At 40.8% G+C, this 71,296-nt stretch overlaps 2 protein-coding genes across 2 annotated transcripts; one reads left to right on the forward strand and one right to left on the reverse strand.

Annotated features, from left to right (window-relative positions):
- Positions 1-3,601: 3,601 nt before the first annotated feature.
- On the reverse strand, positions 3,602-4,621 carry LOC103072270 (zinc finger protein 396-like). Its single transcript, XM_082931476.1, is given in 1 exon segment — positions 3,602-4,621. A coding segment is annotated over 1 exon segment (1,020 nt).
- A 31,127-nt stretch (positions 4,622-35,748) lies between these two features.
- XRCC2 (X-ray repair cross complementing 2) lies at positions 35,749-57,597 on the forward strand. Its single transcript, XM_007469800.1, has 3 exons — positions 35,749-35,838; positions 48,007-48,088; positions 56,830-57,597. Exons 1-3 carry the CDS (start codon positions 35,800-35,802, stop codon positions 57,549-57,551), a joined length of 843 nt encoding a protein of 280 aa, XP_007469862.1. The 5' UTR covers positions 35,749-35,799; the 3' UTR covers positions 57,552-57,597.
- The last annotated feature ends 13,699 nt before the right edge of the window (positions 57,598-71,296 follow it).

Consider the following 71,296-nt stretch of genomic DNA (forward strand, 5'->3'; position numbering starts at 1 on the left):
GCATCGGCAGGCGGACTCGCAACCACTGTGCCACCAGGGAAGCCCAGCCATGACAATTTTTAAAGGGAAAAAATCTCAGTTAATTGTTAAGGCAGGAGGTCAGATTCTTCGTCACTTTTCCATTGCGTGCAGGACTGCTGATTTCTCCCAGTCTTCCTTGCCATGCTGTCTTCTTCACGTGGCCTGCCTGCAACTGGTTGTTCTCTTGCCCACGTAATCCGTCTGCATCCTCAGGCTTCACCTGCAAATTTACTTAGGGGAAGCTAGGGTAGGAGAGTTAGTCATTCTTTAACTACTTAATTCTTTATTCTTTTTTTTTTTTTTTGAGGCATTTGCTGCTTTAATAGATGGCTTGTTCCTCTCTTTAATTACAAAAAGAATGAGACCCAAATAAAAAGACTCCTACATTTTTAATAAATGAAAATGTACAAAACTCAATACTTATTCATATTTACTAGAGCTACAAAGTATATCACTATCAGAAAATTCTAAAATTAAAATTTGTATTCTCCTCTCCCCTTACTAATCTAATATTTATCAATATTCTAACTAAGCAGAGCATGTAATCCCACATTTGTCTCAGGAGTTACTCCAAGCACTAGATATGACTGGATTTTCAGATAATGAAATGTTTACACTTCATGAGGAACAAAGAAGTTCACCATGAGGCCTATCTTCCCTTCTCCTTCTAAGGACTTTCATTTCTCATGGTTGCCTCCATATTGGGTAATGGTGGCACCATGGGAGACACGACAATCCATGTATTCTTGTAATACATACAGAGTTTTATTAAGAATCCCTGGAAAGGGGGACGTTATGTTATATATTGTCAGAATACTTAAAAAAAATACCAGTCATTTACTTTTTAAACAAGAGAATCTGATTGAATGAAATGTGGGTTAAACTCAATGGACTCTTTTTTTTTTAATATTATTTATTTCATCAGAAAATATGTGGGAAAAAATTATCTTTTTATTACTGTTAAGAGTGTCACTAGACACTATAGGGCTCAATTCCATAAACTTAGATATTATGGTTCTATATCCCAAATCATGAATTCCTAGAACTTCTAAAAAAGGCACCAGACCTAAGTTCCTGTGAGGTACCAGTTTCCCTAATTTAACTAACTCTTCTGGTATTTTAATTCACTTGATCTGTTCCTGACCTAACAACAATTATATGAATCCCATTTAGGTTTTCCTGTTATTAACGTTTTCATGATTACAAGCCCTCCAATACATTTTATTACATTCATCCTTTTAAAATATCCTCTGTTCAACATAATTTTGACAATCTCTCTTTTTTTTTATTTTACTCTCATTTATACTAATCGAATGAAACCAAAGATTTGTTTTTTTCTAAGTTTTCACCCTCTTTACATCTGTACATAGATTACTAAATATTTTCAATTCAAAAATATTATCACAAAATAATAGAACCACACATGCATCATAATTATCTTGATCCTGTGAGGAACCTGATGATGTCAAAATAAACACTTTCAAGGTCAAGAGGAAGAGACTTAGTAGAGCTTTTTTTGTTCAATTTTTATTTTATTTATTTATTTTTAAATTTATTTATTTGTGGCTGCATTAGGTCTTCATTGCTGCGCGTGGGCTTTCTCTAGTTTCAGCGAGCGGGGCTACTCTTCGTTGTGGTGCGCGGGCTTCTCATTGCGGTGGCCCCTTTTGTTGTGGAGCATGGGCTCTAGGTGCGTGGGCTTCAGTAGTTGTGGCTCACGTGCTCAGTAGTTGTGGCTCGCAGGCTCCGTAGTTATGGCACACGGGCTTAGTTGCTCCACGGCATGTGGGATTTTCCTGGACCAGGGCTCAAACCCGAGTCCCCTGCATTGGCAGGCATATTCTTAGCCACTGCACCACCAGGGAAGTCTGAGACTTAGTAGAGCTTTCTCTGGCATGGCCCATCGTAGTCCAACTTCTGATTGTGATGAGCATTTTAGTCTCAGAGCCCAGAATCCAAATTTTCTTAGAACTCACCGGTGTCATCACTTCTTTTTTTTTTTTCCTTATTTTTTCATGACTATTCCTAGGGTTTTCTCTCTCTCTCTTTTTTTTTTAAATCGAACTTTAGTGATTTTCTCATTTGTAAAAGAGTATCAAAATGCAAGGTCTTAACATCATGATAAATTGTCTAGAAACTCATTTACTAAGAATGCATAAGACCCTGAAAAGGTTGTCCTGTGATGCCTGAAACATGTTCACAGCTGATTTATGCCAAAACAAAGGCCATGAAGAACTCTGAAGGATAGTCACCTGCTGTTAAGGGTTCCCATTTCCAGGTAAGTACACTTCTCCATTATGTGCTGCACTTAACCAGGTAACATCAGTCTTCTCTTCATCTTCCTTATTTCTTTTTTTTTTTTTTTTCCGGTATGCGGGCCTCTCACTGTTGTGGCCTCTCCCGTTGTGGAGCACAAGCTCTGGACGCGCAGGCTGAGCGGCCATGGCTCACGGGCCCAGCCACTCCGTGGCATGTGGGATCTTCCCGGATTGGGGCACGAACCTGTGTCCCCTGCATCGGCAGGCGGACTCTCAACCACTGCGCCACCAGGGAAGCCCTTCCTTATTTCTTTATGTTAAGGTGATCATCAACTTTATATAAGCACCCACAGATAACTGTTCTTATTAGAACACTCATCATATTTAGGCCACTTCCTGAAGACACGTAGAGCAAATCTTAATGCTTTCACTGAGATATTTCCAATATAAATTGTAAAGGAGATATTCTTTTTTTTCTACACAGGAAATTACTTAGTATCATCAACAGTATGTATAAATGATGTTATACATCAACTATACCTCAATTTTAAAAATGGAAACAAAACAGTATGTAGGTTCTCAGGTCTTCATAAGAGATGAGTAAAGTCCCTTTACTCACCTGCTTCCTAACAATGACCCTGGACATTTCAGCTTAGGTCTTGAGGTACATATCCTTTTGGGTCTCCTCAATCCTATTCTCATATTTTGAATCTGGTAACAGAAAATAAAACAGGAAATTTATTTTATTTTATTATTATTACTTTTGGCCACGCCACATGACTTGGAGGATATTAGTTCCCTGATCAGGTATTGAACCCAGGCCTGCAGCAGTGAAAGTGTGGAGTCCTAACCACTGGACTGCCAGAGAATTCCCAGGTAATTTTTTAAAAAAACTGATTTAATCTTTGGTCTAATAACTCCAATGTGCAAGTAACAAAATGGAGAATACCCACTTATATACTAACTCACACACTCCTTCTCAACAGGGAAAATGTACTTGTCTAAAAAGGAACATACTAGTTCATTATTTGTGTTAATAATGGAAACAGTAGAACATGTCTGAGAGTATCTTTTCAAGAGTTGCACAAGGGATGGAAATCCAATTTAAGCTTTAGAATTTCAATCATCTGAACTGACACTGTACTGAAAAGCAGAAAAGCAAACAATGCTGACAGAAAATATTCTACATTCTCTCCTGTGGCTTTTACAACCTTTGAAAGGAAATTGGTGCCAACTGAAACTACCAATTTATACTAAAGGAGTATTTGTGCCTTGTATCTGCTCCCCTGTTGAAAAAGTTCTCAGTAAATACTTTGACTCCCTCACAGCACTGATAGGACTTTTTCTCCAGCATGATTTTTCCTATGTCTGAAAAGATTCGAGCTCTGACTAAAGGCTTTCCCACATTCATGACATTTGAAGGGTTTCTCCCCAGTGTGGATTCTTTGGTGTTGAATCAGGATTGCACTTCGGCTGAAAGCCTTTGCACACACGTCACATGTATAAGGTTTCTCTCCACTGTGGATCCTCTGATGTAGATTAAGGGCTGAGCTCTGACTAAAGACTTTCCCACATTCACCACACTTGTGTTGTTTTTTTCAAGGATGGTTTCCCTGTCTTCTTTCAAACTTTCTATCTTGTTCACAGGTTCCTCTAAATGTGAAACTCTGGGAAGCATTCATTTGAAGAGTGTTAGAAACTTTGTAATGCAGTTCTTTGCCTGAAGAAGTCTTTCGCCTTGAAGCTAATTTCACATGTATAGTTCTGGTGTCTCTATCATTTTGTCTGAAGGTGTGAAGCTCCTTCGATGCCCACTGTAGTTGCTTTTTTGTGGGCTTAAGCTGGCTACGTGGTGTCTCCTGAGTAATTTCACAAGTTGGTAGCTTCTTTGCAAGAATGTCCTCATTTCGTCCAAGAAAGACCTGTTCAGCTGCCCTGTCATGCTCCTTCTCCAGCTCCTCCAGCATCACCACGGCTTCCTCTCCACTCTCTGGTCGGTTCTCTTGAAATCAGGCCTGCAGCTCCTCAGGCAACATGGCCAGGAACTGCTCCAGCACCAGCCGCTCCAGGATCTGCTCCTTGCTGTGCACCTCTGGCCTCAGACACTGACAGCACAGCTCACAGAGCTGGCTCAGAGCCTCCCAGGGCCCAGGTGACTCCTGGTAGTCAAACTGCCTGAGCTGCTGGCGGTAGGTCTCTGAGCTGTAGTAGCTGCTCCAGTGGTGGTTGGAGACCATATTACAGGCCTGCCCTCCCTCTTCCACCTTCATTACCAGAATGCAGTCAGGGTCCCCTGAAGTTTGTGGAAGGAGTTTTGATGTCCCTCTCAATTTTGCAGACATTTGGACTGGAAATAACTCAGAACTGCTAGGCTTTAATCTTCAAGAAGGTGAAACTCTCCTTATGGACACTCCTCCGGCCTAGGAAGGACAACCCCGCATTTTGGGGGAGAAGCCGGTGAAGCAATTCTTTATTCTCATTCCTTCTAATCCAGGAAAGGAATCAACAGGTTAGGCAAGGTGTTGTATATATTTAGAAAAGCAGAAATCAGGAGCTAACTTAAATGTTGCCTAATGATCTCATCTTTATGCTTAAGATCTAAGGAAAACAGGGATGAACAAACACAAAAGGGGCAAGGAGCTGCTTACAGAGGGTTGGAGAAGATAAATGAGAGATCGCTGTCTTGATATTCTTGCAGAACCATCACTGAGTAGAAGAGTTCAACTCATTCTGTAAAGTTCTAGAAGCCCAAATAAGGACTTAACCATTTGAAATCTGCAGAAATTCCAGTTCAATTTTAGGTACAACTTTCTGTCAGAGTGCTCAAAAAGGAACTTAATATGGAACTATGTTGTCATATGTATTAAAAAACAAAAAAAAGGTGTGTATGGTGCTGGTTTAAGGAAGGGTGCTACACGCATATGAACACATGTACAAAATCCTCCTGCTACGATACAACAGTGGAGGACTTCCTTGGTGGTGCAGGGGTTAGGAATCTGCCTGCCAATACAGGACACATGGGTTCAGGCCGTGGTCCGGGAAGATCCCACATGCCGCAGAGAAACTAAGCCCATGCCATCACAACTGCTGAGCCTGTGCGCTAGAGCCCGCGAGCCACAACTACTGAGCCCACGCGCCTAGAGCTGGTGCTCCGCAGCAAGAGAAGCCACCGCAGTGAGAAGCCCGCACACAGCAACGAAGAGTAGCCCCCGCTCGCCGCAACTAGAGAAAGCCCACGCGCAGCAACGAAGACCCAACGCAGCCAAAAATAAAATAAATAAATATTTTAAAAATACAACAATGGTTCCACAGGGAGGAGACTGAGGTAGGATGGAGAATTACCCTGTTCAGCGTGCTCTTTTGTTCTGCATGTGTTTTTTGTTGTTGTTGTCGTTGTTTGTTTGTTCCTTTTGGCCAATCAGCGTGGCTTGTGGGATCTTAGTTCCCTGACCAGGGACTGAATGTGTGACCTCGACAGTGAAAGTGCCAAGACCTAACTGCTGGACCTCCACGGAATTCCATGCATGTGTGTGTTTTTTTTTTTTTTTTTTTGGCTGTACGCGGGCCTCTCACTGTTGTTGCCTCTCCTATTGTGGAGCACAGGCTCCGGACGCGCAGGCTCAGCGGCCATGGCTCACGGGCCCAGCCGCTCTGCGGCATGTGGGATCCTCCCAGACCGGGGCACGAACCCGTGTCCCCTGCATCAGCAGGCGGACTCTCAACCATTGCGCCACCAGGGAAGCCCTTGCATGTGTTTTAATACAGAGTAAAATGAAATGAAAAGGATCCCCCTAACAGTTTTCCTGACATTGATGGTACTTAAGCAGAGTCTTGTCAATGAGTTGATGCTTTAAAAGGAATTCCTGGGCTTCCCTGGTGGCGCAGTGGTTGAGAGTCCACCTGCCGATGCAGGGGACACGGGTTCGTGCCCCGGTCCGGGAAGATCCCACATGCTGCGGAGCGGCTGGGCCCGTGAGCCATGGCCGCTGAGGAGGGCTTGATGGTTGCAACCTCCTTTGTTTACTGATATGGCAGGGGGGGATCTTCTCACCCAAACACAAAAAAAAAAAAAAAAAAAAATGGAAATCCTGCTTTGGGTAAGGCCCAGTTCATGACAGGGTCAATACATGGCCTTTTCATTTAGGGATGCTATGAATGAGGTAATTGAGGCAGGGAGCCCGGGAAAGTGGGGAGCCCTTGATCTACCCCATTTCCTTCCAGGCTCCAGGAGAGAAGGGGTGTTAGCCTCTCAGTTGCACAACCCGGACCCAGCAGTGGTTATCTGAGGCAGACAGAAGCCTGCAGCCCTGTCTTGATTTTTTTCCTTATGCTTTTCTGCTTGAACATTTAATCCCTCTTTTAGTTTCAAATCAGCACAGTGGCAGATATTATCAACAACCATTATCCCTGTCCTGAGGTAGTTGTCAACCCGGGGAGAGAAATAGGATCAGCTCTGGGGAAATACCGCCTGGGCTTTGCTTCTGGAGGCTGTAATTGCCTCTGTCAGGAGACGGATAAAATTCCACTTCGCTCTCTGCCCCCAGAAACCAGTGTGAAATTCTCTTCCCCTGCATTCCTCTGGGCTGGTCCTATTGAGAACGAGGCTGGCTCCGGACAAGAAGGAAATTAAAGCAGACTGCCCCAGTTACAAGGTCTCACCAGATCCTTCCAGCTGCTGTGGCCTTCTCCAGGTCTGCTGACCTCCCCCCAGGCACCATGGCCTGCTGACTGCCAAGGCCATCTCACATCCTTAGCTCGTGTCCACTCTGACGAACTTCCCCTTGCCCAGGTTGACTGATGGATTTAACACTGATCCCTGACTTGACCATAATCTCTCTGATGAGGTCACCTTCCTGGCTTTGCACCTTCAGCCTGGTGCTACCTTCCCGTCCCGTGAGACAAATGTTGTGCACACCCACTTGTCATCGAGGAAGCGAAAAACAAGTTCTGTCCCTCTTGATAAAATACCTGATTATGCTTTGCATAAAGAGAAATTTGCTTCAGGGAGGACATAATATATAAATGCTGGACTTCCTTGGTGGTGCAGTGGTTAGGAATCTGCCTGCCAATGCAGGGCACACCGGTTGAGCCCTGGTCCGGGAAGACCCCACATGCCGCGGAGCAACTAAGCCCGTGCACCACAACTACTGAGCCCTCACACCACGACTACTGAAGCCCGCGTGCCTAGAGCCTGTGCTGTGCAACCAGAGAAGCCACCGCAATGAGAAGCCCATGCACCGCAATGAAGAGTAGCCCCCCCGCTCACCACAACTAGAGAGACCTACGTGCAGCAACGAATACCCAATGCAGCCAAAATTTAATTAATTAATTAATTAAAAAAAATATATATATATAGGGCTTCCCTGGTGGCTCAGTGGTTGAGAGTCCGCCTGCCGATGCAGGGGACACAGGTTCGTGCCCCGGTCCGGGAAGATCCCACATGCCGCGGAGTGGCTGGGCCCGTGAGCCATGGCCGCTGAGCCTGCGCGTCTGGAGCCTGTGCTCCGCAAGGGGAGAGGCCACAACAGTGAGAGGCCCGCGTGCCGCAAAAAAAAAAAAAAAAAAAAAAGAAAAAAAAAATATATCTCAATGCTGAAAATGGGATTGCCTTTTAAAAGGGAGAATGTCTATTCAGCCTAATTCGGGGACTGTTCCTTTTATCCCCATTGTTCAGACTAACTCTACAGTTTGTGAATTAACCAGATACTTTCCCTTATCTTGTTTGGCCATCTGCCTTGCTTCTCAGTTATTTAGAAAGTGTTTTAATAGCATCTTTACCAATAAGTAAAGAAACAGAAAATGACATTTTTTTGACAGAAGCTTTTTTTGTTTGTTTGTTCATTTGTTTTTTACTATTAGCTTATGTGGGAAGAGTAGAATTTTACTAAGGATTGAATTGGATATCTTCTGAAAATGGCAGGCTAAATCATGGGGAACAACTCTTTCACTGAGAAGATTTAGAAAAGCTGCACAAAATATAAGAATACTTTGCTTAGAGGCATCAGGGGAACTGACTGCACAGTATGGACTTATGGGGCTGAGATCTATACAACAACTGAACTGAAGGAGGAACATCCAGCTGTAGGCCTACTGTTGTCCCAGGGCATCTGCTAATGCCTGAGAAAGTGACTGAAAGATTGAGAAGCTGAGCAGTTACTATGAAAGCCTTGTGCGGGGACCTCCCGTCTTCATACCTCTCCCTGAGCCTTCGGTGAAATCCTGCATATGGCAGGCTCAGTGCAGACTTAGTGATTGGTGAGCACAGGTCACTGATATGAGCTAGTCTAGTCTCCCTTCCTCCACCATAACTAGAAAGTAAGACTTTGCTTTAGGAATACATGGTAGGTCCTGGCTAAGCTCAAACTAGAACTCAGAGTATGGAGGATGGGCATCTGGGAATTCCTCCAGGTGCCCTATTGGCATGAATTGGTATGAACAGAGACCTTGGTCTGGGGGCTGGAGGGGGTTGAAGGGTGGGATGTGTGGATGCCTGAGGAGAATGGGCAGAATGAGGATAAAAAGTGAGGATGGGTAAGCACATATCACCATCACTATTTTTTTTTAATTTTTATTGGAGTAGAGTTGATTTATAATGTCATTAGTTTCAGGTGTACAGCAAAGTGAGTGGGTTATACATATACGTATACACACTCTTTTTTAGATTCTTTTCCCATACAGGTCATTACAGAGTACTGAGTAGAGTTCCCTGTGCTGTACAGTAGGTCCTTACTGGTTATCTATTTTGTATATAGTAGTGTGTGTATGTCAGTCCCAGTTTATTCCGCCCCCCGCCCGTCACTATTGACTGATGGGGTAGGGCCCCACAGGGGAAGAGATGTGCTCCCCAAAGGCTCTGTCGCAGAGCTGGGAGCCTCTAAGGACCAGGTGACAGACTGAATCTCAAAGCTGGTGGGAGGTCCATCCTCTATGGTCTGCACATTTGCAGCGGTCCTCCATGGACCATTGCAGCCACCTGCAGAGGACAGCAGGATCCAGTCGAGCTGGGTACCCAAGAAGGGTGCAAGCAGCAAAGGCCAGGGCAAGATACCTCAGAAGAAAGCTGGGCAGAAGGGCATAACCCAGCCCTGATGGGTCCCAGAAATTCCCTGGGGAGTGAGTGGGGCTGGGGAGAATAAAAGGTGCTGAGTTGTCTCATGAGCATGTGGGAACTGAGGCTTTTCATGTTCACAGTATTAATTCAGTTACACCCTGAGTGGGGCCCGGGACCTTTCGCTCCAGATGAGAAATCATAATTTTGGGTGGTGGGGAAGGATAGACTGGGAGTTTGGGATTGCTCTATACACACTGCTATATTTAAAATAGATAACCAACAAGGACCTACTGTGTAACACAGGGAACTCTGCTCAATATTCTGTAATAACCTAAATAGGAAAAGAATTTGAAAAAGAATAAATATGTGTATATGTATAACTGAATCACCTTGCTGTATACTTGAAACTAACACAACATTGTTAATCAACTATACTCCAATATAAAATAAAAATTAAAAATAATTTTATGAAGGAAAAATTTTCAGACAGAGATCACTCTTTCATAAATGTATAGAAATTCAAATTTTAAAAATTATCCTTTTTTGGGACTTCCCTGGTGGCACAGTGGTTAAGAATCTACCTGCCAGTGCAGGGGACACGGGTTTGAGCCCTGGTCTGGGAAGATCCCACATGCCACGGAGCAGTGAAGCCCGTGCACCACAACTACTGAGCCTGTGCTCTAGAGACCGCGAGCCACAGCTGCTGAGCCCACGTGCCACAATTGCTGAAGCCCATGCACCTAGAGCCCGTGCTCCTCAAGAGAAACCACTGCAATGAGAAGCCCGTGCACTGCAACGAAGGTCACCCCTGCTCGCCGCCACCAGGGAAAGCCCGAGTGCAGCACTGAAGACCCAACACAACCAAGATAAATAAATAAATTTAAAAAATTTTTTTAAATTATTAGTTTTTTTTGCTATTGAGTTATAGGAGTTCCTTACATATTTTGGAAATTTATCCCTTGTCTGACATATGGTTTGCAAATATTTTCTCCCATTCTGTAGGTTGACACAGCATTTTATTGTTTCCTTTGCTATGAAGAAGCTTTTTAGTTTGATGTAATCCCACTTGTCTATTTTTGCTTTGTTGCCTGCGCATTTGGTGTCACATCCAAGAGGTCATTGCCGAGACCAATGTGAAGCTTTAAAAAGAATGAGCTGGGCTTCCCTGGTGGCGCAGTGGTTGAGAGTCCGCCTGCCGATGCAGGGGACACGGGTTCGTGCCCCGGTCCGGGAAGATCCCACATGCCGCGGAGCGGCTGGGCCCGTGAGCCATGGCTGCTGAGCCTGCACGTCCGGAGCCTGTGCTCCGCAACGGGAGAGGCCACAACAGTGAGAGGCCCGCATACCGCAAAAAAATAAAATAAAAAGAATGAGCTAAAGAGTTGAGTAGACATTTTTCCAAAGAAGACATACAAATGGCCAATACGTATACGAAAAGATGCTCAATATTAGTAATCATCAGGAAAATACAAATCAAAGCCAAAATGAGGTATTACCTCATACCTGTTAGGATGGCCATTAAAAAAAAAAAAGATAAGTGTTGGTGAGGATGTAGAGAAAGGGAACTCTTGTACACTGCCAGTGGGAACGCAGAATAATGCAGTCATTATGGAGAAACAGTGTGGAGGGGTTACAAAAAAAATTTAAATAGAACTACCATCTGATCCAGCAATTCTACTTCTGGGTATTTAGCCAAAAGAATTGAAATCAGGATCTTGAAGAGATATTAGCACGTCAGCACAGGAATTCTGGGAATTCAGAATTGCAGCATTGCAGCATTAGTCACAATAGCCAAGATGTGGAAACAACCTAAATGTCCAGGATGGATGAATGGATAAAGTAAATGATAAAATGGAATATTATTCAGCCTTTAAAAAGAAGGAAATTCGGAATGTGTGACAACATGGATGAACCTTGAAGATGTTCTGCTAAGTGAAATAAGCCAGTCACAGGACAAATGCTGCATGGTTGCACTTACACTATCCAAAACAGTCAAACTCATAGCATCAGAGAGTAGAATGGTGGTTGTCAGAAGCTGCAGGAAGGGGAAGAGGGTATATTGTGAATCAATGAGCATAAAATGTCAGTTTGCAAGATGAATAAGTTCTAGAGATCTGTCTTGCAACATTGTCCCTATAATTAACAATACTGCATTGTAGGGACTTCCCTGGTGGCGCAGTAGCTAAGAATCCGCCTGCCAGTGCAGGGGACAGGGGTTCGAGAAGATCCCACATACAATAGAGGAACTAAGCCCGGGCACCACAACTACTGAGCCTATGCTGTAGAGCCCGTGAGCCACAACTATTGAGCCCGCGTGCTACAGAGTCCATGCTCCGCAACAAGAGAAGCCAACTACAATGAGAAGACCGCACACCTCAACGAAGAGCAGGCCCCGCTCGCCACAACTAGAAAAAGCCCGCACGTGGCAACAAAGACCCAACACAGCCAAAAATAAATAAATAAATTTATTTTAAAAATACTGTATTGTACACTTAAAATTTTATTGTTATTAGATCTCATTGTTAAGTGTTATCATAGTAAAATTTTAAATCACACTTTTTTCTTCAATTCATTTTCAAGTTTCTGCTCTCAACCAGATTTTGTTGAAATTACAAAGGAAGATTCTATCCTCAAAGAGGCTATGGTCTTACCAGAGAGACATTCAAGGAATTTTTTTGAAAATAGCAAGGTACACTGACTGTTTAACTGACAGTGAAACTGACAACTGCTATTCCTCTTGTTGCATTTCAAGTTTCATAATTCTAATCCACAGTGTCACTTCACTTCCCAATTCCAACTGACATCTTTTTGATGTACATTTTGGGTTGATGCCTAAGGACATTTAAAAACGGTTTAGTGCTGAACATAAGCTGAATATATTCCCAGAATTCCCATGCTAATCAATTATTTATCCCTTACATATGCTAAGACCAAAAATGAAAAAAAAGTTCTATATTTCAGGTTGACAGGAGGTTTTGGGAGACTAGCAAGAACAAAATACTTTTGAGTTTTAAGTCTTAAAAAATGAGCTTCCCAGTTCACTTATACTTTATCTAAACAAGGCAAAGATTATTCCTTTGCCACCAATAGTTAAAAATAAACATAAATTATGAGGAACTTATACTTTATATGGAGTGTTTTAGTCTTTTAACATGAGAGTTATTGGGATTTTCTCATACAACTAGTACACATACTGTGATTCTTTGGTTTTAATTCAAAAGGTAATAAAAATGCTAAATTGCCACTTCAATAGCATCTTTTTATCCATGAACTTCTCATTTTTGTATATATATATATATATATATATTTTTTTTTTTTTTGGCTGGACTGCATGGCCTGTGGGATTTTAGTTCCCTCGACCAGGGATCGAACCCAGGCCCTCAGCAATGAGAGCAGAGTCCTAACCACTGGACCACCAGGGAATTCCCCATACAATTTCCAATAGACTTTATATTTTTAAGTAACTTTAAATTTACAGGAAAATTGAGAAGATAGTATTGATACAAAGAGTTCCCATGTACCTGGCACCCACTTTCACCAATTATTAACATCTTAAATTGGTATGGTATACTTGTTACATTTAATAAATCAATATTAATACGTTATCATTAACTAAAATATATACTTTATTTGGATTTCCTTAGTTTTCCCTAATGTCCTTTTTCTGTTCCAGGATCCACCCAGGAAATCATGCTGAATTTATTTTATTTTATTTTATTTTTTAAAGGAGAATGATTTGTTTATTTATTTACTTTAAAATTTATTTGTTTATTGATTTGCCTGTGTCGGGTCTTAGTTGCAGCACGTGGGATCTTCATTGCGGCATGTGGGATCTTTCGTGGTGGCGCGTGGGCTCTCTAGTTGTGGCGTGCAGGCTCCAGAGTGTGCAGGCTCAATAGTTGTGGTGCATGGGCTTAGTTGCCTCCTGGCGTGTGGGATCCTAGTTCCCCAACCAGTGATAGAACCCACGTCCCCTGCATTGGAGGGAGGATTCAGCGGCCATCGCTCACGGGCCCAGCCGGGCCCAGCCGCTCCGCGGCACGTGGGATCTTCCCGGACCGGGGCACGAACCCGTGTCCCCTGCATCGACAGGCGGACTCAACCACTGCGCCACCAGGGAAGCCCATGGAGGGCGGATTCTTAACCACGGGACCCCCAGGAAAGACCTCATGCTGAATTTAGTTGTCATCTCTCCTTAGGCTCCTCTTGGCTGTAACAGTTTACAGACTTTCTTTTCCTGGGTAACCGTAACAGTTTTGAAGAGGACTGGTCTAGTATGTTGAAGGACACCTCTCTATTGAAATTTCCTTGACGTTTTTCTCGTGGTTGGACTGAGTTTGTGGGTTTTGGGAGGAAGACCACAGAGGTAAAGTGCCCTTCTCATCACATCATATCAAGGATACATACTGTCAACATGGCTCACCACTGTTGGTGTTGACCTTGATCATCTGGCTGAGTTTGTCAGTTTGTCAGGTTTCTCCACTGGAAATTATTATTATTTTTTTAAGATTTTAAATTTTATTTATTTATTTTATTTTATTTATTTATTTGAAAGCCTGCGTGCAGCAACAAAGACCCAACACAGCCAAATAATAATAATAATAATATATAAATAAATTAAAACACAACTGTAAAAAAAATTTGTTCCAGTTTTGGCCATTGGGAGCTCTTTCAGTTGGCTCTTGTGCACCTTTGATACCCCTCCACCAACGTAAGAATTTTTTTTTTTTTGCTGCACCATGCAGCATGTGGGATCTTAGTTCCCCAACCAGGGTTTGAACCAATGATCCCTGCATTGGGAGCACAGAGTCCTAACCACTGGACCGCCAGTGAAGTCCCGCTCCAGGCTCATTTTGTATATTTCCTGCTAGAATCGCAGAATCAGCCATTTCTCCAAGGAGCCCTGGTTCCTTTTATAGGAGATGTTACTCACAAACCAAGATATGTGTGATCAGTGCTACTGTAGTGTCCTTTCTTTCTTTCTTTTTTTTTTTTTTTTTTTTTTTTTTTTTTTGCTCTGCAGCATGTGGCCCCAACCAGGGATGGAACCCATGCACCCTGCAGTGGAAGCAAGGAGTCACAACCACTGGACTGCCAGAGATTTCCCTTGTCATTTCTTTTAGACCCTCGTATTTGAGTATACTAATCTCTCTGTCTCTCTGCCTCTTTCTGTCTCTCTATATTTCATATTTCTCTGTTACTATCTGTACCTATATTAAGCTAAACATGAGTTCTTACTAATGTCTCCAATTCTAATACATTACTGCATCAATTGTTCCAACAATAAGAAAACTAGCTACCATCATCTACCATCCACTTATTAATGCTTAATTTTTCAATTCCTGTATATACACAATACCCCAGGCCCCCAGTGGAAACAACTTTATCAACTAGACTGCAGTACTTAAGCGCAATTACCTTTGGCTTTAGTGTTAAAGACATTTCCAAAGTTACTAAGTGCAGCACATTTCCCCTCATCCCCTTCAGTGAGGATGTTTTATACATTTGTAATTCAGTTAGATTCTTTTGTCATAATCTGTATACATTCCTGGGATCTTCCAACCTTGTGGGTTTTTTCTTCCCTTTTAGTATGCCTTGTACTTTTTCATTGAAAGTGAGACATGATGTATTGGGTAATAGGAATGAAGATAATTAGGCCTTTAGTTTGAGGTTTTTACGTTAATCTGGCTAAGAATGGGCTTCGTTCAATGCTTGCTATAGTTGTACGTGGCTGAGTCTTCAGTTTCCTCTAGTGTCTTTGATTTTGGGTTTCCCTGGAGACTCCTTTTTTATAAATATTTTTAAAACATATATATATTTAAAATATATATTTTTAATATATTTAGTTATATATATATATATATAGGCCATGCAGCATGTGGGATCTTCCCCCACCAGGGATCAAACCCCTGGCCCCTGCAGTGGAAGCCTGGAGACCTAACAACCAGACCTCCAGGGAACTCCCAAATATTAGTCCTTTAGTGAACCTATATTCACAAATTTTTTTTAGCTTCCCCCCCTTCTTAGTGAGACAACTGGGAGGAACTGGGAAATACCCTTTCCCAAGGCTGGATGAGGCTCTGGTAAAGACTTTTACACTGGAGAGTAAGCCTTTGTAATGGAGAATATGTTATTTTACAAGGTTACCCCCCACCCCCTGTGACCCCCAAACAAGAAGGGATCTTTCTTGGTTCTGCGCTATGAGAACCTAGTGGAATTGCTGGAGGTAAGACCCACAAAACTGTCGGAGTCCTCTAAGACTGCAGCACCCTGGAGTTTCTAATTTTCATACTAGTCCACACTCAGCCTCCAGCAAATCATCAAAATTACCAGAGTTTATGGCTCTAGCAGCTTCTGTTTCAGTAAGCAGATCTCACCTGTGCCTCTGGTTTCACCTGTTTCTCCAGATTTCAGAGTGATTTCCCCCTGATATTTTAGTTCTTTCATGAGTTCTTTTATTCAGCTTTTTTCTTGCTGTGGGGATAGTGTGGTGACTTCCAAGAACTTTAGAAGTTGAAGATGAAACAGGAAGTTGCACGTGCATTTTTAAAGCTGGATTACCATACATTTTCACAGAAACTTTTTAAGCAATAAATGAAAAGCAGTGTATCATGAGTGACTAGGACATGAGGACGCAGATTGCCAGATGTGCACTGGCTATGGCTTTCAAAGAAATCACTGTTCCCAAGGCCTACCATTACGTAGCTGAAAATAAAAGACCTGAAGCCCCTGAGGACTCATGTCTGTTCTCTTCCTTCCAACCAGGTCATACTGAAACATTTCAGCCACATGTAAAAGGCGTGGTCTTGGGAGTGACATGTACACACTGCTATATAAATATTTTTAATGCATTTTTATTGGAGTATAATTGCTTTACAACGTTGTGTTAGTTTCTGCTGTATAACAAAGTGAATCAGCTATACATATAGATATATCCCCATATCCCCTCCCTCTTGAGCCTCCCTCCCACCCTCCCTATCCCACCCCTCTAGGTGGTCACAAAGCACCAAGCTGATCTCCCTTTGCTATGTGGCTGCTTCCCACTAGCTATCTATTTTACATTTGGTAGTGTATGTATGTCACAATGCTACTCTCACTTCACCCCAATTTCCCCCTCCCACCCCATGTCCTCAAGTCCATTCTCGATGTCTATGTCTTTATTCCTGCTCTACCACTAGGTTCATCAGTACCATTTTTTTAAAAATTCCATATACATGCGTTAGCATACGGTATTTGTTTTTCTCTTTCTGACTTACTTCACTCTGTATGACAGACTCTAGGTCCATCCACCTCACTACAAATAACTCAATTTCGTTTCTTTTTATGGCTGAGTAATATTCCATTGTATATATGTGCCCCATCTTCTTTATCCATTCATCTGTGGATGGACATTTAGGTTGCTTTCATGTCCTGGCTATTGTAAATAGTGTTGCAATGAACATTGTGGTACATGACTCTTTTTGAATTATGGTTTTCTCAGGGTATATGCCCAGTAGTCAGACTGCTGAGTCATATGGTAGTTCTATTTTTAGTTTTTTAAGGAACCTCCATACTGTTCTCCATAGTGGTTTTATCAACTTACATTCCCACCAACAGTGCAGGACGGTTCCCTTTTCACCACACCCTTTCCAGCATTTATTGTTTCTAGATACACTGCTATATTTAAAATGGATAACCAACAAGGACCTACTGTACAGCACAGGGAACTCTGCTCAATATTATGTAACAACCTAAATGGGAAAAGAATTTTAAAAAGAATAGATACATGTATCTGTGTAACTGAATCACCTTGCTGTACACCTGACACTATCACAACATTGTTAATCAACTATACTCCAGTATAAAATAAAGTTAAAAATAACAGCAGCAAACAAAAGGCGTGGGCAATGCAGTGTGTGTGTGTGTGCATGTATGTGTGTGTGCTAAGTTTTTTTTAGGGGGATGCTTACAAGTAAAGAAAAGCAAAACTTAATTGGCTTGGTTTATGTAACAGGAAGTTGAGGTCTAGATTCAGGTGAGCTAATTGCCGTGATTCAGATGATGTCACCCAGGATCCACCTTCTTCCCATCTCTCTCTACCTTTAGAGGGTCTGGGCTCTGCCCCAGACTCCACCTCCAGCTGCCCTCCCTGTTGCCTCTAGGCCCCCCTTCGTGGTTTCAGCTGCTGTCATGTCGGAGTTCAGACCCTCTGACCATGCCATGCTCTGACTCTTGCTTTCCTACTGAACAATATTGTGTTCATATCTTTTTCATATCTGTATATAGGGCTACCTTCCATTATGAATGAATCACCATAATTTATTAAATTAACAACCTATTTACAGACATTTGTATTAGTTTACTTTTTTCTATTACAAGCAAAGCTCTAGTATTTATCCTTGCAAATATACCTTAGCTGGTATGTTCGAGGACAGATTCTTACAGGGGTATTAATAGGTCTAGGGGTACTGATCGTACTCCTTTCAGCCTCCCAGAGATAAAGATTTGACAAAAGCTGTTTTATCAGTCAGCTTTTATTTCTCTACTTTATTCACAAACTAGTAAATGCTTAGTCTAATCAAAATGTGTTATGTATGGGCTCCCCTGGTGGCGTAGTTGTTGAGAGTCCACCTGCCGATGCAGGGGACACGGGTTCGTGCCCCGGTCCGGGAAGATCCCACATGCCGTGGAGCGGCTGGGCCCGTGAGCTGTGGCCGCTGAGCCTGCGCCTCCGGAGCTTGTGCTCCGCGACGGGAGAGGCCACAACAGTGAGAGGCCTGCGTACCGCAAAAAAAAAAAAAAAGTGTTATGTCTATGACAATTCCACGACCTAAGGGACTTATTTTTGAAGACAGCTTCCTTTGGTCTTATTCTCTTTTAAATTAAAATTATCTTTTTAAACCACAGGGTTATAGCTTTGTTTCCCTCCTCTAAAATTCTACTATTCTTAGGTTCAGGACATATCTGACTGGACCCAACGTTTCCTCTAAGATAGTGTGGTCATTTTCCACTACATCCCTCCCACGTGGTCAGGACTAAGCTTTGTGTAGCAGTTACTCTCATTTAACATTCAAATTTGAACAGTTTGGGACTTTCCTGCTGGTTCAGTGGTTAGGACTTGGCGCTTTCACTGCTGGAGTCTGGGTTGGATCCCTGGTCAGAGAACGAAGATACTGCAAGCTGCGCAGCATGAGCAAATTAAACAAACAAACATAAAATAAATAAATAAATAAATTTTAACAGTTTAATTTCCAACCAAGAAAGTTAAGGACATATCTGATGCTCCACTTTCAACAGAATGAGACTTTTCATCAATGAACAGACAATTCAATCCTCTTGGTGTTTCTTGTGCTGGTTTTGCATCTCATTTGGGGAAAACATGACTCATTTTCTCCATGTGGTCTGGTGGTCTCCCTACAACACACCTCCTGCACCCCCTTCCTCATTTCTGCTTTCCCAAATGCTTTCCATCATTTCCCTACTAGAATGTGTATTTCCCCAACAGGTGTATAAGTTTTGGATAGAAAGTACCAGGTCATCTCTATTTCAATATGTTTTTTTTTTAGAACAAAGTGTACTCCCTTATTTTCTTATTCATATGATGAATTTGATATAGCTCATTCTCAGTGACTTTATAAGACCATTTTCCATATTCATGTATTCAAAGTTCACTTTGCTTAGTACCCAGGGTCTGGACGTGGCATATAACGTGTTACAGGGATACAGATTCGTTTAAACCCTGTTGTCTTGTCCCAAGAATTACCGGAACAAGTGTTTCTGCTATTTTCTCCTATATTACTAACATCTGAACTAGCCTGGACTGAAATCTGCTTCTTTCCTGCTGTATTTTCAATCTGTCACACAAGGACTGAAAACCATTGGTTCTAGCCTCTGGGCTTCTACTAGAAAGCATATCCAAAGTTGAGTAGAAATGCAGTGTGCTCTACATGTGGAGTAGTTGCCTGCAAACCATCAGGTCATTCAGCATTTTCTTTTTCTGCTAGCCATTCCTCCTCCATGATCAAAATGGTTTCCATATTTTCACAGAGCGAAAGTAAATGTTTAGTTTTGAGGCAGAAGCTTTATTACTTAATCTTTGTACATATACCCGGGCATCTGTGCACATATTTTGAGATATAATTATTAAACGATGATCCTATTAAAATGAAATGTGAAACCTAGTCAAAGGAGCTGCTATCAGGAATTTAGTGAGCACTAAACCCCCGGTTCCCACAGTATGATCTAAGAGCCCCAGAGAACCCCAAGACCTTTCAGGGGTTCACGAGATCCAAACTATTTCATAAAAGAACTAAGATGCCATTTTCCTTTTCCGTGGTGTCGACATTTGCACTGTGCTCACATCACAACAGATTGAATTCAGAAGCAGGTATGAGATTCTGTCACAGAGAGTTTGCAAAGATGTGGACCGATGCTACTCCTCTCACTAATTTTTTATTTCAGAAAATAGTTTTTTAAATGAAATACATTGAGGGACTTCCCTGGTGGTCCAGTGGTGAAGAATCCGCCTTCCAATGCAGGGGATGTGGATTCCATCCCTGGTCGGGGAACTAAGATCCCACGTGCTGAATTAAGCCCGAGTGCCGTAACTACTGAGCCTGCACTCTAGAGCCCACGTGCCACAACTAGAGAGAGACCGCAATGAAGAGCCTATGTGCCACAACTGGGACCTGTCGCAGCCAAATAAATAAATAAAAACTTTAAAATATAAAATAAAAAATAAAAATACATTGACATGTAATGGGTTGAATAAGTATATATTCAAAACTTTTTTTTCAATTTAATTTGTAATACAGTAAATATCAATAGATATAATTCACATAAACAAGAGCTCTTCGGGGTCCTTAATTTTTAAGAGTGTAAAGGGTTCCTCAGCCCAAGATTTCTGAAAGCTGCTGCACTAAAATGATTATTCAAATTCTGTCTGGATCTTAGATCTTCTTTTGAATTTTTTTTACCTCACAAAGGTGGGGAAATTCTATCTACTATTTCCATCCTCACCTATATCATAGGCTTTTATTATAACAACTCTTATTCATCTATGTCTATAAATATAAATAAACAGGAAAAAGGAAAAGGGAATTGGAAGCCCCATCCCATAGAACCCAGAAAATACATACACGTGAGTGAAAAATCTGTCCCTGGGCTTCCCTGGTGGCTCAGTGGTTGAGAGTCTGCCTGCCGATGCAGGGGACACGGGTTCGTGCCCCGGCCCGGGAAGATCCCACATGCCGTGGAGCGGCTGGGCCCGCGGACTTCTAGAGCAAGATCTATGATTTTTTCCCCTTTTCCTCTTTTTGTGAATGTGTATGTGTATGCTTCTGTGTGAGATCTTGTCTGTATAGGTTTGCTTCCACCATTTGTCCCAGCGTTCTATCCGACCATTTTTTTTTTTAATTTTTTTCTTAATAATTAATTTTAATTTAAAGAACTCTGTTATACTTTACCTTCTTTCTATCTTTCCTTCCTTCCTTCCCTTTTTGAGACAACGAATCGTCCCAAATTGAGGAGGTGGACTTGGAGAGCAAGTTTTATGATTTTTTCCACTTTACCTCTTTTTGTGAGGGTATATGTGTATGCTTCTATGTAAGATTTTGTCTCTATAACTTTGCTTCCACCATTTGTCCTAAGGTTCTATCCTTCCCTTTTTTTTTTCCTCTAAATAATTATTTTTTTAATTCAATAACTTTATTATACTTTATTTTATTTTACTGTATCTTCTTTCTTTCTGTATTTTTTCCTTCCTTCCCTCATTCCTTCCTTCCTTCCCTCCTCCCTCCCTCCCTCCTTTCTTTCCTTCTTGCCTTCTTCCTTTCTTTTCTTCTTTCTTTCTTTCTTCCTTCCCTCCTTCCTTCCTTCCCTCCTCTCTTTCTTTCTTTCTTTCTTTCTTTCCTATTTCCTCCTACTTATACTAATTCTCTCTACTTTCTCTCCCTTTTATTCTGAGCCGAGTGGATGAAAGGCTCTTGCTGCTCCAGCCAGGAGTCAGGACTCTGCCTCTGAGGTGGGAGAGCCAACTTCAGAACACTCGTCAAGAAGAGACCTCCCAGCCCCACATAATATCAAACGGCGAAAATCTCCCAGAGATCTCCATCTCAACACCAGCACCCAGCTTCGCTCAACGACCAGCAAGCTACAGTGCTGGACAACCTATGCCAACCATATAGCAAAACAGGAACACAACCCCACCCACTAGCAGAGAGGCTGCCTAAAATCATAATAAGTCCACAGACACCCCAAAACACACCACCAGACGTGGACCTGCCCACTAGAGAGACAAGATCTAGCCTCATACACCACAACACAGCCACTAGTCCCCTCCACCAGGAAGCCTACACAACGCACTGAACCAACCTTAGCCACTGGAGACAGACATCAAAAACAACGGGAGCTACGAACTTGCAGCCTGCAAAAAGGTGAACCCAATCACAGTAAGATAAGCAAAATGAGAAGACAGAAAAACACACAGCAGATGAAGGAGCAGGATAAAAACCCACCAGACCTAACAAATGAAGAGGAAATAGGCAGTCTACCTGAAAAAGAGTTCAGAATAATGATAGTAAAGATGATCCAAAATCTTGGAAATAGAATGGACAAAATGCAAGAAGCAGTTAACAAGGACCTAGAAGAAATAAAGATGAAACAGACAATGATGAACAACACAATAAATGAAATGAAAAATACTCTAGATGGGATCAATAGCAGAATAAATGAGGCAGAAGAACGGATAAGTGACCTGGAAGATAAAATAGTGGAAATAACTACTGCAGAGCAGAATAAAGAAAAAAGAATGAAAAGAACTGAGGACAGTCTCAGAGACCTCTGGGACAACATTAAACGCACCAACATTCGAATTATAGGGGTTCCAGAAGAAGAAGAGAAAAAGAAAGGGACTGAGAAAATATTTGAAGAGATTATAGTTGAAAACTTCCCTAATATGGGAAAGGAAATCGTTAATCAAGTCCAGGAAGCACAGAGAGTCCCATACAGGATAAATTCAAGGAGAAATACGCCAAGACACATATTAATCAAACTGTCAAAAACTAAATACAAAGAAAGCATATTAAAAGCAGCAAGGGAAAAACAACAAATAACACACAAGGGAATCCCCATAAGGTTAACAGCTGATCTCTCAGCAGAAACTCTACAAGCCAGAAGGGAGTGGCAGGACATACTGAAAGTGATGAAGGAGAAAAACCTGCAACCAAGATTACTCTACCCAGCAAGGATCTCATTCAGATTTGATGGAGAAATTAAAACCTTTACAGACAAGCAAAAGCTGAGAGAGTTCAGCACCACCAAACCAGCTTTACAACAAATGCTAAAGGAACTTCTCTAGACAAAAACACAAGAGAAGGAAAAGTCCTATAATAACGAACCCAAAACAATTTAGAAAATGGGAATAGGAACATACATATCGATAATTACCTTAAATGTAAATGGACTAAATGCTCCCACCAAAAGACACAGATTGGCTGAATGGATACAAAAACAAGACCCATATATATGCTGTCTACAAGAGACCCACTTCAGACCTAGAGACACATACAGACTGAAAGTAAGGGGATGGAAAAAGATATTCCATGCAAATGGAAACCAAAAGAAAGCTGGAGTAGCAATTCTCATATCAGACAAAATAGACTTTAAAATAAGGACTATCAGAAGAGACAAAGAAGGACACTACATAATGATTAAGGGATCGATCCAAGAAGAAGATATAACAATTGTAAATATTTATGCACCCAACATAGGAGCACCTCAATACATAAGGCAAAAACTAGCAGCCATAAAAGGGGAAATCGACAGTAACACATTCATAGTAGGGGACTTCAACACCCCACTTTCACCAATGGACAGATCATCCAAAATGAAAATAAATAAGGAAACACAAGCTTTAAATGATACATTAAACAGGATGGACTTAATTGATATTTATAGGACACTCCATCCAAAAACAACAGAATACACATTTTTCTCAAGTGCTCATGGAACATTCTCCAGGATAGATCATATCTTGGGTCACAAATCAAGCCTTGGTAAATTTAAGAAAATTGAAATTATATCAAGTATCTTTTCCGACCACAACGCCATGAGATTAGATATCAATTATAGGAAAAGAGCAGTAAAAAATACAAACACATGGAGGCTAAACAATACACTACTTAGTAACGAAGTGATCACTGAAGAAATCAAAGAGGAAATTAAAAAATACCTAGAAACAAATGACAATGGAGATACAACGACCCAAAACCTATGGGATGCAGCAAAAGCAGTTCTAAGAGGGAAGTTTATAGCAATACAAGCCCACCTTAAGAAGCAGGAAACATCTCGAATAAACAACCTAACCTTGCACCTCAAGCAATTAGAGAAAGAAGAACAAAAAAACCCCAGAGTTAGCAGAAGGAAAGAAATCATAAAAATCAGATCAGAAATAAATGAAAAAGAAATGAAGGAAACAATAGCAAAGATCAATAAAACTAAAAGCTGGTTCTTTGAGAAGATTAACAAAATTGATAAACCATTAGCCAGACTCATCAAGAAAATAAGGGAGAAGACTCAAATCAATAGAATCAGAAATGAAAAAGGAGAAGTAACAACTGACACTGCAGAAATACAAAAAATCATGAGGGATTACTACAAGCAACTCTATGCCAATAAAATGGACAATCTGGAAGAAATGGACAAATTCTTAGAAATGCACAAACTGCCAAGACTGAATCAGGAAGAAATAGAAAATATGAACAGACCAATCACAAACACTGAAATTGAAACTGTGATTAAAAATCTTCCAACAAACAAAAGCCCAGGACCAGATGGCTTCACAGGCGAATTCTATCAAACATTTAGAGAAGAGCTAACACCTATTCTTCTCAAACTCTTCCAAAATATAGCAGAGGGAGGAACACTCCCAAACTCATTCTACGAGGCCACCATCACCTTGATACCAAAACCAGACAAGGATGTCACAAAGAAAGAAAACTACAGGCCAATATCACTGATGAACATAGATGCAAAAATCCTCAACAAAATACTAGCAAACAGAATCCAACAGCACATTAAAAGGATCATACACCATGATCAAGTGGGGTTTATTCCAGGAATGCAAGGATTCTTCAATATACGCAAATCTATCAATGTGATTAACCATATTAACAAATTGAAGGAGAAAAACCATATGATCATCTCAATAGATGCAGAGAAAGCTTTTGACAAAATTCAACACCCATTTATGATAAAAACCCTGCAGAAAGTAGGTGTAGAGGGAACTTTCCTCAATATAATAAAGGCCGTATATGACAAGCCCACAGCCAACATCATCCTCAATGGCGAAAAACTGAAAGCATTTCCACTAAGGTCAGGAACAAGACAAGGTTGCCCACTCTCACCACTCTTATTCAACATAGTTTTGGAAGTTTTAGCCACAGCAATCAGAGAAGAAAAGGAAATAAAAGGAATCCAAATCGGAAAAGAAGAAGTAAAGCTGTCACTGTTTGCAGATGACATGATACTATACATAGAGAATCCTAAAGATGCTACCAGAAAACTACTAGAGCTAATCAATGAATTTGGTAAAGTAGCAGGATACAAAATTAATGCACAGAAATCTCTGGCATTCCTATATACTAATGATGAAAAATCTGAAAGTGAAATCAAGAAAACACTCCCATTTACCATTGCAACAAAAAGAATAAAATATCTAGGAATAAACCTACCTAAGGAGACAAAAGACCTGTATGCAGAAAATTATAAGACACTGATGAAAGAAATTAAAGATGATACAAACAGATGGAGAGATATACCATGTTCTTGGATTGGAAGAATCAACATTGTGAAAATGACTCTACTTCCCAAAGCAATCTATAGATTCAATGCAATCCCTATCAAACTACCACTGGCATTTTTCACAGAACTAGAACAAAAAATTTCACAATTTGTATGGAAACACAAAAGACCCCGAATAGCCAAAGCAATCTTGAGAACAAAAAATGGAGCTGGAGGAATCAGGCTGCCTGACTTCAGACTATACTACAAAGCTACAGTAATCAAGACAGTATGGTACTGGCACAAAAACAGAAAGATAGATCAATGGAATAGGATAGAAAGCCCAGAGATAAACCCATGCACATATGGTCACCTTATCTTTGATAAAGGTGGCAGGAATATACAGTGGAGAAAGGACAGCCTCTTCAATAAGTGGTGCTGGGAAAATTGGATAGGTACATGTAAAAGTATGAGATTAGATCACTCCCTAACACCATACACAAAAATAAGCTCAAAATGGATTAAAGACCTAAATGTAAGGCCAGAAACTATCAAACTCTTAGAGGAAAACATAGGCAGAACACTCTATGACATAAATCACAGCAAGATCCTTCTTGACCCATCTCCTAGAGTAATGGAGATAAAAACAAAAATAAACAAATGGGACCTAATGAAACTTCAAAGCTTTTGCACAGCAAAGGAAACCATAAACAAGACCAAAAGACAGCCCTCAGAATGGGAGAAAATATTTGCAAATGAATCAACTGACAAAGGATTAATCTCTAAAATTTACAGGCAGCTCATGCAGCTCAATAACAAAAAAATAAACAACCCAATCCAAAAATGGGCAGAAGACCTAAATAGACATTTCTCCAAAGAAGATATACAGACTGCCAACAAACACATGAAAGAATGCTCAACATCATTAATCATTAGAGAAATGCAAATCAAAACTACAATGAGATATCATCTCACACCAGTCAGAATGGCCATCATCAAAAAATCTAGAAACAATAAATGCTGGAGAGGGTGTGGAGAAAAGGGAACACTCTTGCACTGCTGGTGGGAATGTGAATTGGTTCAGCCACTATGGAGAACAGTATGGAGGTTCCTTAAAAAACTACAAATAGAACTACCATATGACCCAGCAATCCCACTACTAGGTATATACCCTGAGGAAACCAGAATTCAGAAAGAGTCATGTACCAAAATGTTCATTGCAGCTCTATTTACAATAGCCCGGAGATGGAAACAACCTAAGTGCCCGCCGTCGGATGAATGGATAAAGAAGATGTGGCACATATATACAATGGAATATTACTCAGCCATAAAAAGAAACGAAATTGAGCTATTTGTAATGAGGTGGATAGATCTAGAGTCTGTTATACGGAGTGAAGTAAGTAAGAAAGGGAAGGACAAATACCGTATGCTAACACATATATATGGAATTTAAGAAAAAAAAATGTTATGAAGAACCTAGGGGTAAAACAGGAATAAAGACACAGACCTACTGGAGAACAGACTTGAGGATATGGGGAGGGGGAAGGGTGAGGTGTGTTAGGGCGAGAGAGAGACATGGACATATATATACTAACAAACGTAAGGTAGATAGCCAGTGGGAAGCAGCCGCATGGCACAGGGAAACTGGCTTGGTTCTTTGTGGCTGTCTGGAGGGGTGGGATAGGGAGGGTGGGAGGGAGGGAGACAAAGAGGGAAGGGATATGGGAATTAAATAAATTTTATTTTTAAAAAAAAAAAAAGGATAATGTCATCCTAGTCTATTCCCAACTCCCATTTCTGTGAAATCACAATCTCATAGCCTTTTTTTAAACAGCTTTCCTGAAATATAATTCATATATCATATAGTGTATAATTAGATGGCTTTTAGCATATTTAAGAATTGTGCATCCATCACACAATCAATTTCTGAACATTTCCATTACCCCAGAAGGAAATCCTGTACCCATTAGCCATCGCCCCTGAACTCTCCCACACCCTCCAGCCCTTGGCAACTGCTAACCTACTTCCTGTCTCTACATTCACCTATTCTGGACATTTCTTATAAATGGAATCATGCAGTATGTCATCCTTTGTGACTGGCTTCTTTCACTTAACATCATGTTTTCAAGGTTCATACAGATGTAACATGAATCAGTATTTTATTTCTTTATATTACCAACTAATATTCTATTGTATGACTATACCACATTTTAGGTATTCATTCATCAGCTGGTGGATATTTGGGTGGTTTCCACTTTATGGCTCTTATGAAAAATGCTGCTATGAACAGGAGTGGACAAGTGTTTGTGTAGTATGGGTTTTCATTTCTCTTGGGTATAAACCTAGGAGTGGAAGTGCTGGGCCAGATGGTAACTCTATGTTTGAGATTTTGACAAACTGCCAGACTTTTCCACAGGGGCTGAGCCATTTTACATTCTAACTAACAACACACAAAGGTTCTAACTTCTCCAGACCCTCACCAATGCTTGTTATTTTCCTTTTTAAAAATTCTAGCCATTCTGGTGGGTGTGAAGAGGCATCTCATTGTGGCTTTGGTTTGTCGTGGTCTTTTCATTGGGAAATGAAGATTGTCAACTGGCAAATTCTAGCATCTCAGGCTTTAGATGCCCAAATTCCTAAAACTCTTATTCTAATGGGGATGCTAACCTCAACCGTTTCACCTCTTAAGTAATTAAATTAAGTTTAGTGCAATTTTATTTCTGTAGGTCATTTTGATAACCCTATTATCTGTCAGCATGATCCAGAGAATTCAGAAGCCCCATGCGTAGTCACAAGCTCGCTGAGTTGGTTCTCTGTTCTCCCGGACGTAGAATCTATTAGGCAGTGCTGTGTGAAGTCAAGAGCACTGGCTTTGGGTCAGACCCAAGGTCAAAATAATCTCTAACTCTTCCCAGCTATGTGAACTTCATCGTGTAATTTCCTCTCTCCAGTCTCAGTTTCTTCATCTATAAAATGGGACATCACCACCTATCTAAGATCAGTATGCGGTAACAGTCAGAGTCATGAGCTCTGGAACCGATCTGCCTGGATTTGTAATCCAGCTCTGCAACTTCTCAGCTCTGTGACCTTGGGCAAGTTGCTTAACCCCTCTGATCCTTTGTTCATTCATCTGACACCTACTCACAGAAGTGAGATAAAGACCAAATGATGAAACTATGTAAAGTGGATGGCATATAGTAAAGCACTCAATAAATGCTAGTTAGTGCTGTTATTTAATAGTAGTATTATTATGAAATTAAATAAGGCAAAAATGGGAAAGTTGGATGATACCAAGTGTTGGGGATACGAGGAAAGAGTAACTTTTGTTGATCAACCTGGTAGAACTTAGTCAAGTTAAACATGTGTTTACTTTATGACCCAGCCATCCCATTCCAGTGTATATATTGCAGAATAATTCTCAGAAAAGATCCACGAAGGAACATATGTATGAGAATGTCCATCAAAGTGCCGTGGTGGGGGCAGGAGTTGGAGACACTTGTTACGGACGACACGGATAAATAAAATGTGGTGGATACATGGTAGTTCACTGTTCAGCAGTTAGAGAGCTACATATGCAAATAATATCAGAAACGGACCTTAAAATATGGTGTTGCACAAAAAAAGGGGAAAACCAAATGTATTAGCTGGGAATTTAACCAGGAAAGCAGAAAACATTTTAAGCATTTTAAAACAGAGAGGGAATTTAATATGGGGAATTGGTTACACAGGTGATGAAATATTTGAGAAACCACCAAGGGACAGGTGAGGCAGCCTAGGTGTTCACAACAACAGGAAGTCATCACCACCATCCAAGGTTGGAGGGACAAGGGGATGAAATGATGTGACCTGAGTCCAGGGGCTGAGGTCATTGGGCAGAACCTGGACCCGTGGCAGGGGGAGCTGGAGCTATGGTGAAACACAGCTGCTGCAGGAGATCCTAAAAAAGAGAGACAGAGGAGCGTGCACCCTATTCTCCCTTCGCCCATCCTCCTAGCTCCTGCCGTGCCCCCCACTAGCTAACCTCAGCCAGGGGCTGACCAGGGAACCTGGCAATGATGCTTGCAGACGTTAGTCCACCCCTACCTCCCCAGGTCACACCACCCTGCACTGCCCTGTGATACCAAGCAGAGCACGGAAAGAACAAGAGATGGATTTGAGAGTCAAAGACACCAGCCAGGGCTTCCCCGGTGGCACAGTGGTTGAGAGTCTGCCTGACGATGCAGGGGACACGGGTTCGTGCCCCGGTCTGGGAGGATCCCACATGATGCGGAGTGGCTGGGCCCGTGAGCCATGGCCGCTGAGCCTGCGCGTCCGGAGCCTGTGCTCCGCAACTGGAGAGGCCACAACAGTGAGAGGCCCGCGTACCGCAAAAAAAAAAAAAAAGACACCAGCCAGCACGTAGTTATTTATGTAAATACATACACATTCAAAACAAAACTTCTTATTTCACAAAGAACCTACAAAATGAGGGACACACAGAAAACACACGAGAATAATTGCCCATGCAGGCATGAACCAGGGAGTATGAAATGGGGCTAAAAGGGAATAAACAAATAAATGAAACAAGAGCAGGGCTTTGGAGGAGCAGAAAGATACCTGCTCACAAACCGAAAAGTACCATTAACTAACAACACCAAGGAACATAAAAAAGAGGTTGAGCTGAAAATGACTATAGGGTAAGGGAATGTGATACCAGCTGTTGTTTAATTCCAATAGAAAAAGGGAATTAACATTTAGGTTATGAATTATTAGCGCCTTAGCGGATACATCAATTCTCACCTTCTTGCTTCTTAACAAAGAATCACAGAATCTAGAGTTGTAAAAGGACTTAGATCCTTTGCATCTTCTGGAAGGAACTTAATGTGTTAGGAAGACCACAGGGTTTACAGTCAGGGAGACTTGGGTTCTTACTGGCTGGAGGACTGTGTGCTTGCTAAACCTCTTGGCACCTCAAAATCCTCACCTATAAAATCAGGGTGTAATAAATACCTTGCAGAGAAGGGTTGGAAATGATACACATACAACAATAAGCAGAGTGTCTGAGACACAGTTGACTTTCAATAAATGGGAGCTATCATCTAGTCTAAATCCCTCACTTCGCAGAGAAGGAATGGACACTACCGTCTCATGGAAGTTGGAGGCATATCCAGGATCCTATAGGAAGAGCAGAGTTGATTACGGATTTTATTTTATTTATTTATTTTTGGCTGTGCCACTCAGCTTGTGGGACCTTAGTTCCCCCATCAGGGATGGAACCCAGGCCACAGCAGTGAGAACATGGATTCCTAACCACTGGACCACCGGGGAATTCCCTAAATAGATTTTAAATATGGATACTTAAAATCCATCATTGGGAATTCCCCAGCAGTCCAGTGGTTAGGACTTGGTGCTGTCACTGCCATGGTCCGGGTTCAATCCCTGGTCAGGGAACTAGATCCCACAAGCTGAGTGGCATGGCCAAAAAAAAATCTTTTTAAATGGATTTCATGGGTATATACCTAGGACTGGAATTGAAGGTATGACTTTAGGATAAATTCCTAGAAGTAAGATTGCTGTGTCAAAAAGTTAATAAATGTATAGTTTTGTTAGATATTGCCAAATTCCACCCCCAAAAGACTGTACATGTTTGCATTTCTACCAGAAATTTATGAGAGTGCCTTGAACACTTCTTTTTCATTTATTTATTTTTTTCATTTATTTTATTATTTTTGGCTGTGTCGGGTCTTCGTTGCTGTGTGCGGGCTTTCTCTAGTTGCGGCAAGCAGGGGCTACTCTTCAATGCAGTGTGCAGGCTTCTCACTGCGGTGGCTTCTCTTGTTGCAGAGCACGGGCTCTAGGTGCACGGGCTCAGTAGTTGCGGCACGCGGGCTCAGTAGTTGTGGCTCATGGGCTCTAGAGCGCAGGCTCAGTAGCTGTGGTGCACAGGCTTAGTTGCTCCGCGGCATGTGGGATCTTCCTGGCCCAGGGCTCGAACCCGTGTCCCCTGCATTGGCAGGCGGATTCTTAGCCATTGCGCCACCAGGGAAGCCCCAAACACTTTTTTAAAAGAGAAAACATCCTGATTTATACAATGAGCAACTTCAGTATTACCTATAAGAAATATTTCATACGTACATGATATTCCCTAGGTTTTTCAAAGAATAGATGGGTGAAAAAATCTGTATCTTTTTTTAACTGACGTATAGTTGATTTACAATGTTGTGTTGCTTTCTGCTATACAGCAAAGTGACTCAGTTATACATATATACATACTTTTTAATATTCTTTTCCATTATGGTTTATCCCAGGACATTGAATTTAGTTCCCTGTGCTATACAGTAGGCTCTTGTCCACCCAGAAAAATATATACCTTTGCATGAAGCTTTTTCATTCCACAAAACAGCTTGTCATCTTGATATTAACAGCCAATGATACGAGTTCCATATTCTTGCCTCTTAGAACTTGAAGTGGGGATTCATATTGCCAGGTCTAAATTTGTAGTTCTCAAATCCTAGAAGTTAGATTCAAAACTTTATCGAGAAAGTTTAACAAGGCATGAAACATCTTTAGGTCAGAATGAAAGGCATGTACATCGATATTGGCTGCACATTCCCACCATTCTGAAATAGTCTTCCTGCCATTCTCAAGGACAATTATATTCCCGCTTCTCAGAGCTTCTGCTTTGCTTACTCAAAACCGTTAATTTATCCTGTTACAGATTGTTTAGTGTGGGTTGTCAAGACCTATAAAGAGCTTGGGAGTTTACTCTTCCTGCAAGCTAACAAGTCAGCCTACCACAGTTTCATGGATGCTGACAGACCACACAAAAGTCCAAGTCCGAGACAGAAGATTTTATGACTCACAGTAACAGCAGCAGGCAGAATACGAGCATTTCCTTGCACTGCTTACCAGAGCCCTAGTAGCCACAGGGCAATGGGAGAAGGGAGAGGTAACACCCGCACATGGAATGGGCTGCATTACAGGAGAGGAAACTTCAGCTTAGGGAGCCCAAATCTGTTAGAATGGGCGTAAACTTGACTTTGCTCTGGTCACTCTACAAGTGACTTTGACATCCTGTAGAATTAAAAAAATAAACAGACTTCACTTGTCTAAGATAGGAAATCCAGGACCCCAGTACAAAAGGGGTAATAGCTCAAGTCATCACCCTCATCAATACCATCCGAATTGGATTAAGATTTATGGACTTGGTTGGGGGAGCAAATAATATAATTTGGCATATTAAAAATATTTGTCTAGGGAAGTCCCTGGCGGTCCAGTGGTTAGGGCTAGGCACTTCCACGGCAGGGGTTCAATCCTTGGTCAGGGAACTAAGATCTCCCAAGCCACGTGGTGCGACCAAAAAAAAAAAAAAAAAGACTATTCAAAAAACTTTTCAGTCTATTTTTAGAGATTCATAATCCTGCGTGTATGGGTGGGAGTGGATGGGGAGAAGGCAGAGGAAGCAAATTTTGGTTCAATCCCTGGTCAGGGAACAAATATCCCACAAGCCTCGCGGCACGGCCAAAATACAAGAGTTTTTCCATATCATATTTCTGCGGCAATTTAGTGCCTAGAGAAGTTTTTGCACTCTATCGTGTGCCACTCTGAACTACTGCCATACAGGTTCATCTCTTTTTTTTTTTTTTTTCCTTGCGTTATGCGGGCCTCTCACTGTTGTGGCCTACTCCATTTGCGGAGCACAGGCTCCGGACGCGCAGGCTCAGTGGCCATGGCTCACGGGCCCAGCCGCTCCGCGGCATGTGGGATCTTCCCGAAACGGGGCACGAACCCGCGTCTCTTGCATCGGCAGGCGGACTCTCAAGCACTGCGCCACCAGGGAAGCCCACGGAAGCCCACCAGGTTCATCTCTTAATCTGGCCCTAATCACTACCATCACGGTGAACAGGAGCTATCTACTGAGTATTTATTATATCTTTGGTGCTCTGTTAAGTGCTGATCTAAGAAAGGTAGGGAGGTAGGAAGGGAATCGATATTTTGTGTCAGGTGCTGCGCTGGTACACAATTTCCCTTAGTCATCACAGCTCTAGCTAACTAAGGCCCAGAGGGGCAAGTAACTTAAATGATGGTAATAAGTGACAGAACCGGGTTCAAAATTTTGACATCAAAATCCATGGTGAGTTCAGAAAATTCACCTTGGAATTCAAGAACATTGTAACTCAGGGAAGAGCTCTGTGCAATGAAACAATAGTACTAATGTATGTTGAATATTCAATGTGATTATAGACAATTACAGGACAATTTCCCTAGTTAGAACAATTACTGCCATAGTCTAGGGTAGTAGTTAGGTCTATCACCCACTGCTGCGTGTACTCAAGTGGACCAAGAATGGTTTTCTGAGGAAGGTTTAGCAGAGTGCGTAGGTGGGTAACATTTGTTTAGGGATTTGACCTGTGTGCTCACTTTAATTTTCACCAGAGGAATTTAAACTCAAATCTTACATTTCTACTACCTTGCTTTTTACTTCAGAGAAAAAGCATAAGTTCTCAGACTAGAACTTCCTCAGCCTCTTTGAGCTCCCCATCCCAAACTGTATCTGGCACCTGCACCCCCTTTTTTTTTTTTTTTTTTTTTTTTTTTTTTTTTTGCGGTACGCGGGCCTCTCACTGTTGTGGCCTCTCCCATTGCGGAGCACAGGCTCCGGACGCGCAGGCTCAGTGGCCATGGCTCACGGGCCCAGCCGCTCCGCGGCATGTGGGATCCTCCCAGACCGGGGCACAAACCTGTGTCGCCTGCATCGGCAGGCGGACTCTCTACCATTGCGCCACCAGGGAAGCCCTGCACCCCTTTTTTTTTAAATTGAAGTATCGTTGATTTACAATGTTGTGTTAATTTCTGCCATATAGCAAAGCGATTCAGTTATACACAGAGACATTCTATTTTGTATTCTTTTCCATTATGGTTTATTGCAGGATATTGAATGTGGTTCCCTGTGCTATACAGTAGGACCTTGTTGTTTATCCATTCTATATATAATCGTTTGCTTCCACTAACTCCAAACTCCTGATCCATCCCTCCCCCACCGCCCTCCCTCCTGGCAACCACAAGTCTGTTCTCTATATCTGTGAGTCGGTTTCTGTTTCATAAATAGGTTCATTTGTGTCATGTTTTAGATTCCACATATAAGTGATATCATGCGATATTTGTCTTTCTCCGTCTGACTTACTTCTCTTAGTGTGATAATCCCTAGGTCCATCCATGTTGCTGCAAATGGCATTATTTCATTCTTTTTATGGTTGAGTAGTATTCCGTTGTGTGTGTGTGTGCGTGTGTGTGTGTGTGTGTGTGTACCACATCTTCTTGATCCACTCACCTGTTGATGGACATTTAGGTTGCTTCTGTGTCTTGGCTACTGTGACTAGTCTGCACCCATTCTTGACTCCTTGCTCCTGCTCACGTTGAAGAGATGCCCTCCCCCATCTAGAGCTGATTCTTACACCCAGCACCCTCTTTCCTCTTCCAGTCCAGCTCCATCAAGTATCCTTTCTCAGATGGTGTCTTTAACCATTAAGTCTCTACCAGCTCTTTCCTATCAGCATTTAAACTTGAACCAGGCTTTGCCTCCTTAAATGACTCTTCCTTTATCCTATATATATTTTTCTGTGTAATATGTTATTTCCTTCCTTCACAGCCAAGCTTCTGTGAAGAACTGTCTGTATTCATGGTCTTTGCTTCCTATTTCCCATTAAAATGTCGACCCACCACAATCATTACAACAAAGTAAAATGGGCCAAAATTGGTGCCTCAGTTTTCTCATCTCTAAAATAAGGATAATAACAATACCCCCCTCAGGACTGTGGAGATTAAATGGATTATTATATATAAAGACCTTAGGACAGTGCCTGGCACATAATACGCTCTGGAAGTGTTACCTATCATTACTAATATTATAATCGTTTCTTAATTACACAGCTGCAAGCATAAGGATAAGAAAAAGAGAACCCTACACTGCCAACCTCACTGTTTTGCCCAACTAAACAACAGCTACAGCTATTGGAAAGCGAATTTTTTAAGGACACGTTCCAGTAAATGGCTTAATAGGCTGTAAACCCCATTCATGCATGTCTCTTATTCTTTGTTCTGTTCCCAGAGCTCGGCACAAGGTCTGGCATAGAGCAAATACTCAACATCCATCTATCTTTCTATCATCTGTCCATCTAATATTTATCTATCTTAATGGATAGGCACTGGATAACAAACAGTAATAGAATTATTCTACCTCCAGAAAGAACTGGATATATCTGCCGGCTCGCTTTATTCTAAAAATTCGTTTAAATTTAGTATACTTTTTTCGTTTATTCAGAATCAACCATAAACTACACCCACAGCCAGCCAGAGGCTTTTAACCCAAGAATGAACAAAAAGGCCCGTTTGCTCAGTAAGTGTTCTGTTAATGCTTAAAAAAAAAATACATGCTTCTAGTTCTACCCAGTAAAAACAAATGGAAATTTATGAGAGGGAAGAAAAGAAAATCCCCAGTTACCTCCCGGTCTCCTAGGAGACGTGGTCTGACGTCAGTGAGCGGGGCGGGGGGCGGTCGCACGCCCTGCTGCGCATGCCCGCCGGCTCCCCGGCCGAGGGCGGGCGCAGTGCGCATGCTCGCGCCCGGGTCAGCGGGTTAGCGTCTCTGACTGGCTGCGGGGCCGAGGCCGCGCAGTAAATGGCGACGCTGGCGGGAAAGTTGAGTGGCTGTTGCGCGGAGACTCCGGGGCGATGTGTAGTGACTTCCATAGGTCTGAGTCTGGGACGGAGGTGAGAGCTGCCGAGGTGGGAGCTAGGGAGGCGAGAACAGGGCCGTGGGCGGGCGAGGGAGCCCCGAGGGCGCGGGAGGCCGGGGCGCCCCGGGGAGGGGGAGGCGCGCGGGGCCCGGACGACGGCGAGCCTAGAGCCCCGCCCCCCAAACCTGTGTCCCCGGAGCCGGGCCCCCGAGACCGCTAGCATTACGGGCCAAACCTGTCATGCGTGAACCAGTCATACATGGTACGGTGTGCAAGAGAGGCTAGGAAAAGCAGGGGATCGCCAGGCGGAGCGCTCATAGACTTTTCTAGAACAGTGGTATCTGAGTAGGTGACTCCACCTGTTGCCACTGTTCTGTACATCTTTTGCTTAGGGCATTCATCCTCGCTATCGCAGCTTACATTTCCAGCCTAAGCATCCAGGGCCACACAAGCCATGTGGTGTCTGCAAAGATTTATTCAGGAATTCAACCAGCAAATATCAAGCACTTATTACGTGTTAACCGCTGGTTAACAAACGCAAGAAACAGCTTCTGCTTTTGCAGGACAAGTAAGGGAGGCTGCCTACAAATTACAGGACGGTTGGTAAATCGTGCCGTCCAGTCGAGGGGCGGGCAGCCTGGAAGACTAACTGGGAGGAGGAGGGGACAGCTGAGGTTTTTAGGGACCTTTGGATGGTAGGTGGCTTGGCAAGGAGGGGGTGGCATTCGGGGCAGGGAGTTGCAAGTATGTGGGTTCTGCCTTGAGCAAGGGCGTCACTGATTTAGGGGAACTGCAAATGGTTCTCTGTAGACGGACAAAGCTAGTGGGGAAACGGTGTTGGGATGTAAGCCCTGAGAAATAGGCAGAGGCAGGTTATGGAGGATCTTTTATACAGAAGAGGGAGGGGAAGCGATACCTTCTTAAACGATCAACAGGCTGTTTCTGTGAAGGACCAGAGTAGATAGTCTATATTTAGGCTTTGTGGGCCATTCGGTCTCGGTCACAGCTACTCAGCTCTGCTGTTCTAATGTGAAGGCAGCCAGAGGTGTGTAAACAAATGATCATGGCTGTGTGCCAGTAAACCTTTTATTTTTTAAACTTCAGAATTTGGCTCGCCGGCCATAGTTTGCCAACCCTTGGGCCTTCAGAGTAGAGGCGCTGCTCCCTGTAAAACCTGCTACAGTTACAACCTTACTGATTGAAATGATAATTTGAAACGCAGGTTAAACTCAGATGACTTTTGCAATCAGAACAAGCCTAACATCCAGAAAATGAGAGCTCAGTGCAGTCGATGCACTGAACAAAGAATTTAGCGTCATATCGTTTGCCTGCCATGGCTGTCTGGAGATCCTAAGCAAGATTACCTCACTCATATTACTTTGGAGTACAGTGGGGTGGAGGAGAGATTAGTGAGCTGGGCAGTTGGTGCTGCTTTATTCTTTTTCCTTTTTGTCATCAAAACCAACTAAGCAACCCTCTTTTCCCTTAAGTGCTGGGCACTGTATGGCCATTGCTTAATTTGTTTGGATTCTATTGTCTTTCTTTGTACATCAGTCTACTAGATGGATCCTACCTGGAGGCATTGTATTGAGGAAGATATCTGAGGTTACAAATTATCCCAAGAAGCTGAAATAAACTACTTAATTTTTTTTATTTTTTAAAAATACTTATTTATTTATTATTTTATATATTTATTTTGGCTGCGCCAGGTCTTAGTTGCAGCATGTGGGATCTTTAGTTGTGGCGTATGGACTCAGTTGTGGCATGCATGCAGGATCTAGTTCCCTGACCAGGAATCGAACCCAGGCCCCCTGCATTGGGAGCGTGGAGTCATACCCACTGGACCACCAGGGAAGTCCTGAAATAAACTACTTTAAATTTTTAATTCACAAGAATAACCACCTTATAAAATAGCTAACCTTTCCCACATCTTGTGAGTAGTAGGGAAGAGACATTTCATACAGGGTCTTCCAAGAAAACAAAGTCACAAAGAATGTTTTCCTTTAACAGATTCTAGGGATGCAATTTAGGGTAGGCCAGATAGCTGAGTGGAAAACTTATGTAAGGAGCCCTTGATTTAAAGAAGACACATTGGAATGCAATTTACAGTAGAATAATCTGTTCTTTACTTTTGCACAGTAACAATGGCATTTTTTACTTTTACATTCCTCTGACAGTATTAGAAAAGATTTTGGCAGTATTTTGGTATCATCCACCAAATGGCTTCATTTGCGCATCCTTGTTAAGTAGTGGTGTCCTAAAGCGGTCCGCAGCCTTTTGGGCACCAAGGACCAGTTTCGTGGAAGACAGTTTGTCCATGGATGGGGGTAGGGGTGTTTGTTCAGGTGGTAATGCGAGCGATGGGAAGCAGCAGATGAAGCTTCGCTCCCCCCCGCCCCCCGCCCCCGCTCACCTGCTGCTAACAGGCCTTGGGCCCAAACCCCTCCGAGGCCCGGGGGTTGGGGACCCCTGGTGTACTTTACATTTTCTCAAAAATGCTGAAAATGCCTTGCGTTTAAAAGTAATCAATGGATAGATTCAAAGTGTCCAGTTTTGGTTGTCATGCACAACATACTGTTTCCTCTCTTTAACCTTATTATAATAGTTTATATTAAAGTAGTACATGCTTATCACAGAAAATTCCAGTAGTACTGAAATGAAAAGTAGGAAACTTCTCCATCCCAATTATCATTTCTCAAGGTGGATTTTTACACATTTTCCCAGAGGTTTTCTAATGGCATCATTTTGGGTGCTGAGATAGAGAACCCTGGACCATGGCTGTAGTCTTGGCTCAGCTGGGAGCAAACTGGATGATTTTGGATAAGTTATTAAACCTTGGCTTCTACCTTTGTAAAAGGAGGGCAGTAGACAGTGATTTCTCAGTTGTCTTTCAGCTGTACTCCTAGGAGGTGGGTCCCTATATTTCTATGTGTGCTTTCACCTAAGCACAGCATTCCCTGCACGGTAAACACTTGATAACTATTTATTAATAATAATGACTGGTTTTCTTTTTTTTAATTTATTCTTTGGCCACACTGTGCGGCTTCTGGGATCTTAGTTCCCCGACCAGGGATTGACTCCACGCCCACAGCAGTGAAAGTGCAGAGAGTCCTGACCACTGGACCACCAGAGAATTCCCTGGTTTTCTTTCCTTAGAAAAGGTTCAGGGTGGCCTTTTTGCCAGAGGCAAATATTAAATAAGAAAATATTTAGCATTTAATAATATTTTGGTCTCACATGGTAGACTTAGAACAACATGTCCCCGTCTCTCTTTGCTTCCCTTCTTACCCAGAATAGAATCAGTGCTCCATCATTACTGTTCCTCCATCATGAGTACTTTCAACTTCCTTGTCCCTTTCAATCCTAACCTACTTTCCTCACCATGGTTAAACCCAGCTGTCTACTTTCACTGTCTACCCACTCAGCTGAATATTGCTAAAGAAAATCACAACCAGGCCGACTGATCTCATTTTAAATTTGTAACCATCAACTTCAAGTGGACTCCCAGTCCACTTGTGTTTTTCTAGAAAGTAATTCACTCTCTCCTTACAAAACACCTGTCATCAAATCCAACCTTACGCCTGAATTCCAGACACATGTGTTCTAGTATCTTCTTTTTTTTTTTTTTTGCGGTACGCGGACCTCTCACTGTTGTGGCCTCTCCCGTTGCAGAGCACCGGCTCTGGACGCACAGGCTCAGCGGCCATGGCTCACGGGCCCAGCCGCTCCGCGGCATGTGGGATCTTCCCAGACCGGGGCACGAACCCGCGTCCCCTGCATCGGCAGGCGGACTCTCAACCACTGCGCCACCAGGGAAGCCCTCTAGTATCTTCTTGACATACCCACATGGATGTCTCATAGGCATCCCAGACTTAACATGCTCATCATGATTGACTTCTGGATGCAGAGAAAACATGAGAAAAATTTTAATATGCCCAACACTGCAGTCTTGGTTTACCACCACACATGTACACCCAGCCCCAACCTGCTTCTTCCCAGGCCTTCCCTATCTTGTCAAATGGTGAATTTGTTCTACCTGTGGCTCAAGCCAAAAACTAAGTCATTCTTGAATCCTCCTTTCCTCTCATATCAGCCCACATCCATTCGCACATCCTGTTTTCTCTACCTTCAATATATGTCATGGATTCGACCATGTTTCACTGCTTTTTGCTGCAGCCATTGCTATTCCTAGGAACCGTCACCTGCTTGATCGCAGTAACCTTCTAACTCGGCTCTGCTCCACCCTGTTCACACTTATTCTAACATATTTTCCACATAGTATCCAGGGTGATCCATTCAGAATGTAAGCAGACTCTACTGTTCAAAGTTTTCCAGAGGCTCCGGTATCGTTTACAGTAATATCCAGAATCCTGTTTCCTCCACTGATGCATGATTTGCAGATTGTATGGTCTGCCCTTCGTTCCCGCCTCGGATCTCTTCTCCTGCCTTTCTGATCTCACCTTCCACTCCCCCTCACTCTTCTTCAGACACACTGTTGCCCTTGCTGTTCCTTGAGTGTGCCAAGTTTGCTTCAGCCTCAGGGCCTTTGCAGTTCCTTCAGAAATTGACACCGTTCGCCTCTTCACTTGCTTGATGTGTCTTAGAGGAGAAGCTCTTCCATCCAGTATAAGGAGGTCCTTCCTACTGTTAATCTTTATTCCTTTACTCTGTTTCTTTTTCTTCTTTACACTTACCGCATCTGACATCTTACATTGTTTATATGTTGTCTTCCTCCCCACCTCCCACCTCTGCCATTGAAGTGTGATGATTGTTCTCTGTTGGGATTACTCCTTTAAGTCTCAGTGTTTAGAACAATATTTAGCCCATAGTAGGTGCTCAGTAATTGTTTAATGACAAATTTCATGCCTTCTCTTCCTTCTCCTTTCTGCCTTGCCTCATGTGTCATTGAGAAAACAAATTAAAAAAATCACAGGAACTCCCTTATTTTTTCCTGTTGTCTGTTACTGATTTCTAGTTTGTTTCCATTATAGTCAAGCATACTCTGTATGACTTCAGTTCTTTTATGATTGTTGAGGTTTGTTTTATGGCCCAGGGTGTGATCTAGCTTGATGAATGTTCCATGGGCACTTAAAAAAATGTACACTCAGCTATTGTTGGGTCAAATGTTCTGTGTATATGAATTAGATCCTGTTGGTTATGTTGTTCAGATCTTCTAGTAAGTCTTTTGGTTTCTGAGAAGTGCGTGTTGAAGTCCCAACTAGTGAGTGTGTCTGTTTCTCCTTTCAGCTGTATGAGTTTTGCTTCGTGTATTTTGAGATGTGTCTGATACGTACACATTTAGGATCACATGTCTTCCAATGCATTGATCCTTTTATCGTTATGTAGTGTCCCTCTTTGTCTCTAGTAATTTTCTTTGCTCTGAAGTCTACTTTATTGGGTAGTAATATAGCAATTCCTGGTTTTTCATCAAGTCTGTATTGATAAAAAGTACATGTACTGATTTTCTCTGAATTCCTTCCTGTAAAGTAGAATATTTTTGCTTCTAAGAAAGGGCAGCTTCTCCACTTGTGATATGAATTCCATCCACCCCACTCCACCCCCTCAAGGACATCACTCCTGCAGGTATCCCCACTTTTTCTGTCTTCTGCATCTGCAGTCTTCTCTCTACCAATCATTTCTGTCAGTATCCTAACATAAAGCAGTACACACAAAACAAACCAGAAAACTCCCTACACACCAGCCGCTACCAGCCCCATTCCCTTCCTTCTCTGTAGAGCACTCCTCCCTTGTGCTCTGGCCTGAGCCTACTTTTCTCTCGTTCACTCTTCAGCCCACTGTTATCTGGCTTCTTTCTCCATATTCCACCAAAAGTGCTCTTGTCAGGGTTACCATCAAACTTCCTGTTGCCAAATGCTCATTTCTAAGCACCCCTCCTCCTACACTAGAAACAGCAGAATATGCACTTCCTGCAGGCAAGCTGTCAGGACCCAGGATGGGGCCAGTCAGTGTGTGTCTAGTTCCTGCTCTCAAATTAACCCATTAGAAAAACCTCTTCTTCCCTGGGGAAGAGAGAACAGGAGGATAGGAGCATACACCAGAGGTATTCTCCAGTAGAGGTCCTCACATACAAGGGAGGTGGGGGAGGGGTAAGTGTCCTTCCAATGTTAAGCTTCTGCAGTTTTGATTCTGTGCTTTATTGTCTCTTTCTGGGATCTTGCATATAGTTGATTATTATGTCTAAATGACATTTTGAAACATAGTCTGATATAACTTCCTAGTGAAATCTTAACTATACATTTAATGAAATTACTAACTGGTAGGATGTCATAAATTTAAAATTTAGTCCTTATAAATTCTGCTAGAAATGAATGCTTCTTAGGTACATGTAGTAATTTTTGCTTGACTTCTTATATATCTATTTTTCCTTCTTATAGGGTGATTGCTTTTTAAAAAATATTAGTTATAAAGGCCGCAGCTCTTTGGGGACTATACTTAGAAACAATGGAATTTTTATGATTTAATATTCGAGTAACAATTGTCTTTTCCATATAGTTTAGATGAAAGCTTTATTAAGAGCCAGGCCTAGTACTCTGCCCTGAAGGGCAATTGAATTTTCTAAGTGGCAGAGGAGCCTAATTTCACAAGTGAAAAAGAATTAGTCTGTGAATTTAAGGGACTGCCATGGTAAGGGCCAAATTTTGCATTGATCATATACATGTTAACATAGCTGCTGCTTTCCCTTGCCATCCTACACATTCCAACTCCTCTCTTACTTTCTGTATGTTATAGTTAACACATATTTGCCTGGAGTGAATTTCCTCTGTATATATGTAATAAAACTACTAAGAATTGTATTCAGTTTGTAGTGGAAATCCAGGCCTGTTATGGGGTGGGGGTGGGAATATTTGGTTTAGAGTGTTTGCTTCTTTAGGTAGACTTTTATACTTAACTGGTTTGAAACCTTGCTGCTGGGATCCATCTGTAAACAGACTTAATCACAAAAGGTCAGGGGAAATGAGCCTTTATCCAAATGACAATTACATACACATGTTTGCCTTAATGTCATTCATTTCTGGTTAATTTGATCTTTAAGCTCTCCTTCCTGCTTTAGTGTAAGCTTTTCCATAACCAAATGATGTTTTAAAACATCTGTATGATACATGTTCTACTTAACAGGCATTGAAGCTATATGATTGTCTATAAAACAGACTTTTGTTAATGAGTGTTAAGAACTTTGATGATAGCTGTAAGAATACTCAAGGACTTTTGTTTAGTAGAAGTTTGCATAGATTGTCCAAACATGTGAAAATCTATGTAGTTTGAGGTTCTTTTTATTCTCCATCCTCCCCCAATTCTACCTACCTGTGACCTGTTTACCTTCAACTTAATAGGTAGCTACTGAGTTTCTGCCAAATGTAAAACATTTTGGAATTGGTGGTGAGCCAGTTCCTTTCAAGCTCTTAGATCCAGATGAGGGAGACTGGTAGGTAATGTGTTCCTAAGTATAGGAATAGCTTCATGGAAGGAGCTGGCCCTGAGGAATGTGTAGAATTTTCATTCATTCAATAGTCTAGGCCTTAGAGCATTTAATTGAGAGAATAGGGAAAGGACATTGCTCTATCAATGAATATTTTGTATGTGCCTGAAAGAACTACAATGCTAAATCTCTCTTTCAGAGTTAAAGTTGCCTCTCACACAGATTAGAATCGACTGTCCCTTTTTTATGCCTTCACAGAGCTCCATGTTATTTCTATTGATATTATAGCACCTACAATACTTTATTGTACTTTTTAAACCTTTGACTCTCCCTCATTAAATTCTTTGAGGATAGGAACTGTGTCTGTATCTATGTAAGTAAATCTATGCACCTTACTCAGTTCCTGGAATACACTTGACTTGCTTGAAATTTTTACCAAATAATATCTGTATAATTGAGTATTACCCCTTTTGCAGACCGTATACTAGCTCCAGTATTGATGTTGCTGTTGAAAACATGTGGGGCTCCTTGTGGTGTTAGAGGGAGTGCTAAGAGAGATGGTTGGGAGAGACCAGATAGTTGCATAGACGGGACCTCAGATTGGTTTGATCTTCAGCTGAGTAGGTCCAAAAACTCATCCCTGTACTCAGATTTTTTCAGACTCAGTGATACTGATTCTGAGGCTCTGTAGCACAGGGGAAGAATTCCAGGCTTCGGGAGCCAGAGATCTCAGTTAAATCCCAACTCTGGTGTCTACTAGTTTTCTCATCTGAAAAATAGAATGATAACAAATAGAGTTAATTTGATAATTAAAAGAGATAATGTATATAAATTATGTACCGCAGCAAGTACAAATAGTAGCTATTATTAGTTAGCTATTGTTATGATAATAAAACCTGGCAGATACTGATTTACAAACCAAATGCCAAATCTATTAATTTACAATATTAGTGAAACTGCCAAATAGAGTAAAATTGTTGTGTCCACTGTGTATTCTTTCCCAGTTAGGAAATTTGGGCTCAGAAAGGTTGCTTAGAGAATCAAGAGAAATAGTTGAATTATCTTAATAGCTACCATCACCATGCTTTGTTTGCCTGATGTGTTAATCTTCCCTAAAAGGATTAAACTATCATGTCAAACAGAACTTACTTTGGTTCCCTTTACCCTGGCTTAATTTACCCTTTGCCTTTCTGAAACTCTAGATTGATTATACCTTGCTTCTTTCAGCTTATTCCTCAAATCTGGACAGCATCGTTCATTTTAGCTTATATAATGGTCAGGTTAATGCCAAATTTTTAGGGTATTTTCTGCTTAGGTTTGTAAGATATCTCATCCCATCAAGTGACTTCTATAAATTGTTAATATTATCTATTTTTGTCAGAGTTCATCTATTTCCAAGTTCTGGGAGGTACTTTCACTTCCTCTGTATTCGGTATACTCTGCTTTTGGCATTGTAAAACACTGTTTTGAAATTTCTCATTGATAGGTAGTTTTCATCCTTTGAAAATGAATCTGACTTTTTAGTAATAGTGGAAAGTCAGATGCAAATCGGCAAAGTCAGCCAGTTTGATAAGAGGATTAATACCATTTTTATCTAAGAGTCATGTCAATAAAATTCTAATCCTTTTCTGAATTGTCTTACAAGGAATTCTCCAGAGGAGGATTCTAAAATATCTTGAGCAGTGACAGTAAGGGTAAACAGTTGGAGTAACTTCTCATGTTATTCATTCTGATGAGGATGTTGGTCATTTGTATACATGCTTTTTAAAACATTTTATAGTCATTTCATGTGTTCCATCTTGTCCACAAAAGTTTCTTTGTCTTCTTCTTTCGGACCCTCAACCTTCTAACCCAGTGGTTCTCATACTTTTTGGCCTGAGGACTGAGTTACAGCATAATAAATGGTTCAATATTTGTTATGTCGTACAAAATGGTCACCACAGCAGTTCCGGTTAACGTCCATAACCAAAAGGGTTGTTGTTTATGTGGGTTATATCTGTCAGTGAAATGGAGAAATTTAAAATACTTAGGGATTTCGCCAATGCCTTAAGTATTGGGATGCTGTCAAGCTCACGGTAGTGGATAAAAGTTTTCCAAAATTCAAATTTTATCATTGGCAACAAATACTGTCAGTTAGTTTCCTTAAAGTGACCAGCTGACTTTCTTTGTTTTCGGTAAAATGTCTGCCAAATAACAAAGTCTGTGTAATCCTAATTTGTCTATCAGTCATTCTTTCAAATAAAAGGGCGTTCTATGAAAAAGTATCCAGCTCAGGTAATCATACAAGTGCTTTTCCTAGAGAAAAACCATTGTATTTCAGTTTGGAGCAAAAGTGCTTTCCTTATCTGTGTGTGAACTTGGGGGAAGTCCCCAAGACTGCCTTCACTTCAGATACCAACTGCAGCGTTCCAGGTCCTCGTGACCTCACTCATTCTGACATTAATTGCATGTTTGGGGGTCCCCAAGACCACCTTCAGGTTTAGTGATTTGCTGGAAGGACTTACAGAATACGCTGAAAGCTTAGTCATGGTTATAGTTTACTACAGCAAAAGGATACAGATTAAAATCAGCCCAGGGAAGAGATATAATGGGACAAAATCCAGAATTCCAAATATGGAGCTTCCAATTGTCCTGTCCTAGTGGAGTATGGACAGTGCTAACTGTCCCCAGCAACAGTGGGGGACAGTATGCCAACCAAGGAAGCTCCCCTGAACTTTGGTGTCCAGAGTGTTTATGGGGCTTTGTCATGTAGGCATTGTCAGCCCCCCAACCAGCTGGCCTCTGTGTCCAGCCACTGATGCAGAGGTTGAGCTGACCCAAAGCCCTCACCTTTAGGTGAGGATAGTTGTGAGACTATCTGGTGTGGCTCAGGGCCCCCAGGTAAACAAAGACACTTTTATCAGCAGGATTTTCCAAGAGGCTTAGAGATTATCTCCCAGGAGCCAAGGGCAAAGGCCAGGCCTCTCTTTGGTCATGGTTAAATTCTTTCCTACTAATATGTTTCCCACGTCATCACAGGGAATATTTTCAACAGTACTCAAAGGTTATGATTTAATATGGAGTCAATACTTATTTACTGCCACATCAAAAACATTCTTATGCAAAAATAGTTTCGCTTGCTTCTTTTTCTGTGAGTGGTGAAGAGTACCGTGTGCACTAATATGGTTTGATGCCACTGCCTTGATTGTGCTGGGTGCCAGCAGTGTTACCCACCTTTGCTGCTGCACCATCAGTGCAAGTGTCAGCATAGTGAGAAAGACAAATAATGTCTTAATATTTATGAAAATAATTGACCACAGGTATGCCCTCAGAAGCTCTGTTTTAACTCAAAGCACTGTTGAGTGTAGTTAGCAGTCTTTAGCTTGTTTTGTGATAAAATCTCATCTCCTAGAGGACCTAACTGCAGGTTCTTTGAGGGTAGCTTAATTATCTTCATTTCTGTAGTCTCCATTTTACCTGCCATAGTGCTTTGTACATAATAGACATTCAGTAAATATTTGCCAAATTAATATATAGAACCTTTTCATCACTGCAGGAAGTCTTTCCAAAACTTTTGCTTCTGTTTAAAAAAAAAAAAAAAAGAAACCCACAAAGGATGACTGCTTTTCTTCGTTTGTGATACGCGTTTTTGTTGTTTAGAAGGGTTGTCAAATCTGTACTGTTTCCTTAGAACCTTGAGAATCAACTTTGATTTTATTTCCCACGTTGACATTTCAGTCTGTCTTGGAATTTTGCTTCCTGTAGTTCTAGCTCCTCCTGTCTTGGTCCAGGCACTTCTCCAGATTAGTGTGATGGACTTGAGCCTTTTCTCCGCATCTGGCTTTGCTCTCAAATCCATCCCCTCGGTAGCCACCAAGATGATCTGTTTGAAATGCAGATAATAATAGCTTATGCTTACTCTGTGCCAGGCCCTCTCGGAACACACTGAATCCTCAACAGTCTTGTGAGGGAAATACTGTTTGTTTTGCTCACTTTACTGATGAGAAACCTCAGGCCCAAAGACCTAGCTGTCTACTCTTAACTGTTCTCGATTGCTTCTTAAAACCCCTTGCTCTTATCTACAAGCCAAAGAGCGAACTCCAAAAGGTGACATCCAAGACCCTTTGTGATCTGACTTCTGTTCTTTTAGGACTTCATTATCTCCTGCCAGTTTCATGCCACAAGCTCTAGCAATTCAAATCTGCTTATAGTTTACCCCCACACTGTGCTATTATAACCTTTGCACCTTGGCTGACGTTGTCCCATCTGCCAGGTATGCCTGCTTGTGCCCTGTTCACGAATTCACGAATTCACGTGGGAGCTTCTCGGGGAAGTTTTTCTCCACCTTTCTCTCTGTCTCCTCCCCCCCGCCTCCCCTCCCCTAGGTAAGGAGCTGGCGATATAATGGGCAGACAGATTAAAAGCTGATACCTGATAACAAGTGTGGTGAGCAGAGTGAGAAAGGTAATTATAATGAGTAAGGAAGGTAAATACTTTGCAATTAGCAGTTTGGTCCTGTGTCCCAAAGACCCCATCAGCTTCTTTGAGGGCAGGGACTCATTTTATACCCACTGTATATGGTACATTAACAAAAAATAAAGTATTTTCTGAATAAATGAACACAACTTTTCTCCTAAACTGTATTTTCTATTTCATATTTTCCTTCAGATCCTCAATGATGAAAAGTCTTGTACAGACTTTTGGAAAATTGAATAAATGTCGATTTCTAGGATTTTATATTTTTAAACAATGAGTTTTCCTTCTCTTTTTTTTCCCTTTCGCAAGCTCCTTGCCCGACTGGAAGGTAGAAGTTCCTTGAAAGAAATAGAACCACATCTGTTTGCTGATGAAGATTCACCTGTGCATGGTAAAAACACAATCTCAAGCCAAAATATAGTGTCATAAATTAAGTTTTATTAAACAAGTTTTTCCCCCACGTATATTCATATACATACACACCCTTCTAGCAACAGCCTATATGGGTTACACTGTGAAATTAAAAACTGAGAAAGATGATGATGAGACACTTTTTTTTTTTTGATGAGACACTTTTAAGCCTTTATTATCTGTGTCAGATGAGATGGGGTTTGGCTTATTTGCAGTTAAGTCTTCAGTATGAAAACCTCTTTTATCCCAGCACAGTATTTAATGGGAGTTTTGTTATTTATTTTTATTCTTTACAAGTTTGAGAATCACAGGAAAGTCTTTCGGTACTTGGTAGCTCTGTTAATATTTTTGCAATAGGGAGAATAATACCCACTTGTTTTACTGGCCCCTCTACACGAGGGAGAACTAGAAAGAAGCTAGTGTGCTTAGGTGGTTTTCTTCTTTTTTAATATAACAGCCTTAAAGAGATACAGTTCACCCATTTAAGTGTACAATTTGCACACTTAGGCATCTGTCGGCACAATCAATTCTAGAACATTTTCTTCACCCCAAAAAGAAACTTTTGCCTATTACTAGTCACTACCCATTTCCTTTCACATCCCTTAGCTCTAGGCAACCACTAATCTACTTTCTGCCTCTATAGATTTGCCTTTTCTGGACATTTCATGTAATTGGAATCATACAGTATGTGGTGTTTTGTCACTGACTTTTTCCACTTTGCTTAATATTTTCAAGATTTATCATATTGTAGCATGCATCAGTAGTTCACTCCTTTTTATTGAATAATAATATTCTATTGTACCCATTCATCAGTTGGTGTGTACATTTGGGTTGTTTCTACTTTTTGGTTGTTATGACTAATGCTGCTATGATCATTTTGTGTACGAGTTTTTCTGTGGAGAAATGTTTGCAGTTTCCTTGGATAATACCTCTGAGAGGGACTGCTAGGTTGTATGGTAACTCTGTGTTTAACCTTTGGCACAATTGCCAGACTGTTTTCCAAAGTAGCTGCTTGGGAATTGCCACATTTTACTTGCCACTATCAGTGAAGTGTATAATGGTTCCAATGGTTCCAGTGAAGTGTATAATGGTTCCAATTTCCCCACTTCCTGCAAACATGCTACTGTCTGTCTTTTTGATTATAGCCTTCCTAGTGAGTATGAAGTGATACCTCATTGTGGTTTTGATTTACATTTCGCTGACAGCTAATGGTATTAAGCATCTTTTACCACAATAAAAAAACAAAATGTCCTTCTTTGTCTCTAATAACAATTTTTGTCTTAAAGTATATTTTGCCTGATAATAGGCTAGCCAATTCAGCTCTCTTTTGGTTACTGTTTGGTTACTATCAGCCTTGTGACGTGAGATGTAAAGGGTGCCCGTTGTAAACAACCTATAGTTGGATCATGTTTTTTTATTCCATTTTGTCAATCTGCCTTTTGTCTGGACAGTTTAATCCATTTATTACTATTATTAGTTAAGATAGGGTTTATGACTGCCATTGTGCTATCTGTTTTATATGTGTCTTACGTCTTTTTCGCTTCTCTGTTCATCCTTTACTGTCTTCTTTTGTGTTAAATAGATATTTTCTAGTGTAGCATTTTAATTCCTTGTCATTATTTTTACTTTTTTTTTTCTTTGAGTTATTTACCTCGTGATTGCCCTGAGGATTACAATTACCATCTTAATTTATAACAATCTGGTTTGGATTAAATACCATCTTAATTTCAATATTTTATAAAAAAATTTTGCTACCGTATAGCTCCATTCCTGTCCCCTTCCTTCGTGCTGTTTTAAATTACATATTTATATACGGTATGTCCTTAAACACACTTAAAATTTTGCTTAGTTAAAAATCATTAAAATTACTTAATGCAGTTGTTTCTTAAATCAGATGAAGAAATAATTAAAAATATAAAACACTTATACTGTCTTTTATATTTACCTATGTAGTCCTATGTTCTTTATTAACTCACTTGGATTTGTTACTGTCTACTGCTATCCTTTCATGCAGCTTGAAGGACTCCTTTTAGTATTTCCTATAGAGCATATCTGTTAGTTAAAAAAAATTCTAAACTATCAATAATAAATGACAAATTTTTTTTTTTTTTTTTTTGGCAGTACGCAGGCCTCTCACTGTTGTAGCCTCTCCTGTTGCAGAGCACAGGCTCCGGACGTGCAGGCTCAGCGGCCGTGGCTCACGGGCCTAGCCGTTCTACGGCATGTGAGATCTTCCCAGACCGGGGCACGAACCCGTGTTCCCTGCATCGGCAGGCGGACTCTCAACCACTGCGCCACCAGGGAAGCCCTAAATGACAAACTTTGATCAAACATGTTAGACAAAAGATTGAACTGTTTTTATTCTATCAGAAAGGATATTATTAAGTTGAGCCTTACGAAACTGACATTAAAACATAGGTTCGAGGACTTCCTTGGTGGTGCAGTGGTTAAGAATCCTCCTGCCAGTGCAGGGGACACGGGTTCAAACCCTGGTCCGGGAAGATCCCACATGCCATGGAGCAACTAAGCCCGTGTGCCACAACTACTGAGCCCACGTGCCACAACTACTGAAGCCTGCGCGCCTAGAGCCTGTGCTCCCCAACAAAGAGAAGCCACCGCAATGAGAAGCCTGTGCACCGCAATGAAGACCCAGTGCAGCCAAAAATAGATAAAATGAAAACAAAAAAAAAATAGGTTTGAAGCACAGCTTATACATTTGAATATTACATTTATAGAAACTTTAAAAACACCATTATGTTCAGTCACTGACAAAAAAGTTTACTTGAAACGATGATAGCTCTTAGAGCTATAAAACTGGTTAGATGGAAAAAAAGAACTGGTTAGATGAATATTCATTGGAGCAACAGCATACATAAGCCTGGGATTATAAGAGTTATTTATCAACAACAGCAGTTTATCAGAAACTGTTATAGGGAAGCTCAAGTTGAAGCTGTAAGCGATTTAGGTGTCGCAGGGTCTCTAATGCTGCTGTAAAACATATTTAATACTTTTTCTGCATGGTACTTATTCAGTACCATATACAGACTCATTACCTCTTCACTACTATAATGATTGTACTCTGCAAATTCAGCATATTTGTTATACAATTAGTAGGTTGGTACCTAGATGGTGTATTTTTTTGGCTTTTCTTTCTTTGACTTATTTTGAAGGCTCTTTAAATTCGTAAACTTACTCCGACAATCTGTTAACCCAAACCCCTTACGCATTCTATTTGTGAGAGTAACTATCAAGGCCAAACCATCCAGATTTTCTGATTTAGTTTAATTTGTCTAATGTCAAACTGTAGAGGTGATTTTTGGGGGTTTTTTTGGGGGAGATTGTTTCCTTTAACTACCAGTTGTAATATGCAGTCGTTTGCCTGGACTAGGGTGAGATTTTTTTAACAGCTCACAGAAACTTACAAGATAGTGATTCAGATGCAGTTAAAAGGACCGTGTCTCCTCTACAGAACATAATGTTTGAATATTTTTATTATTACTTTTTTGGCTGCATTGGGTCTTCATTGCTGTTAAGCGGGCTTTCTCTAGTTGCAGCGAGTGGGATCTACTCTTCGTTGCAGTGCATGGGCTTCTTATTGCAGTGGCTTCTCTTGTTGCAGAGCACAGGCTCTAAGTGTGTGGGCTTCAGTAGTTGTGGTGCAAGGGCTCAGTAGTTGTGGCTCAAGGGCTGTAGAGCACAGGCTCAGTAGTTGTAGCTCACAGCCTTAGTTGCTCTGCAGCATGTGGGGTCTTCTGGGACCAGGGATCAAACCCATGTCCCCTGCATTGGCAGGCAGATTCTTAACCACTGCACCACCAGGGAGGTCCCTGAATATTATTTTTTTATTTTTTATTTTTTTTGTGGTACGTGGGCCTCTCACTGCCGTGGCCTCTCCCATTGCGGAGCACGCGCAGGCTCAGCGGCCATGGCTCACGGGCCCAGCCGCTCCGCAGCATGTGGGATCCTCCCAGACCGGGGCACGAACCCGTGTCCCCTGCATCGGCAGGCGGACTCTCAACCACTGCGCCACCAGGGAAGCCCTATTATTTTTGATCTTATGATTAGATAGTAAATGTTTATAAAAATCAGTGAAATTGATTTCAGTTCATCATTAAACATATTTGCAGGGAATCTAGTTCAAGAAGTTAATGATAGTATTCATGTGTAATTTCCAGGTTTGCAGATTTTACTTACCCAGTAAATGACCTTTTCCCCCACTTTGCTATTAATCTGTAAAAGGATAGGAGGGTTTCTATCTACCTAATAATCTCTTAGCCAGCCTTAAACTTTGCCTCAGTTTAACTTGTGCTGAACCAAGGCTCTAAGGAGTCCATATTTATACCACACCAGCTAGTCCTTCGTTAACACATGGATTTAGAAAGCCTTGTTAAACCATGTAGGAAAGCCTTACTCTTTTGTGTTATGATGAAAAATGTTCACGAGCACCACCCCTCTCTCCAAGAAAATACTTGGCAAACTTTTCATTTTTTCCCCTGTTCTGAGAATCCAGAAAATATCCAGAGATATCTCACAGTTACCCTCTGACCAATATCACGTATTTCTAGCTCTCTGTGGAGTCCCTCCTCTTTTACTTCAGAATATGTTACATTTCTCTTATCTTAATTTATCTTCATTTGACTCTCCAGCCACATGGAACTGCTACTGAATTTTTTACTTTTTAAATGAGCCTAAACCATTGTGTTCTTTTCTAGTCCCTGACGTGTCCCTACCTTCCCCCACTCTGATTTCTCTCCTTGTTCTTACTCTAGAGGCAGTGACTGCTCCCTGTGCTGCCTTTTCAGCTTATTGACTTCTTTTTTTTTAATAATAGACTTTTAAAAAAATATTTATTTATTCATTTTTGGCTGCGTTGGGTCTTAGTTTCAGAACATGGGAGCTTTCATTGCAGCGTGCAGGCTCTTCGTTTTGGCACGCGGGCTTCTCTCTAGTGGTACACGGGCTCAGTAGTTACAGCACACAGGCTCTAGAGGGCGCGGGCTTAGTTGCCCCGCGGCACGTGGGATCTTAGTTCCCCGACCAGGGATCGAACCCGTGTCCCCTGCATTGGAAGGCGGATTCTTAACCACTGGACCACCAGGGAAGTCCCTCAGTCTATCTTCTGAGTATCTCAGTTTTTAAAGTTTGGTTCATAAAATAATGTTTACATTAAATGTGCTTTTGCAGGCTACACATTTACTGCTATAAGGTTACTATCCAGGACCAGTTTAGTGATCTGTTTCCTACCTCTCCCCTGCCATTATTTTATTTTTAGAACTTTTCTGCTGCATTTAGTATTATTTAGTACTGTTTCTATTAAATTTCTGTTTTATCTGTCTTTATGCTGACTTCTCTAACTGTGGATCTATCTGAAGAATTGAGTTTTGGCCCTCTATCTTAGTTTTAGGTTCACTCCCACCCCCCAAAGAGTTTTCTGTTCTCTATTTCTGTGTAACTTATTCCTAGATTGCTATATCCAGGCTCTTATTACTGTCGTGAATCTTAAATCGTAGTGGCTGTAGGATATATTTATTTGTGACACCTAGAGATACATCTTAACATACCATTTTGAAAGCTAAATTTTTTTTTGAAAGCTAAATTCTTGTTAGGATATTTACATGATTATGTGAATTAAAAATCTCTGCTGGGCTTCCCTGGTGGCGCCGTGGCTGAGAGTCCGCCTGCCGATGCAGGGGACACGAGTTCGTGCCCCGGTCCGGGAAGATCCCACATGCCGCGGAGTGGCTGGGCCCGTGGGCCATGGCCGCTGAGCCTGCGTCTCCGGAGCCTGTGCTCTGCAACGGCAGAGGCCACAACAGTGAGAGGCCTGCGTACCGCAAAAAAAAAAAAAAATCTCTACTCTGCTTATGTATTCTTTTTTACACAGCACTTCCAAGCCTATCTCTGAGAACTTTTAGATCACTACCTTAGGTTTAACCCTTACCTTCTAAGTGAAGGAGGCTGAAGACTTGATAGAAATGAAGTGTCAGCACACTCGGGCCCAGGGGCAGCTGGCCTTCACACCTGCCGACTCTGCTAACCAAAGCCACATCCCCACCTGTAACTCCCTACCACACCTGCTCCCTTTCAAAATGCCGTGTTCCAAAGTTGACTTTCTTCACCAAATGAGAACTTATGTTTTCATTCTTTAGATTTCTTCTAAGAAATTCTTAAGAAGAAAGTAATCTGATGAAATGCATTCCAAAGATACCGTACTTTGTGCTGGGGATAGAGTATTCAAGTCCCCACCTTAAAGTAGTGAACCAGAAATAGAATCAGTCAAGCAAATCATCAAAAATGATATAGCATGTTAAGTGTGATGACAGAAGATGATACAGTTTGCTCTTCCCACCTCCGAGTGTTGTTAACTAGGATCCAACGAGATACGCAGCCGTCCCTTTTCATTTGGAAAGCGCTATAAAAAGGTTGGTTACTGCTTCTCAGCCTCTTAGGCTGCCTTTCCTGGGGAAAGGAGAGAAGGTGCTTGTGTGTGGCCTGCTTGTTGGTCTCCGCGTCGTGTTTCTGCGTGGTCCTCTGTGTCCACCAAACCACTTTCAGGTTAATCTTGCTAAGCTGTGTTTTCAGCTTTCCTTCACTATCATTAATATTGGTTCAGTGTTAATGTTTCTTCATCTAATGCATGTAGCTTATTCTCTTTCTATAATAGAGGGCGGTAAAAGATTTTTATTTGGGGGCAGGGAGGATTTCCACTTAGCTCATCAGTTATATAGTAGGAGAGAGTAACTGGAACATCTGGATTGAATATAGTTTTAGTCACTGTGTTAACTTTTAATAAGAGCATCCATGAACAATTGTTAATATGAAAATAGTTTCACTCCTTGAGGCTGGAATCTTGGGGCAGGGGTTTGGGGGAGTCTTTTTCATTAAAATTTTGAATTGCAAATTGTATATAAGATTATAGTGGAAATTGGCTGAAGTTTTATACTACCTTAAATATGGTATGGTGACAGATTGCTAGGTTTCTTACACATTATTTGTGAATGTTCCAACATACAATGGTTTGTTAGGAATAACAGGAAATAAAGTAACTGGATTCTCAGATCAACTTGTAGTTTGTTTAGGGCCTAATAATCTGCATTTTTAACATAGTGTTTCCAATTATGTAGTTCAGCCATAAATTAAGTGGCAAACAGGGACTTCCCTGGTGGTCCAGTGTTAAAGAATCCACCTTCCAATGCAGGGGACGCGGGTTTGATCCCTGGTCGGGGAACTAAGATCCCACATGCTGCGGGACAACTAAGCTCGCGTGCCACAACTACAGAGCCCACATGCCCTGGAGCCTGTGTGCCACAACTAAAGAAGAGAAAACCCACACACCACAACTAGAGAAAAGCCCGTGCGCCACAACGAAGAGCCCGCATGCCACAACTAAGACCCCATGCAACCTAAAATAAATAAATAAATAATAAATAAATCTTTAAAAAAATAAATTAAATGTCAAGCAAACAAGAATTGGAAGGCCACTGTTTAGAGTGGATTTTGAAAAGCTCTGGAGGCTGGACAGTTTCCCCAGGTGTTTTATTTTATCTGTGCTGTTCTCAATGAAAGAGAGTTATTGGAAACTATATAGAAAGAGATTTGGGGTCTTCAAAGTTTAGAGTAGTTGACTTTGATTAATAATGCTAGGAAAATAATTCACAGTGCAGATGTCATTTCAGCAAGACAGTATCAAGCAATATTCATATAGCAAAGGGTAACTGAAGGCAGTTTGGAAACGTGCAGGGGTGTTTTCACCCGAGGGATGCAGTTGACACTTAGGGCCTGAAAGCTGTGGGTCCTTACTGCCTTGTATGTGTGAAACTGTACCATCAAGAACTGTTCCACCCATAATGCCAGCAATTTTGAGAAGCCCTGGTTAGGGACTGTTTCACTTGCACGTAGCAGAAGTCCAGCCAAGTGGCTTATTTTTCTCTCACAGGCATGGAGGCAGGCTGGTGTGCGAGGTTCCGTATTGTCATCCACGTCCTGGGTGCCTCCTGTCTTCCTGCCCCACCCTCTTTAGGGTCTGCCCTCCTCAGTGTATACTTGTCATCTTCGCTGTCATCTCAGAAGAGGGAGCGGCAGAGCAGACAGAAGTGGTGCCTGTGTGAGGACAGCACAACTTGGAAACCCCAACAGATGTCCACCTGTGTCTCATTGGCTACAGCTGTGCTGCCTGCTGGCCTCTCCTTGCAAGGAAAACTGAGAAAAATCGTTTTTAAGCTGGGCACATTGCTTTTCCCCAAAATTGGGGTTTTATACTTAAGGACAAATGAGAAACTGGATATGGGATAATTAACTACCAGAAATGGTGTGTACCAGTAGTCAGTAGCTTTTTAAAAGACCCTAGATCTGTGGCACTTTATTCTTAATGCTATAATATCACCATTTTAAGTGTGAGTATATGTGGACCCCTCACCAGGAGATTCCCTTAGGCCCATTTCAACCATGTCATTTTGTTTTTCAAATTTTCTTTGTGCTAATTAATAGCCAACACCTTTCTCAGAGGTGAAATTTAGTGATTTACTTTTTATTTCCTTATTTATTTGTATTTGCTTATACAAATCCGTTTTGGCAAATGGATTTAGATTTTCTTTCAAAAGGAAAACATTTCAGTGAATGTCTTTTTAAACATTTTTGCACACTTTTCATTTTGTAGGCTATCATTATTGTAGGCTATCAAATGCTGCTGCATTTTGACTGACATTTTTAAATTTTACACAGGTGATATTCTTGAATTTCATGGCCCAGAAGGAACAGGAAAAACAGAAATGCTTTATCATTTAACAGCACGATGTATACTTCCAAAATCGGAAGGCGGACTGGAAGTAGAAGTCTTGTTTATTGACACAGATTACCACTTTGATATACTTCGGCTTGTTACTATTCTTGAGCACAGAGTATCCGAAAGTTCTGAAGAAATAATAAAATACTGCCTTGGGAGATTCTTTTTGGTGTACTGCAGTAGTAGCACCCAGTTACTTCTCACACTGTACTCACTAGAAACTATGTTCTGTAGTCACCCCTCCCTCTGCCTTTTGATTTTGGATAGCCTGTCAGCTTTTTATTGGATAGACCGTGTCAATGGAGGAGAAAGTGTTCACTTACAGGAGTCCACTCTGAAGAAATGTTCTCAACTCTTAGAGAAGCTGGTAAATGAGTATCGATTGGCTCTTTTTGCAACAACACAAAGTATAATGCAGAAAACCTCAAGCTCAGCAGAAGGGCCTTCTTGTGCCTTTAATCTCCAGAGTGATGTGGATGTAGACTATAGACCCTATCTCTGTAAGGCGTGGCAACAAGTGGTAAAGCATAGAATATTTTTCTCCAAACAAGATGATTCCAAAACCAGCAACCAGTTTTCTTTAGTTTCACGTCATTTAAAAAGTAACAACTTAAAAAAACATTTTTTTATTATTGGAGAGAGTGGTGTTGAGTTTTGTTGATATGTATCATAAAATAGTCTTTGTAGGATATTATGCAGGTTTTAAAGCGTCTTTAATAAGCTAAAATGGTTTGATTCTAAAGTTCTTAAACTCTAAGGGAATTTAACACAACCGTGTTTCTATACAGAATGGATTTCTTAAACTAGTTACAGTAGAGCTTTAGAGTCTTCTTCCCTGTGTTGTTGAAGATTATTCAAAGTGATAATAACAATTAAGCTGTATTAAGTTGTTCTAAGACTAAACAAATAAGATACACATTTCAGTCCAAATAAAGTGGAATATTCTAACTTTGTGTCACATTTCTGGAATTCAGTTAAATACTTGTTTAGGAAAGTTGAAATGCATTTCTGAATTTTCATATGTGACTTCTTTAAGAAGCTGTAAATTTGGAAAATGTTTCTGTAGAGCTGTTATTTCTGTAAAGAGGATGAAAACAAGGAGCCTACCCAATCTGCCTTTCACACCAAAGACTGTGGAAAGTCAGAGCACTCTGATCTGTTTTACTGAATTCAAAGATGGAGCTGCATTATGCTTGAGTTTCTGTGTAATTTTTAAAACACAGGGAAATAAGATACCCATTCAAGGAGTTCTGTGAATATTGAAAATTTCATCTTTCTTGTTAAGTGATAGATAAATGCTAAAACTATATAGTAACTGTATGTTACTTGTGTTTTCTTACCCATTTAGAATACTTCAGACATACTCTGAAATGAATTGAAATGTTTCCAGCTGAGAGCTGGACAAGGCTCTATATACTTTGGCCCAGTAATGACCAGAAAGGGGAGCATGCACCTCCAGGGGCACACAAGGTAGTGTATTGTGGAAGAGGAAGAAAATTTTGAAACTTTGATTTATATATTTTAATCTAAGAAAAGATTAAATTATGCCAATATTTGATATTCAGATTGACCCTGGCACTCACTCGACCTATAAAGCAGATTGCCTTATGTCACATGTATATTTGAGGTATCCTGTGAGAAAAGTGGAAAGAATTGACAGTGGTGTTCTCACAGGTATGTTCATTTATATGTAACCTATTTAGTTAAAATTAATTGTACGTTCACTTATCTAACAAAGATTCTTTATAAGGGCTTAAAGGATCATCTTCATAATGCAGGCATAGCAGATGTAGCATGTGCTGTCCATACCTGGAGCTCCTGGAGCTTACCTGCAGTTCTCCAAACCCAAACACTTCTGAAGGTGTCTCTGGACGCCAGAGCCTGCTGCATGGGGCCCAGACCTGGCAGTCCTTAAGCAGTGAGGGTCAGGATATGGTAGATTAATGCACCTGCTTTCTCACTCCTCAGTGAGGACAACGACGTATTTCTCAGGGTGGCCCTGGTAGGACTGATTCCCAGTCACTTACAGCAATAATCTATCCATTAACTCACTGTTTATTGCCTCCCATCCTTCCCTCTCACTTCCCCACTCTCATGGGGCTCCTGGGATTGTCTCCCTAATGAGCAAATCCTTGTCTAGGAACTACTTTTGTTGTGGGTTGAGGGGGAACCAAACTGTCGGCAGGTGTAAGACTAACAGCCCCTCTAGGCTCAGTATTTGCTCTTTAGCCACATTATGGAATTTAAAATGATGGCATTCTAATTGGCTGTCAAGTTAAATTACATTGGATCACATTACTGTCATTCATACCCACTTACCTGTGTGCCATCAATATATGTTATCTTGCCATTAATATACTTTTAAATATTTACATATTTTTTCCATAGTTCATCCTTTTTCAGCTTATATTTTTCTGTATGTTATTACATGCAATACATGTTACACATAAGTAATTTATAAATATTTGTATGTTGAGGGAATATGCTTATTTTTCCCCCATAAGAGTGTGTGATCAGTAAGAGTGACAATCTCTTGCTGTAATTAAGAGGACTTGTTTTAGCTGTTGAGATGTGAAAATTCTGTTACCTCCCCTATCAAGCTCTGGGTGTGTGTTACATGTGTTTATGAAAAACTTAGCGACTCTTAGCAGAATTCTGGCCTTGGCTATGATGGGAGTTTCCATTTCTCCTCTGTATAAATGAAGTGCTAATTTAGTGGGCTGTTATTCACGGATTTATAACTTATTCTTCAGGAACATGATTAAAAAATAATGAACTTTTATATTAACTTAAATTATCAATTATGTATTAATGTGTCAGACCAAAGACTTAGTTATCTTAAAAAAGATTTGTTATCTAACATGTTGGAAGGAATTAATTCTGGCTAATAAAAAAGTCTTTTAAACTAAAAGTTACACCAGTGGGATTTCTTGAACACTGTAGAAAAATTAATACTTGTAAAAAGAATCAACCGTAAAGGAGTAGAAGCGGCACATCCTGAGCCACAGACGGCAGATACTGGGGATGCTGGATAGAACCAGAAGAATAACAGGAGTGGAGATTACGGATCTTAGGATACTTATCCCATTTACTTGTTTAAAAAGCTGGGGGGGGATCGTAAAATACATTTCTTATAGGTGAACTTCTCAGGGAGACCACTGTGAGAATCTAGTTTTTTAAAAAATGCATATGAGGGGCTTCCCTGGTGGCGCAGTGGTTGGGAGTCCTCCTGCCGGTGCGGGGGATGCGGGTTCGTGCCCCGGTCCGGGAGGATCCCACGTGCCGCGGAGCGGCTGGGCCCGTGGGCCATGGCTGCTGGGCCTGCGCGTCCAGAGCCTGTGCTCCGCAGCGGGAGAGGCCACAGCAGTGAGAGGCCCGTGTAACGCAAAAAAAAAAAAAAAAAATGCATATGAAAGATATTTCAGATGTTCATCTGATAAATGCTATATAAAATCAAGACAGTGCTCACCTTATCACTTCCACTGTATAAAGTTTTCAGCTTTCAGCTCTCAAATGCTGGATTATTAATATCATTCCAGAAAACTTTGATGCAGACTACTCTTCTGTATGGATTATCTAAGAATGAGGATGAAACAGACATTTTCAGATGAAGAGAAACTGAGAATTTACCACCAAAATTGCCTCACTAAAGGAACTTCTGAAAGATGGACTTCAAGGAGGAAGAATATGATCCCAAAGCCTGAAATGTAAGAAGTAATAGTGAGTAGAGAAAATAGTAAGCACTTGAAGAAATCTAAAGAAATATTGATAGTGTAAAACAACCTCTGATTTATGGGAGGAAGAAACAATATAAAGTAAAAATTCTAGGCATCCCATTGCCTATAAGCCTAGTACATATAAGGTAGGTAATTGAAATTATATCAATCTAAATAGCTTGTATTATTCTGAAGGAGAGTAAAGATATGGACCGACTTTAGGCTTCAGTGCTAACTTGACAATTTGAAGAGCTGCTTCTAAAAGAAACAAATTAATACATGCTCCAGTAGTATATGTTGAGGCAAAAGGGAAAAGAGAAAAACAAAAAATGAACAAACACAGAAAAACTGGATATAGGACAAATGAGCACTAAATAGTGCGGTCGAGATAAATCCAGTTATAAATGTGTTGAACTCTTCTGTGAAAAATCTTGGGTAATTAGGCTAGATTTTTAAAAATCTGCTATATGCTTTTTAAGGAAATACATCTAAAACCAAGATACAGAAATGTTGAGAGCCTAAAGATTAAAAAGACCAGAAAAGTATCAAAGGAAGCTCCTGGAGCTGTCTAAGTAGACTTTAACTGTGGTAATATTTTCTGTCTTAACTGGTTAATGATAGAAGGTTTAGTTTATGTGTCCTTTGTAAGATAACTTCAAAAATATAAAGCAAAAATTTAGAGACTACAAGGAGAAATTGACAGTCACCATCTTGGTAGACATTTTAATATATCTGGGAGACCAAGCAGTTAAAAAATCAGTTAAAGGGCTTCCCTGGTGGCGCAGTGGTTGAGAGTCCGCCTGCCGATGCAGGGGACATGGGTTCGTGCCCTGGTCTGGGAAGATCCCACATGCCAGGGGACATGGGTTCGTGCCCCGGTCCAGGAGGATCCCACCTGCGGCGGAGCGGCTAGGCCCATGAGCCATGGCCACTGAGCCTGCGCGGCCGGAGCCTGTGCTCTGTCCGCAACGGGAGAGGCCCGCCACCGGAAAAAAAAAAAAAATCAGTTAAAGAGAGAGAATCTAAGCACAAGCTCAAACTTGATCTAATAAACATATAGAACTCTGCAGACAAAATGAGAATGCATATCTCGAACACAAAAGGAAAATTTATGAAAACTGATCATGTGCTATGAGAAAACATCAAATTTCAGAGAGTCAGTATTATGGAGATCATTTTTCTTCATTATAATGTACTTGTCAGAAGTCGACAACAAAAAGGATAACTAGAAAGTTTCCAAATTTAGAAAAAAGTTTAAATTTCTAAATAATCAATAGGTCACATAAGATCATATTCACAATTAGAAAATACTAACATACAAATTGTTAGAAACAGAATAAACACAAAGGACACAGGAGAAAAACTGAGTAGAAATTACTGAAATAGAAGACACAAGAGAAGCAACAAAGTCAAATGACTGCCAAGAGCAAGGGCTCAAACAGTTTTCAGAGCTAACAGGAAGGCATGACTGTAAATAGAGAAGAGACTTTATATCAGTAACAACCGGTATCAGTAAATCTGAAAACTGAGACAGTGGACACATCAAAACAATCTCAAAAAAAACCCTGAAAAATACTGTAATCATTACAAGACTTGAATCAGTAATTTGAACTCTCCCCAGTCATTTAGGGGGACTTCCAGTAATAGCAGAATATGTCGCTACCAAAACAAATCCTCCCTGGAGGATGACAATATCATTTGTAGGCCTCAAGTTATTTTTAAAAGTGAATTCTTAAATGCAGTGTCCAAAATACAATCTAAGGTATTACGACACACAAAAAGACAGGTCTCTATGGGTGAGAAACTGCAGAAAGAAATGACCACCCCCCCACAGACATGAATGTATATGTCAATACATCCACAACTCATGCAGACTAAGAATACATGGGAGGATCGCCATGAGTCAGGAGTCGGGTAAATGGAGTGGGTGTTCTAAGGTCCTTACATTGTCTGGGAGAAGGAAAGATATCAACGTTAGACACTAATAAAGAGATTGCATCTTATGATTTCTAGAATAACCACTCAAGAATAGAAGAAAAAAGTTATAACTTTTCACATTAAAGGAATGGACAAAGATCCTCCATTAAATGTGAACTAAGAGGAGGCTGGTATATGTACAGTAATATCAGACAAGATACTAAGGTAAAGATAGAAGGTATCTTTACTAGAGGTAAAGAAAAAGTGAAGTTGATAAAACTTTCAGTTCACCAGGATAATATAAAGTTTACAGACATACAAGGGGAATAGAGACATTGAGAATTATGTTTGGAGATTTTAACACCTGAGTAATTGGTAAACAGTAAACAAAACAAAATCAGTAAGGATACTAAAAATAGAACAGGATGATCCACAAACACCACACCACTCATCAAGTGCAGAATACATTATTTTCCAGCATGCTTATAGCATTTTTTAGGGACCATATACTGGGCCATAAAGCTGTGTCAACAAAATTCAAAGGATTGAAATCACAGAGTAAGTTCTCCAGTGCTGATACAATTACACCAGAAATCAGTAATGAAAAGATAATAGAAAATCTGCGTATATTGGAAAAGTAAGGAATAAACTTCAAAATAAAATAGGTTGGAGATATCACAATAGAAAATATAAAATATTTAATTCACTAATGAAATTTATATCAAATATGAGGAGTATTGTTAAAACAATACTTAGGGGGAAATTTATAGCCTTAAACCCTTTTGTTAGATCAGATGAAAGGCTAAAAAAGGAGCTAAATAAGCATTTCCTTAAAGAAGAAAATGAATAGTAAATTAAATCCCCTTCCCCAAATAAAAGAAATGTAATAACAAAAGCAGAGATAAACAAAATGGGAAAAATGTAATAAGGATCAATAAAGCCAATACAGAGGAGGCAAGAATATACAATGGGGAAAAGACAGCCTCTTCAATAAATGGTATTGGGAAAACCGGACAGCTACATGCTAAAGAATTCAAACTGGACTACTTTCTCTTCACCATGCACAAAGGTAAATTCAAAATGGATTAAAGACTTAAATGTAAGACTCCGAAAACTTCTAGAAGAAAACAGGCAGGATGCTCTTTGACAGTGGCCTTAGTAATAATTCTTTTGGTTGTATCATCTCAGGCAAGGGAAACAAAAGCAAGAATAAACATATGGTACTACATCAAATTAAAAAGCTTTTGCACAGTGAAGGAAACTATCAACAAAACAGAAAGGCCACCTACTGAATGGAAGAAGATATTTGCAAATGATATATCTGATGAGGGGTTAATATCCAAAATATACAAAGATCTCATACGACATCAAAAAACCAACCCAATTAAAAAATGGGCAGAGGATCTCAATAGGCATTCACCCAAAGAAGACATACAAATGGCCAACAGGAAAAGATGCTCAACATCACTAATTATCAGGGAAATCCAAATCAAAACCACAATGAGATGCTACCTCACACCTGTCAAAATGGCTGTTATAAAAAGACATCAAATAGCAAATGTTGGTGAGGGTGTGGAGAAAAGGGAACCCTAGTGCACTGCTGGTGGGAATGTAAATTGGTGCAGCCACTATGGAGAACAGTGTGGAGATTCCTCAAAAAATTAAAAATAGAGCTACCATATGATCCAGCATTTCCACTCCTGAGTATTTATCTGAAGAAAATGAAAACACTAATTAGAAAAGATAGATGCACCCCATGTTCATTGCTGCATTATTTACAATAGCCAAGGTACGGAAGCAACCTTAAGTGCCCATCAGTAGATGAATGGATAAAGATGTGGAATGTATACACACACACACACAAAATGGAATATTACTCATAAAAAAAATGAAATCTTGGATTTCCCAGGTGGCACAGTGGTTAAGAATCTGCCTGCCAATGCACGGGACACAGGTTTGAGCCCTGATCCAGGAAGATCCCACATACCGTGGAGCAACTAAGCCCGTGTGCCACAACTACTGAGCCTGCACTCTAGAGCCCATGAGCCACAACTACTGAGCCTGTGTGCCACAACTACTGAAGCCCACGCACCTAGAGCCTGTGCTCCGCAACAAGAGAAGCCAGCGCAGTGAGAAGCCTGCGCACCGCAACGAAGAGTAGCCCCCGCTTGCTGCAACTAGAGAAAAGCCTGCGCGCAGCAACAAAATTAAATAACTTTATTTAAAAAAAAAACAAAACTGAAATCTTGCCATTTTCAACAACATGAATGGGCCTAGAGGTTATTATGCTAAGTAAAATAAGTGAGACAAAGACAAATACTGTATCATTTCACTCATATCTGGAATCTAAAAAAAACAAACATAAAACAGAAACAGTCATAGATACAGGGAACAAACAGGTGGTCACCAGAGGGGAGAGGGTTAGGGGGATGAGAGAAATAGGTGAGGGAGGTTAAGAGGTATAAACTTCCAGTTGCAAAATAAATGAGTCACAGGTATGAAATGTACAGTGTGGGGAATATAGTCAATAATTATGTAATATCTTTGGTGACGGGTGGAAACTAAACCTATCATGGTGATCATTTGGAAATGTATGGAAATGTCAAATCACTATGTTGTGTAACAGGAACTAGCATAGTGTGGTAGGTCAATTATACTTCAAAAACAAACTCATAGAAAAAGAGGTCATACTTGTGGTTACTAGAGGTATGGGGTGGGCATGGGGGGAACTGGATGAAGGCCGTCAAAGGTACAAACTTCCAGGTATAAGTACCAGTGGTGTAATATACAGCATGACTAATTAACACTGCTGTATGTTGTGTAGGAAAGTTGTCAAGAGAGTGAATGGTAAGAGTTCTCATCACAGGATAAAATATTTTTTCTGTGTCTTTAATTTTGTATCTATATGAGATGATGGATGTTCACTACACTTACTGAGGTAATCATTTCATGGTGTATGTAAGTCAAATCATTATGTTGTACACCTTAAACTTACACGGTGCTGTATGTCAAATATATCTCAATAAAACTGGAAGAAAAAAGACATATATATATTTTATATATATATATATATATATATATATATATATATAAAAAGAACACTAAAGACAATCAACAAACAATTCAATGAAATGTAAATAGCATCATGACCAAGTTGGGTTTATCCCAGAACACAAGGTGGGCCTAGCATTTGAAAATCGGTAAAGTTTGCCACATAAACTAGATTAAAGGGGGAAAAGTTAAGATACCAAACAATGCAGAAAAAGTGTTTGATAAAATTCAGTTATTTCATGGTAAGTCACTGTAAGTTTCTCAGGAAGAGATTAAAGTAAAAATTAATGTGAGTACATCAGTAGATACAGAGAAGCCTTTAATAAAATTCAACATCTTTTCACAATATTAAGTCTTTCTGTAGAATAGAAGAGAATTTCCTGGAACTGATAAAAGGTATCTATAAAAACCCCGCAGTAAACATTACTAAATAGTGAAACAGTAGAAGCATTACTTTTAAAATGAAGAACAAGACAAAAAGTCTGCCGTCACTTTCAACATTGTGCTAAAAGGGTCAGCACAGTAAGGCACGGAAAATGAATAAAAGGCGTCAGGAAGAAACAAAGTTGTCATTATTGTAAGATTATACGGTTGTGTACATGGAAACCCAAAAGCCATCTGTAAATAGATATTAGAATTAAGAGTTTAGCAAATGTGTTAGTTAAAAGATCAACATTTAAATATTTCTAAATACCAGCAACAGGATTAGAAAAATGGAATTTTAAAAGTACACAATTTCAATCATAACTAAAAATATAAGATACCTAGAAATCTCACAAAAATATGCAAGGCCCTTTTGGAGAAAATCACAAGGCTATATTGAAAGAAACTAAAGAAAATCTAAACAAATGGAGAGAGGTAGCATGTTCATAGACTGAGAGACTCAGTATTATAAAGACATCAATTCTGCTACTGATTAATTGATCCCGTGCAATTCCTGTCAAAATCCTAACACAGTATTTTTGTTTTCTTTCATTTTGGAACTTAAATGATTCTTAAATTTAGCAGAGCAAGGAGCCAAGGACAGCCGAGACCCTTGTATCAGTTCAGGTCTTCTAGGAGACAGATGCAAAAATGTGGCTAGAAGTGTGGGATGTAAAGGATAAAGAGAAGAAGCAGGAATAGGCAGGGAGAGCATTCAGAGTGTGCTGCACAGCTCTGAGAAAGTCTTGGCCTGACCACAGGGAACGCCGGGACGAAGACTGTAGAGGGTCCTACATTGGGCCAGTCCTTAGTACTCTTGGCTTGCTTGGGCATTGGTTAGCTGCCTGGGAAGGACATGACCTCGGCTCAATTGCTGCAGCAGATCCAGAAGATGCTTTAGGGGGAGGCTGTTAACTAACTCCATCCATTGTGGCAGATTCACTCTCAAAGGAAATCTGAGTGGTGCACTTCTTTTTTTTTTTTAATATTTATTTATTATCATTTATTTTTGGCTGCATTAGGCCTTCGTTGCTGTGCACGGGCTTTCTCTACTTACGGTCAGCGGGGGCTACTCTTTGTTGGGGTGCGTGGGCTTCTCTTTTTGCGGAGCATGGGCTCTAGGCATGCAGGCTTCAGTAGTTGTGGTACGAGGGCTTAGTTAAACTCTCTGCAGCATGGGGGATCTTCCCGGACCAGGGCTTGAACCCATGTGCCCCTGCATTGGCAGGCAGATTCTTAACCATTGCGCCACCAGGGAAGCCCTGAGTGGTGCACTTCTAATGCTGCTCTGTGTTCTGAAAGAAGACTGAGGTAGGGAGCCTTACCCTATTATGTGGAAAGATATTATGTAGCTAAAGTAATTAAGATTGTGTCTTATTGGTACAAGCATAAGCAAGTAGAACAGCATAGAGCAGCAGAACAAACCCACCCAAGTATGGAGCTTAATACATGTCAGAAGTAGCAAATCACTGTGGGAAGGATGGACTGTTCACATTGTAGCAAGGATGGATGACAGGTGGAAGAAAATGAAACTGGACCTTTATATATGTATTTGAAAAATCCATTTCAATGGTTAAAGACATAAATGTAAAAGCAAAACATTAAAGGCTACAGAAGACTATATGTGAGAATATATTTGTGATCTTGGAGTAGGGAGCTATAGTTCTTCAAACACACACAAAAAGCAATCAGTAGCCATGATAGGAAAGAAACATTTCGACAACATTAAAACTTTGAACTTTGATTCATCAAAAGATAGGGAAAAGCTTGGGCTTCCCTGGTGGAGCAGCGGTTGAGAATCCGCCTGCCGATGCAGGGGACACGGGTTCGTGCCCCGGTCCAGGAAGATCCCACGTGCCGCGGAGCGGCTGGGCCCGTGAGCCATGGCCGCTGAGCCTGCGCGTCCGGAGCCTGTGCTCCGCAACGGGAGAGGCCACAGCAGTGAGAGGCCCGCGCACCACAAAAAAAAAAAAAAAAAAAAAAAAAAAAAGTGAAAAGCTACAAACTGAAAGTATGAAAGTATATTTGCAACCCATGTGAACAACATGTTTAATATCCAAACCAAATTAAATAAATACACAGATGAATATACACATTGTAATATTTTTCTGTTCATTAGCTTTCCTATTTCATTATAATTGTGTATACATATGGTGTACACACAAATCAATAAGGAAAACATTTAGAGGCATTTCACAGGAGAAACAGGAATAGTCAAGAAACATGAAATGAGGTTCAATCTCATTGGTAATTGGAAATACAGGTTAAGATCTTAAGATGTCATTTCATACACACCTGGTTGACAGAAACTGGAAGGCTGGCAGTACTAAGTGCTGAAGAAGGTAGGCAACAAAGGGAAGCCCACTTCAGTGCTGGTGGGAATGCAAGCCAGCTGTGTGTGGAACAGCACGTAACACACATACCCCTTTCGTCTGGCATATACCCTTGAGAAGTTCTTGCTCCTATGCAGCAGGAGAGATGTGTAAATATATTAGCATTGTACCAGCAAAAACCAGAATCAACTAAAACATCCACTCACCATAGAATGGATAAACAAATGGTAGTTTATCCATACTATTAAGCCCTGAACAGCATTAAAAATGAATGCATTACTGCAAGATGCATAAACATTAGATAAATCTTAGAAACATAATGTTGAATTTTCTTAAAAGATTGCAGAAGGACTTCCCTAGCAGTCCGGTGGTTAAGACTCCGTGCTCCCAGTGCAGGGGGCACAGGTTCCATCCCTGGTTGGGGAACTAAGATCCCACATGCCACACATGGCATGGACAATTTAAAAAAAAAATTGCAGAAGAATACTTTCAGCATAATACCTTTTTGATAGCTTTATTAAGATATAAATCACATACCCAAAACTTCACCCATTTAAGGTATACCCTTATGGGTTTTAGTTTATTTAGAGTTGTACAAGTATTTTAATTTTAGAAAATTTTCATCATCCCCAAAAGAAGCTCCATATCCACTATCAGTCATTCTCCCCAGCCCCTGGCAAGCACTAATCTACTTTCTGACTCTATAGAGTTGCCTATTGTGGACATTTCCTATAAATGAAATCACACAATAGGTGGCCTTTTGTGAGGCTTCTGTCACTTAGGATAATGTTTTCAAGATTCTTCCCTGTTGCAGCAAGTGTCGGTGCTCCATTGCTTTTTATTGCCATGTACTATTCTATTATGGAAATATATACCACTTTTTAAAAATTCCATCCGTTGAAAGACATTTAGGTTGCTTCCAATTTGGGGCTATTATGAATAGTGCTGCCGTGAACACTCATACATTTTTAATGTGGAGATTCTTTAAAAAATAAGGTTCAGAGAGGGAATTTCCTGGCGGCCCAGTGGATGGGATGCCAGCGCTTCCACTGCCGGGGGCGGGGTGGGGGCGCAGGTTCCATCCCTGGTTGGGGAGCTAAGATCCCACATGCTGCGTGGGCACAGCCAAAAAATAAACCAAGTATTTAAAAAAATAAAGGGTTCAAAGACAAGCGAAACTATTGTATGCTAAAGTTAGAAGAAGGAGACAGTAGAATGAGATTTGGGGAAGTTCTAATCAGTTCACTAAGGTTCATTTTTAATGTGTCTCATAACAGTATCATAGTTACCGTAATTATCACATATACGCACGAACACATAGGAGTAGGGCGCTCTGGCCTCAACCTTTTGTAAAAGTTCAATGGTTGGGTGTCGGAGAGGCACTAGCCTCTAAAACCCCCAGTAGGTCTTGATTTCTGGGGGAGACCTGGGTTCTTTTCATTTCTCATATAAATTCCTCCTAAATGTGTTCATTTCTTGAGTATTTTTTGAGTTCCACTGTGTAAATCAGCCTGCTTCTGGGCTCTGCTGAGCCGTCCACGTCCTGTCTTACCGGGTCCACAGACCCATCCCATCCACCAGCTTTCTAGCTTCAAAAATTGTGTTGCTATATCTCTTCCCCCCTCTTTGTCTTTTTGAGTTTTTACTTTTTCCCCTTTTCTGTCATTGCAGTTTGGTTTCAGGAGGAATTAGAAGTAAACGGGTATGTTTGACTGCTGTGGTTACCCAGAAATTTTATAATGTATGTTGAGTCAGGGTTTTTCCTATTACTTGCCCCTAAGGGCATCCTGATCTGACATGTTATCAATAGTATTTTCACATAGAAATGTTCTACAACATGATATTTAGTATTCCCTCTTATAGATATATAATTACTTAATCATTCTGGAATATGTGAGTGGTTTCCAATTTCCTGAATATTTTAAAAAAATAGAATATAGAAATAGATTTGCTGCAGCGTTTTCACGATATCAGATATGTCTCAAGGAGGTTTTTTCCAATTGATACTCCTGCTCTCAGTGGAGAAGAATATCAGTGTCTTCACACCAATAACAGTATTTACTTTATTTACACCTTATATTTATTTTCTAATTATATTCATTTGAAAAAACTCAGAAAAATAATATCAAGAAATAGAGTAGTCATAATCCCACCACCCAGAGATCTCTACTATTAATATTTGGAGTATATCATTCTAGACTTTTCTCTATACATGGATGCACATTGTTTGTGAGATAGTGTTTGGCTTTTTGTTTCGATTTGTTCTGGTTTTTTCCTTACTGTACATGCTGTTTTATACTTTGTTTACTTGACAGTGTGCTATGGATGCCTTTCCACGTCAATATTGATCTAATCATTGTCAAAGCTCTGTATACCGTAGTTGGCTTAACCTACCCTATTGATGGATGTTTAGATTGTCTACATTTTTTTCTAAATCCTTATACATATAGCTTTGTAGTAGTCCAGTTTTTTCCTTTAGATAAATAAAGAGATATTGCTTGGTTAACAGATGGTTACTCTTTTGAGTTCTCAGTACGTTACTGTGCACTGCTGAAGGCTGTAGGAGAAGCAGAGCCAGGAGGGCTCTGACAGCATCGTTTGACCTTCTACATAATTCAGTTCCTGGACTTTTAACTGTGTGAACTAATGAATTTCCATTTTGCCTGCTCTGGCGAAATGTGTAATCTGTAATTTCAAACTTTTGCTAAGCTAAAGAGAGAGGCACTTGACCCTGCCTATATTCGTATTTACGGAACATAAAGTTCAGATTTCAACCATGATGGGAACTGCAAAATGCTATAATTCATGTGAGTGCTATTCAAAACACAAATTATTTAATAACAGATTATTCAACATTTAGGAAGTTTGCATCTGTTTTATATAGTATGTCTAAATTAAGAATATGGGTAGGGCTTCCCTGGTGGCGCAGTGCTTGAGAGTCCGCCTGCCGATGCAGGAGACGCGGG

Source organism: Lipotes vexillifer, unplaced genomic scaffold (assembly GCF_000442215.2).
Source record: "Lipotes vexillifer unplaced genomic scaffold, Lipotes_vexillifer_v1.1 scaffold472, whole genome shotgun sequence".
NCBI lineage: Eukaryota > Metazoa > Chordata > Mammalia > Artiodactyla > Lipotidae > Lipotes > Lipotes vexillifer.

What these genes read in the sequence shown, in the direction of transcription:
- XRCC2 (XM_007469800.1), top strand. Translation starts at nt 35,800, where the DNA reads ATGTGTAGTGACTTCCATAGGTCTGAGTCTGGGACGGAG. An exon ending in GGTCTGAGTCTGGGACGGAG is followed by an intron (nt 35,839 to 48,006) that starts GTGAGAGCTGCC and finishes CCCTTTCGCAAG; the next exon opens with CTCCTTGCCCGACTGGAAGG. An exon ending in TGAAGATTCACCTGTGCATG is followed by an intron (nt 48,089 to 56,829) that starts GTAAAAACACAA and finishes AATTTTACACAG; the next exon opens with GTGATATTCTTGAATTTCAT.